The following is a 72,089-nucleotide window of genomic DNA, read 5'->3' as shown; positions in this document are numbered from 1 at the left end:
AATCAAATTAGATAGATAAAGAGTATCATTAATTAACTCAATCAAATTACCAGTTGCTGATCTACATCTTGAAGTTTCCCTTTCTGCTTTCATCAATTGTGATTGCCATTCTAGGAAAAGAATTTCCTTGTGTGATTCTAGAATTCTAGGTAGATTTGCAGCTTGCCCTTCACTAGTTTCTTGCCAGGCAAGAAAGTTTGTTAATGTCTCATCGGCCTGTTCCAAATTCTGCCTTGCGTCAACTGATTTGTCAATCATTGATGAAGAAATCTCACAAAGGGGCTCAGCAAGGGAAATATTATGACATAGTAAATTTAACTGTTTAATCAATGCCTTATTTATCTGGAGAGCTTCGAATATGAACTCTGATGGTTGAGGAAAAATTTTGAACTTTTCTATTTGTTGTGATAGTTGAGCGATTTGCTCGTCTTTTGTTTTGCTCATTTGTTCATTCATTGATTTCAGCTTGGCCAGTGCTAGGGATAGTTCCTTTTGTTTCTGAACTGCACTTTGGTCTATCCTTTGCTTTTCCTTGAGCAATTGCTTGTTTAGTTGATTGTTTAATTGCTGTTGTGCTGCCAACTGCTGTTCTAACTGCTCTATCCTCTGCTGTCTTTCGTATACCTGTGCCTCCAATGAAACAATTGTCTGATCTTTTTCTTTAAGTAAATTGCTAACCTCTAATGCTTTATCCATAGTAGCTGCCAAATATGCCCCGACATATTGAGAGAGTTTTGTGAGGTCTTCGGAAGGTTTGAATTCTTCTTTCCATACCACATTAGCCATCTATGTTTGTGCAGGTAAAAGGGAAGATTGATCAAGCCTTCTCTTTTTCCTTTGTCTTTTTACTATATCCCTATGCTTAAGGCTGTAGAAGACATATAAAGGTGGTATTTCTTCTATATGCAAAACGATTTCATCCGATGGACCCTTAGGAATTATCTCTACATCTTGACTTATGGGTAAGTCGTTGGTTCCTTCAGTTGGAACCGTATTTGTTGTTGTCTTGTGACCAATTGTCACTTTAGGCATGCTAAAACCCTGTAAATTCTCAGGATTGCTTATAATGGAATCGAACTGTTGCCATTCTTTAAGAAGCTTGAGATCAATCTGAGTATCTATCTCCATGTGTTCACTGCCTTTTCCCTGTTCTTTCTCCTATTCTGGCGCTTTTTCTTTCTCAGGAACTTTTCCCACCGTAGGATATTTGTCAACAGTTTACTATTCGAGCTCGCTTGATTGGATTGTTGGGGTGGTGGTTAATAAGTCTAGAGGCAGAGTTTGTAACCTCTGTTCTCTAAGCATATTAATTATTTCCATCCCTTCATCTTGATACCTGATCCTGGCCAATGATTTTACCTAAAATAGTGATTCAGCTGAGGAAAATAGGTCATCGAAGTCATCATTTTGATGATCAAACTTTGTAAGTTTGGCTTGTTCAAGAACATTATAGGAAACTTTTTTTGCGTCATATTATCTGTTGGGAATTGTTGCAAGATTCAGCATTTGTATTTTTTCTGCCTCCTTTTCTGCATGTTTGTAATCATGAAGAGTGAAAACACTACATCTTAAAGGGAATGTAGGCCAAACCTGTTTCTTGGAATTTCTAAGGGTTTTGGATGTCCCTTCTATTGTTATCTGATAGGCCAATTCCCAAGCTAACAGCTTATCGGGCACATACAGGGGAAGGACATGGGGTTTTGTAAGGCTACCAAAAAGCCTTATATAAGTGAACTTGTCTTCTCCGAACCAATTACCTACTGCAGTCAAGTCGATCCCTGCTTCCTCGGAAATCCTAGGGGCGAGCTTATCAAAAATAGCATAATACACAGGCAACATAAAACCATTGCAAATTTTATACAAATGATTTTTTTAGTGAGCCTTCCGTAACAGTTGATGATAAATATGGATTTACTTAGGGTCTTGGGGAGTCCATCTCCATCCGAGTACCGAATATTCAGAATTAAAGCAAAGAGTATCCATAATATAAGCACTGTAATAAAAAGGGGGAATGGTCCTAGTAGTTTTACATGCATTTGATCTGAATTCAAGAATTGTTGTGGCTAATTTGTCGGACAAAACATTTGCCCAATCCATCACATAGTCATTGATTGCTGCCTCCATTAGAGGGACCATTTGAATGGTGAACTTAGCAGAGTCATGTATTCCCCACATTCTACACATCATAGCTCCAGTATAACAGTAAGGAGAAGCCAATGAGTCCACAGAGTACTTACCTGATGATTCGTGCTTGTGCTTCTCAAGAAAATGTCTCCACTGCCTAATTGAGGCTAATTCTGACTCATTTTCATTTGCAAATTTTTCAAGGAAGGCTTTGTTGTATCGCTTTTCAGGCTCAGGTAAGTGATACATTTTCCTTAGATCATCTGGCTGAAACGAGCCAAATATCCTCCCGTTAGCTGTGCAAAATGTTATGTTTGATACTAGAATTTCTTCTACCACCTATCTCACTACGTCAGTATATGGGAGGATTTTTTCTCGCGCTGCTATTCTGTGCAGATATGAACAGGCTAAATCTTTGAGGGTTGCTTCTGATTTGTTACTTGAGTCAGCTGTGGCTTCCTCTGATATTTCTTCAGGCTCTTCTGCTTCTATTAGATTGTAGATGATCTCCCAGCTAGTGTTTCCTAGATCGAGGCACGTAGTGTCTGAGATTAACCCTTTTTTTCTTGGTCCGGGATCTTTGGTTGGCTGCGTTGTTGCTGTAGGAGCCACTGCTGCAGATTTCTTTGATTTCTTTCCCATTTGTTTCAAATTTCTGATTTCAGCAGAATTTTGCACAAGCGATTGAAAAAACGTGACACAGAGAAATGCTGCTACAGACCAATATGATAATGCAAAAGAGTTACGTTGATCAGTAGGTGATAATTGATTATAGTAAGATTGCTGCAGATAAAATCTAAAAGAAAGATCTACCCTTATCTGCTTCATTGATTAGCCATTTAACCTGTCAATCTTGGTAAAGAAGGTTTTAAATGCCCATCATGTCGTTTATATGCCGAATGATTCATTCAAGCATGGCTTAGATTTCTTTGATGGATAATCAGAGGTAAATTGCAAATCGGTGATCAGCAACGTTAAGGGAAAGGCTTTAATGTTTGTTTTAAATATCTCCGATCACCGAAAGGTGATACAATGCATGCAAACCTTTTAAATATATTCTCGAGATGTGCACCTCATTAATACATCGCAATCGGAGGATGGGTTCGGGCTTTATTATTCTGTCATTGTGATTTCGCCAATTGCCGATTGCGATATGCTTTATCGCATTGGAGGATTTGAGCCCACCTTCAATTATGTGTTGGCTTGTTGTTGTCATCGCCAATTTTCCGATTGCGATATGTTTTATCACATCGGAAGAATTAAAGGGTTGCTTTATATTTTGTTTGGCATTTGATATCTCCGATCTCTGATTGCGATTGCCTTTTCGGATCGGAGAGAATGGATGTACTTTTTCGTAAGTTTCCTTTGTTATTGCGATATGCAATCTTCCAATCGCTTTATTGCAATAATGAAGGGTTTTATAAATTTTTTAAGTCACACTTTTATTTCTATTCAAAAGATTTTCAAAATGATTCATTTACCTTAAGCCTTTTAATAAGGGTTTTCTTATGATGGGTTAATACCAAATTATTTACACATCTAGCTAAGTTTAATTTTAAAAGGGACCCATTTCATATTATGATTTTGTATAAAAAATTTATGAAATGGGGGGTTGTTGTACAGCACAACAATTGACGATTCACTGGGAGAAACAGTTATCTCTGAGAAAGTAATATAATACTTTAACTTTCTTAATCTGGAAACCTTACTAGATAGAGAAAATCTAATATAACTAGGTAATCATAAATTTTGAACGTAATGATAACTATTTTTGCTATTTCTTTTCTCTTCTTAAAATTAAATACATTCTAAGTTTTAAATAAACCTTAATTGGTTGATAATGATAAAACAAAAGACTTTTCCAACTTAGCTTTTATAATTACTCCTTTGTCATAGGTAGAGCCTCTGCTGCCAGCAAACATCTATAGTATCGATAGGGTTACCTTTTAACCATTTGATCATTCATTATTCCATTCATTTCATAGTATAATTAAAAAGAATGAATCCAAAAGATATGTTTTCATATTTTTTGTATTACTTTTTCCTTTTTTTTCTTATTTTGTAAGATAAAAAGCCATTGTCCTGGTTTGGTGGCCAGTTGTTTGCAATGCCATTTACTGGTTGTAATTTAACTGAACAAGCTGGCTTGTGATGAGACCCCTTGTCTTATAATTATAAGCCATTACCCTGTTTTGGTATGCAGTGTTGGTAATGTCAGTTGAACTATTCCCCTATGATCATGGTAAGCAGGCTTGTAATAAGACCTATTATCTTTTATATCAAATATATTTTAGAATTACACACAGAGTAATTATAAACTTTGATGGATGGGATGAACAATTTTCTCCTTAAGAGATTATGGACGACATGGTGGGAGTTGAAGGTGCTAAGATTGAATCAGTTTCTGTTTTGTATTGATAACCGTTTTCAGGCTACTAAAACTTTAAAATGATTTACAGTATTCCTAGGTTTTGAGAATATTTCACAAAAATAAAATAAAATTTTCAGAATCTAATTATACCTAATTTTCTAGAACTTTCTTTTTCCCTTAAGGCTTCCATTTCTTAAAAGTAAATATCAAAACTATTTTAATTTGAGTAACTTTTTCAATATAGCAAAAGACCAATGGGAGGCTTTTCACAACTTTATTTTCCTATGATTTTAAACAAACTAAGTTATTCACACAAATCCTGCTAAAAATTGAATATTTACAAAGGGAAAAGGGGTTACCTCCTTAATTGAATAAGTTTTTCAGAATAAGGCCATTGACAAGAAGAGATTCTCTCTTTCCTTATAGATCTTTCAATATGAATGTAGAAGGGCCTATCTTTTCGCTAATTTGGAATGGTCTAAGCCACATTTTTTGGAACTTAGTGTGTTTTCCTTTATCCTCATGGGCTTTGTCCCACTTCAAAACAAGATCACCAACTTGTAAATGTTTTGAGCCAGTTGAAGTTGCATTGAAAGATGACTTAATAATCTGTTGATGTTTTGCATGTATAATTTGGGTTTTTTCCCTTTGTTCTTCTAGTTTCAGGATCTGATCATGTCTTAGTTGAATAGAAGATGAGGGACTTTCTTCAATAAACTGCACTAAAGCTAGTGATGGAAGTACTAAGTTTGCTGGTATGACAGCTTCCTTTCCATACACTAGATTAAATGGAGAAGTGCCTATGGAGGCCTTCTGTGTTATTCGGTCAGCCCATAGTGCAAATATCAAAGATTTATGCCAGTTTTTATGATTCTGCTCGATAGTTCTCTTAATGATTTTGATAAGATTTTTATTGGTGGATTCTGCTAAACCATTACCCTGAGGGTAGTAGTTTGCAGAATACTTCAATTTAAATCCCCTTTTGATAGCAAACTCAAATATATAATTTCCAGAGAAGTAAGATGCATTATAAAAAATAAGAGCGTTTGGGACACCAAACCTGGTAATAATGAACTGATCTATGAATTCAATGATTGCCTCAGAGTTTGTTGTCTTCAAAGGAACTGCTTCAACCCACTTAGTAAAGTAATCGGTAGTTGTAAGGATATACCTATGCTGTTTGGATGAATGTGGAGTGATTTCTCGAATGATATCCAATCCCCATTATTCAAAAGGTTGTTCAATGTTGACTGGTTGCAAAGGGAAGGCTGGCTTCCTTTGTTTTCCACTAGTAGTTTGACAACTTTTGCATTTCTTTACATATTCATGAGTATCTCTGAACAAGGTGGACCAGTAATACCCAGCATGAATGATTTTTTGAGCTGTTGTATCAGCTCCAAAATGTCCTCTTGCTGGTCCATCATGTAGCTCCTGCAAGACCTTTTGCGCTTCAAGTTTTTCTAAGCATCTTAACAAAATTGAATCATAATTCCGTCTAAACAATAAATCATCTACAATTATGAAGTTTTTTGCTTTCAATATTATCGCACGTTTGATTTTATAGGAAAGATTAGAATGGGCATATCCATTTTTCAAATATAAAATCAGATCTGCGTATTGGGATTCAGGATTCGTGGTACTTATCTGATTAATTTCTTCAGTATCTTTTGTACCGTTAGGTTCCTGAATATTTGAAGCTCTTGCTAACAACCTGAGAAAACCTTGGCCTTTGACAAGTTTTGCTAGTTTGATTTCCAAGTCATATTCTTGTAATGCTGTGACGCAATTTGCTCTCTTTTCTCCTAATTCCCTTTGAACTAGTAACTGTCTTACCGCTGAAAAAAGGGACTATAACTTTTGTGTGAGCTTTTAAGAGAAAAGTTATGTAGTGTTTAATGGCTTTGTATACAGCAAAGGCTTGTTTTTCAACTTCCGCATAATTAAGTTTGGCACCTTGAAGGTTTGAACTACAAAATGAGATTGGTGCTTCCAAATTTTGATCGTTGATTTGCGTCAGCACTGCTGCGTAAGATAAATCAGATGCAAGGGTATATAACACGAAATGATTTGAAAAATTAGGAGTGTTTAAAGCAAGGGAATTTATGATTGATTGTTTGATGGAATCAAATGCCTCTTTTTCTGCAGGCCCCCATTTAAACACTGAATTTTTCTTGATCATGGTTTGTAATGGCAAAACAATCTAGGAGAAATCTGGAACAAATCTTTTTACAAAGTTAATTTGACCTAAAAATGATTGCATGGATTTTTTATTATGAGGGAATGGAATGTCAGAAATCTCTTTGATTCTATCTGGATCAATATAAATACCATCCTTTGAAACAATGAAGCCCAAGAGCTTACCTTGATCAAGAGAAAAAAAGGACTTCTTTGGATTGAGCGAGATACCATACCTTTTGCAGCGTTGAAAGATTTGTTTCAAATCATGAAAATGATTTGATCTTTTCTTAGAGAACATAGTAATATCATCTAAATAGACAACTACTGATTTATTGATCAGTCCTTTGAATGCTATGTCCATCGCTCTTTGGAACGTAGCTCCTGCATTGATTAATCCGAAAGGAATTTTTTGGTAGGCATAAGTTCCCCACTTGGTTCTAAAGGAGTCTTAAGTCTGTCATCAGGGTAGACCAAGATTTGATTATACCCTGAAAATCTATCTAAGAAGGACATCAGTTCAGAACCAGCTACTGAATGGTGTCTGCTCCATGGAAGGTAAAGGGAAGTTATCCTTTTGACTTTCTTTGTTAAGATTTCTGAAATCTATACAAATTCTAATGTCACCATTTTTCTTCCGTACTGGCACCATATTGGACACCCATTTTGAATGTCTAACAGGAAGAATTATCTTAGCTTTCAAGAGTTTGTTTAATTCAGTTTTTATTTGACTCTCTAAGTTAGGAGAATCTTCCTTAATTTCTGTTGTACTGGTTTTTGTTCAGAAAGCATTAGAATAGTATGTTGTATGATAGATGTATCATACGTTTTCAAATCATCATATTTCCAAGCGAAGACATTTTTATATTTATGCAATAATCTAATGAATGCAATTCTTTCTTCTGAGGAAAGTCCTAATCCCAAATTGATGTTTTGTGGAATATGCTTAGTACCTAGGTTTATCAACTCAAATCTCAAAGTAGAACTTTCGAGCTTTGAATTAGTAACCTGTTTAAACCTGTCTTTGATGTCATAAAGATCTTCAAGCTTAACCACTGGTTTAGGTATTGAATTTTCTTCAAGCTTTTCTTTCATTTGAAGGTCATGGTCACTTTCATCAATAATTTGATCATCGTAGGACCTGTCAGAAGTTAAAAAATTTAAAATGTATTCATCGTGATTGAACACTCGCCAATTAGTGACATTATCAAGAATTAATGGTCTAAAAATTAACTCTACTGAGAATCTATCAGGACTGTAATCTTCAGATGGAAGGAGTTCGGAAGCTACATTAGCTAGTAAATCTGTTGTTGCATTTTGAGACCTAGGATAGGAGAAATATTGAATGCTAAAAATTGAGATATAAGGTCCTGTACCAAAGACTGATAGTGTTTAAGGTGACTAGAAAGGAAATGAATAGTATTTCTGACTTGTTTTATAACAATTTCTGAATCACCGAACACTTTCAAATATTGAACTTTAAGACCAATTACTTTGTAGAGTCCTTGAATCAAAGCTTCATATTCAGCTGTATTGTTTGTGCATTCAAATTCCAACCTGCAGGATAACATGGTCTTTTCTCCCTCGGGACTAACTAAAATACATCTTGCTCTTGCACCTTCACTAGATTTAGACCCATCAAAATATAATGACCAAAACAAAGATTTATCTACAATTTTATTTACAATTTCCTCAGCAATTTTAACACATCTTAATGTATTTGTTTGTGAAAATTTTTCAATTTGAGATGTGAAATTATTAACTGAGAAGGGTGATGGTTGAGCGGTAAAATTGCCAAAGAATGATTCAGATGAGTAATTCCCTAAAATATTGTTATTAAATGCTATTGGTTGATTTTTTTGTTCGAACTCAGTAACAGTATGGGTCATGTGTTTCTCCCGATCAATCTTAATCTGATTTGGATTTCCTTTATAAGGCAGACACATATGAGACAAATCGGTGGAAATATAACCATGAAGTTTCTCATACCAGTCTCTACTCGAAATCAAACCATAGAATTCAGGTATATCAGCAATTAAAATATCAAGTCTCTAAACCACTCTTGGATCAGCTGATAACCTAATAGTAACTGAGTTGATTTCTCCTAAAACCTGGACCTTTGTTCTATCCAACTGAACAATATGAATTGCTGACTTTTGGGGTTCAATGTTCTGTTTGGAACAAATTGAAGCTGGCATTATATTCGAGGAAGCTCCTGAGTCAATCAAACAGTTGTGTAGATTTCTATTATAGATCTCGTAGGTTAAGAGAAAAGGAGGAGTATGGGAATTTGATCTATCTCCAATTAAAACAACATTAGTAGCTTCTACTCTACCAGGAGGTGGTTTACCTACCTCATTAGCAGCTTTGGACAATACAGCATTTGGAAGAGGAGAAGAAGGTACATCATCTAACTCTTTAAGCAACAATTTTTGTTGATGTTTGAGTTTACTAAGCTCAAACATAGTGATATTTGCCTTTGTTTTCTTCATGTCTTCAATAATGTTGTAGTCCATAGAATCTGTAACTACTAATGTCTTAGATGTTGGAGGTGGATTTGAAGCTGATGGCTGATTTTGGGAAGGTATCGCTGTAGATTTCTTTGTGGGAACCTTTTCTTTGGTAGTAGTACCTGCATTCCTTTTCTTCTGAGTTATTTGAATAGGTTCAGGAGTACCCTTACTCCTGGTAGTTACAGGGAAAGCTTCCTATTCATTTTCTGTATCGGAATTAGGCAAAATAAAGTCCCACATCCCATGACATTCTACAGTTTCTTCTTCTTCAGGTTCTTCGGATGATAAGACTGTTTCTTCTTCTTCTTCCTCTTCAGGATCTGAGTCTGCATTGGATATAGCATTTGGTGGTTTTGATTCAGGTTTCTTAAAGTTTCTAAATGGCCTTTTTGTTGAAGTCTCAGCTACTTGCTTCTTGATTTCTACCATTTCATTTGACATAGTCTTGAGAACTTTTTGAAGACCCTCCATATCATATGGATCTTTAGCCATTTTCTTCTTTGAATCATCTTTGAAAGAGACTTTTTTTTTCTGTCATCAGAGCAGCCTTCTTTTCTAAAGCAATAATGTGTTTTTCTATAGCAAGTGCCTCTTTCATATTTTCAGCTAGAGTTGGTTTTGCAACTCTATCTACAAAAATAGCTATATTTGAAGGTAAAGCTATTATGTACCATTCGCTTCTGATTTGCTCACTAGGCTTAGAGGCAGTTGGAATCTTATTCAAGAGTTTATTAAACCGTGAATTGAACTCTTTTATAGGTTCTTTGGATTCTATCCTAAGATTCAAAAGATCATTGATTAATGTCACTAATGATCTATCATTACCGTATTTAGTCAAGAACTGTTCTTGTAAAATGTTACAACTAGTAATGGATCCTGAGGGTAAGGAAAAATACCAAGACCCAGCTAATCCTTGCAAGGTACAAGGGAAAAGCCTAACAATGACATCTTCCTCTGTAACTCCTTTTAAGTTAATCGCCAACATGAAGTTGTTAATATGCTCATCGGCTTGTATGCCTGCATCTGGATTAAATTTCAACAACCATTTTTTAGGATTTTCTGGCAATGGGTGTAATGGTGCAGGCATGGTGACTACACCAAGATTATTCCATGGATTCTGAGCCATTGTAGAACTAGTACTAGATGATATTGCTGATGAAGTTCCAGATGATTGGGAAGGAGAACATATTGAACTTTGAGGGGGTTGAGATGTTGAAGTTCCAGATCCCTGTTGAACAACAATGTGTAATGGAGGAGTGGATGGTTGACTTTGCAATGGAGAAGATGAAATAGTTTCACTATCAGATCCTTCAGTTATTTTTCTTGCCCTTTTCCTTTTAGGTAAAGGCAAATCAGTAGGTTCAATACCAATCTTTCCCCTCTGAAGTCTGGTGAGGGGGTGAGGTTGAGTGAATTGCGAAGTCACACTGCCTTGAGATACCTCAGATTTTTGTGGTGATATTGAAAAGCCTTGAAGTTTATGGATGAGAGACTAAACTTCAGGAGACTCTGGAGTTAATCGTTCTGGGATATGTTGGGGTTGAGCAGTGGTAGTTGTCTCCTCTTCTTCTCATTTGAAGACTGGAGTTCCAGCATGCAAAGGAGAAGTCGGAAGTGAGGTGGAGGGATATTTACTCTTAGAATGGGTTGTAGGTTTGGGTTTTCTCACCATTCACAGTTCATACCCTCCTTCTAGCGCCAAAAATGTTGATGCCTCGAAAATCGCTGCATCAACATCGGGGAAAACCACCTGGTATGGACCTTAAAGACAGCTCCTTTTCCATTTGGTGTGGTCATTCCAACTAAATACAATGGGACCAGTTTCTGAATGATTTGTAAATAGGATGGATAAATGGTTGATTTTCTATTATCTAATGATAATGATGGATGATTTATTCTAAAATGCAAAATTATAACCAACTAATCTATCCCAGGAAATTTCCACTTTAGTGTAACTTTTGATGATCTTTATCTACAAATAGGCATATAGATGACTCTACTGATAAATAAAGAAATTAATTCATATGATAATTACTTTGTTCAAGTAGTTGAACAAAGTAATCATTAAAACATTATTACACTATTCTTCATATATCATTGACATAAATATGATTGAAAGAATAACATTCCTTAAACATTCAATAATGATAAGGATAAGGATTGCTATTAAAACACATACATATATCAAATGATAGCAAGATTGAATAAATGTTGATTCATAAAAGAATTGAACAAAGACATAGATAGTAGTACCATATGTAATTCGAATCCCTTTCAATATCAATCGCATTCAGATTCTGTATTCAAACTTAGAAATACTCTCACAAAAAAAAAACAATAGTGCATATTTCATCAAAGTATTCTTCATTAAAATTCAAAATATAGGCCCAATCTTCATAAAGAAATATATATCGGAAGCACAATAGTGTGACTCTCGATCCAAGTTTTGATACAAAAATTGAGGACCCTTTCTAAAGACATGAAAGGGTCTATAAATACTATCTAAGCTAACTTATTATGAAATAAAAATGCTATGATGTGGTATAACCAAATCATGAAAATCTCCTTGAAATAAGCATGCTTGCAGTCGGTAGAATGATTCACTATTTCAGCTGATCATCCTTTGGCTTGAGCTGGTAGATAGCAAGCATTGGTTGCAATTCTGGAGGGTGACTCAGACGTGAATGCAGTTGGGCTGAATGCGTAGCATCATGAATTTCAGGAATCATGTAACCGATTGCATCAGTTAAACATTTCAGTGCTTCCTTTTGACTGTATGGTTTAACTAGGAAGAACCAAAAAGTGTCCCAAGTTAAACTTTTGATGCCTGCGATTAATCTCTCCTTCTGTTCTAAATCTCGTTTGCATGATTGTTCCAGTGCTTTAGCTGATGGAGATTTACCTAGAGTGCACTCTGAAATCAAATTAAACAGATAAAGAGTATCATTAATTAACTCAATCAAATTACCAGTTGCTGATCTACATCTTGAAGTTTCCCTTTCTGCTTTCATCAATTGTGATTGCCATTCTAGGAAAAGAATTTCCTTGTGTGATTCTAGAATTCTAGGTAGATTTGCAGCTTGCCCTTCACTGGTTTCTTGCCAGGCAAGAAAGTTTGTTAATGTCTCATCGGCCTGTTCCAAATTTTGTCTTGCGTCAACTGATTTGTCAATCATTGATGAAGAAATCTCACAAAGGGGCTCAGCAAGGGAAATATTATGACATAGTAAATTTAACTATTTAATCAATGCCTTATTGATCTGGAGAGCTTCAGATCTAAACTCTGCTGGTTGAGGAAAACTTTTGAACTTTTCTATTTGTTGTGATAGTTGAGCGATTTGCTCATCTTTTGTTTTGCTCATTTGTTCATTCATTGATTTCAGCTTGGCCAGTGCTAGGGATAGTTCCTTTTGTTTCTGAACTGCACTTTGGTCTATCCTTTGCTTCTTCTTGATAAATTGCTCATTTAGTTGATTTTTTAATTGCTACTGTGCTGCCAACTACTGTTCTAACTGCTCTATCCTCTGCTGTCTTTCGGATACCTGTGCCTCCAATGAAACAATTGTCTGATCTTTTTCTTTGAGTAAATTGCTAACTTCTGATGCTTTATCCATAGTAGCTGCCGAGTATGCCCCGGCATATTGAAAGAGTTTTGTGAGGTCTTCGGAAGGATTGAATTCTTCTTTCCATACCACATTAGCCGTCTTTGTCTATGCAGATAAAAGGGAAGATTGATCAAGCCTTCTCTTTTTCCTTTGTCTTTTTACTACAGCCCTATGCTTAGGGCTGTAGAAGACATCTAAAGGTGGTATTTCTTCTATATGAAAAACAATTTCATCCGATGGATCCTTAGGAATTATCTCTACATCTTGACTTATGGGTAGGCCACTGGTTCCTTCAGTTGGAACCGTATTTGTTGTTGTCTTGTGACCAATTGTCACTTCAGGCGTGCTAAAACCCTGTAAATTCTCAGGATTGCTTATAATGGAATCGAACTGTTGCCATTCTTTAAGAAGCTTGGGATCAATCTGAGTATCTATCTCCATGTGTTCACTGCCTTTTCCCTGTTCTTTCTCTTATTCTGGTGCTTTTTCTTTCTCAGGAACTTTTCCCACCGCAGGAGATTTGTCAACAGTTTGCTGTTCGGGCTCGCTTGATTGGATTGTTGGGGTGGTGGCTAATAAGTCTAAAGGCAGAGTTTGCAACCTCTGTTCTCTAAGCATATTAAACATTTCTAGCCCTTCGTCTTGATCCCTGATCCTGGCCAATGATTTTACCTGAAATAATGATTCAACTGAGGAAAATAGGTCATCAAATTCATCCTTTTGATGATCAAACTTTGTAAGTTTGGCTTGTTCAAGAACATTATAGGAAACTTTTCTTGGATCATATTGTCTATTGGGAATTGTTGCAAGATTAAGTATTTGTATTTTTTCTGCCTCCTTTTCTGCATGTTTGTAGTCATGAAGAGTGAAAACACTGCATCTTAAAGGGAATGTAGGCCAAACCTGTTTTTTGGAATTTCTAAAGGTTTTGGATGTCCCTTCTGTTGTTATCTGATAGGCCAATTCCCGAGCTAACAACTTATCGGGCACATACAGGGGAAGGACATGGGGTTTTGTAAGGCTACCAAAAAGCCGTATATAAGTGAACTTGTCTTCTCCGAACCAATTACCTACTGCAGTCAAGTCGATCCCTGCTTCCTCGGAGATCCTAGTGGCAGGCTTATCAAAAATAGCATAATACACAAGCAACATAAAACCATTGCAAATTTCATACAAATGATTTTTGTAGTGAGCCTTCCATAACAATTGATGATAAATATGGATTGGCTTAGGGTCTTGGGGAGTCTATCTCCATTCGAGTACCGGATATTCAGAATTAAAGCAAAAAGTATCCATAATATAAGCACTGTAATAAAAAGGGGGAATGGTCCTGGTAGTTTTACGTGCATTTGATCTGAATTCAAGAATTGTTGTGGCTAATTTGTCGGACAAAACATTTGCCCAGTCCATCACATAGCCATTGATTGTTGTCTCCATTAGAGGGACCATTTGAATAGTGAACTTAGCAGTCATGTATTCCCCACATTCTACGCATCATAGCTCTGACATAACAGTAAGGAGAAGCCAATGAGTCCACAGAGTACTTACCTGATGATTCGTGCTTGTGCTTCTCGGGAAAATGTCTCCACTGCCTAATCGGGGTTGATTCTGACTTATTTTCATTTGCAAATTTTTCAAGGAAGGCTTTGTTGTACCGCTTTTTAGGCTCAGGTAAGTGATACATTTTCCTTAGATCATCAGACTGAAACAAGCCAAATATCCTCCCGTTTGCTGTGCAAAATGTTATATTTGAGACTGGAATTTCTTCTACCACCCATCTCACTACATCAGTATATGGGAGGATTTTTTCTCGCGTTGCTATTCTATGCAGATATGAACAGGCTAAATCTTTGAGGGTTGCTTCTGATTTGTTACTTGAGTCAGCTGTGGCTTCCTCTGATATTTCCTCAGGCTCTTCTGCTTCTATTAGATTGTAGATGCTCTCCCAGCTAGTGTTTCCTAGACCGAGGCATGTAGTGTCTGAGATTAACCCTTTTTTGCTTGGTCCGGGATCTTTTGCTAGCTGCATTGTTGCTGTAGGAGTCGTTGCTGCAGATTTCTTTGATTTCTTTCCCATTTGTTTCAAATTTCTGATTTCAGCGGAATTCTGCACAAGTGATTCAAAAACCGTGATACAGAGAAATGCTACTACAAACCAATATGATAATGAAAAAGAGTTACGTCGATCAGTAGGTGATAATGGATTATAGTAAGATTGCCGCGGATAAAATCTAAAAGAAAGAGCTACCCTTAACTGCTTCATTAATTAGCTGTTTAACCTGTCAATTGTGGTAAAGAAGGTTTTAAATGCCCATCATGCCATTTATATGCGGAATGATTCATTCAAGCGTGGCTTAGATTTCTTTGATGGATAATCATAGGTAAATCGCAAATTAGTGATCGGAAACGTTAAGGGAAAGGCTTTAATGTTTGTTTTAAATATCTCCGATCACTGAAAGGTGATACAATGCATGCAAACCTTTTAAATATATTCTCGAGATGTGCGCCTCATTAATACATCATAATCGGAGGATGGGTTCAGGCTTTATTATCCTGTCATTGTGATTTCGCCGATTGCCGATTGCTGATTGCAATATGCTTTATCGCATCGGAGGATTTGAGCCCGCCTTCAATTATGTGTTAGCTTGTTGTTGTGATCGCTGATTTGTCGATTGCAATATTTTTTATCGCATCAGAAGAATTAAAGGGCTGCTTTATATTGTGTTTGGCATTTGATATCTCCGATCCCCGATTGCGATCACCTTTTCAGATCGGAGAGAATGGATGTGCTTTTTCGTAAGTTTCCTTTTTTATTGCGATATGCGATCCTCCGATCGCTTTATTGCAATAACGAAGGGTTTTATAAAATTTTTAAGTCACACTTTTATTTCTATTCAAAAGGTTTTTACAATGATTCATTTACCTTAAGCCTTTTAATAAGGGTTTTCTTATGATGGGTTAATACCAATTTATTTACACATCTAGCTAAGTTTAATTTTAAAAGGGACCCATTTCATATTATGATTTTGTATAAAAATTTTATGAAATGGGGGGTTGTTGTACAGCACAACAAGATTGTGATCCATGGGCAGGCCGACTCAACTTATATTTCTTTACATTATTTTATAGCGAACTACCCTTTGACTCAAATTATTACAACTCGCGCTCCGCGCATCCTGCGGAGTCTTTACCCTATCTTCACCCAAAATTTCGGGCTTTGTGCCCCATGACCATTGCGCAGGGCTTCTGCTACCCAACAGTCCCCCAATACAATTATTGTGACTCATCCTGAGTCACTCAACTGGTGTGGCCCTTTTCACGCAGAGATCGGTGAGCAGCCTCTGTGCTTCGCTGGTACTGGCAGAAAACTCTTTCGTCATTCACTGTATCCGTTCTACACGTGTCACCGACACATCAGTCTCTATCTCTGATGGCTCCATGGTGGCATATTTTGTCTCCATGTGTGCTATTTTGCACTCTATGGTGGTCGAGACTGCAAATGCATCATCCAACCATGGGTGGAGACGAGCCTTAAATCACTACTTCCTTCTTTTTGGCGGCGTCGACATGGATTTTCAGGTCCTGGGCCTCCCTCATCTTAGCCAAGCGCTACGTAATGGCCACGGTCTGCATGGTTCCTTTGATCACATCGTAGGCTTGTTGGAGCTCCCTGACCTCGGTTTCCAATCGCTGAAGTGTTGGATCCTCCTGGAGGGCGGTGAGCATAACAATCGACTGGGTTAACAGGTCGGTACATTCCTTCATTGCACGTGTCAGCATCTGGTGCCCAACGGTAATGATGTTTCTACACTGCGCAGTGATCTCTGGGGGCATTTACGGTAGAACCTACAACTTTAATTCCTTGATCTGCAAACTGATCTCCAGCTGAATCTACGCGGCCTCCTCCTTGGCTTGATGGAACCCGGTAGAGAAATTGCGTATTCGTGTCTCAATAGGAAGCTCAGCCCCAATCTCCAGCTCAGGGGCACTCGAGCAGGCTTCCGCTACTAACTGCTCCACCTGTTACTTCTATGTGACTGCTTCATCCTATTGGATGTGCAGTTGTTCTATATTAATCTTTTGTTCGCGGAGTACTTGTTCGACGTAGTCTTCTCAGGCGCGGAGCTCCATTGTGGTGTTGTCCTAGAGCTGTTGCAAACTTTTTCGCGGTAGGGCAGCCACGTTTAGTCCTAGCCCTGTAAGCCATCCTAGCACAACTCGGTCCTCCGCATTTGCGGTGAACAATGCTCCTGCTGGAATCGCGATGGAATGAGCTATTTGAGCCTTCAGCAACAGTTCAGTGGTTGTCCCACCGAGAACCCCCTGAGTAGCGCTGGTGCCCATTAGTGTGATCCTTATCCCAAGTTCCTGTAGTTGCGTACGAAGCTCCCCCAACACAATTTGCTGGTCTGACATGGCCTCATCGACGGCATCCCGAGTGGAATCCCGAACAATGTTTTCTATGTCATTTAAGTCACCCTCGATTAAGGCGGTCACTTCGTTATCTGCTTTAGATGCCTTCACCTTCTTTCGTGGCTTCGATCATTCTGGTTGCACTGACCGCTTCAAAGGGGCACCCGTAGCAGTTGATGGTGGTTCTTCCGCGGCCGTTTGAGTGGGTGCCTTCTGACTGTTTTTGGCCGTTGTCGATGCAACCCCTCTTGGTGGTGTCTTTCCTGCTGCCACCTGTGCTGCCTCCCGGGCTGCCTGAACCTCCGCGGCGAGCTGTTCATTTTGCTTTTGTTGGGTGGCATGCTTAGCTTCCTCCTTTTTTTTCGGATAGAGGCCTCGTTGAGCTCTACTTCCTCTAGTCTGTGCCATGTCGATGGTCAGGTATCCACAACCGCGTCGACAGTGTCATCGATGGCAACAAAGGGGAGTAAGGTCCATGCGCGGGCCAGGTCCTTGCGCGCCCTGATGTAGATACAATGCATGATCGCTTTAAACTCGGCTATATGCTTCATGCTTTCATAGATCTCGTTGGACAGGCAGGGTTGCTCGTTAATCCATTGGCGTACATTCACATCCATCAGTATCCAAAAGATTTTGATGTTCCGGATTCGTCTAGTGTCCCTTGTCACCCAAAGGGAAGTGTATCTGGTGGCTTCTGGCCAATCCTGGTCCAAGACAGGAAATTGGCTGCCTTCGAGTAAGTCAGTGGCGACCAACATAATAGACAGGAGTAGCCATGCATAATGGAAGGTCTTGCCCTCCTCCTAAACCTCTTGGTAGTTAGTCATAAATTCTTCACAAAGGAACTGTGACCAATTGAACCGTTCTCTAGCTGTGCATTCCTCAGCAAGTGCAATGACTACTGCCAGAACCTCAGTGCCACGGCATTTCCGCATCACCTTCCCTGCCAACAACTAGGTGGCGACGTGGACTATGTTATCTGAAATGCTATTAATGATGTATCCTCGCTGCCCCTTCTCGAGCTTATACTTCTTTTTCAGGTTTTCTATCATCGTGACATCGCCACTTTTATCAACAATTTCCTGGGGTCTCTTCCTTCATAGGGAAGGTTCGAAACCCAATGAACAAGTTCAGTTGTGATGCGGACGGGTTTGCTGACCCATAATATTTCCTCATGGACCAAACAGAGCAACTACCTTATAACCAACATTGTGATAGGAGGCTAGAGAAAGTAAGGAATAGACAAGAGACAGAGCAACTTGGCCTTTTCCACCTTTCATAGCCACTCCTTTGGCTATAGTGTTGTCACCGTCCCTTCTACACTCTGCTCCATCAGTGCATCAGTCGCCAAGTGGGGAAATTTTACTATATCTGCCAGGTCCCAGTCTTCGAATTTCATTGTCGCAATACGACCAACCACTGAGCTTTCTACTGGGACTGCTTTTGGAAGAGACGGGGTAATGAGTATAGTGTCGACTTCATCCAGAACTGTAGGTACCTTCGCCATACCCTTTCTTGGAGACACATACTTGGGTCGTCGCACTGGTTGGATGGGATCCTCTTCAGGGTTTAATTCTTCGACATATGTGGGAGAACCTTCTTCTTCCTCGTCACTTTCAATTGTGACAGTTTTACCCTTTTCCTCCATTGTGAACTTGCTAAAGTGTAGGTGTCGTGGTGACCTCCTTACTGGTTCTGGAATCTGAGGGTCCTTCCTGGTCTGTGGCATCCGGGGTGATTTGGGGAGCTCGGTTGCTTGCAGCGTGGCTTTCTGCGGACTATCTACGGTAGGGTTTGTCTCTTTGAGGATTTCTTCCCGGTAATGTTTTGGCAATGCCTGAAACCACGGACTTTCTTCTAGTTTCTTGTCACTCATCTTGTGCTTGTCTTGGACCCAGGGCGTCTTTCTTGTGGAACGGTAAAGCGTGGTGGTGTGACCCTTACTATGATTATATATGATTTCAAATTTAAAATCGGTTGTTTGCCCTTGCTGCAGCTCATAAATGTGATTTTGGCAGTTACTCTTCTGCCTTAATTGCCCATTGCCCACTCTAATGTGCCTTAAATGGGCCATCATATCATGAACAATACCTGCAATGGTCACTTTCCATCCTTCTTTTGCGGCAGTGGATCCCCAGGTACCCAGGTGCGTTTTTCATATGTATGGAGTGGCCATGTCGCGTAGCTTCTCAGCAGCCTATTTTATAGTCTCGCGCCCTCTTCCAACTACATGGGGTGCTGGTACTGGGCCTCCTATGGATAGTCAGGTTGGCGAACCCCTCGTGCGGGTCTTCTGTTTCCCAACTTGCCCAGGTTGTGGGCACCCTTTGCGTTCCCTCGATTCTACTAACGGATTGTGGTTTGTGCATCCTTGTACTCCCGGGTGCAATCGCAACCATGCTAGTGGGGTTATTGCTTGTATCAGTGTAGGAGAGCCAGCCATGTCTGTTTCCTTTGTTAGTTCCTTTGCGTAGTCTGGATAGGTGACTTCTAACTGCAGTTTATCAATTGCTTCATCTAGCTTCGCACTTTGTGCTCGGAGTCTGGCCTCTATTTCTTCTAGCTTACCAAGTTGCATTTTTCCACGCAAAATGGCTGCCCAGAGCTACTGAATCCTTTCACGGATGTTGTCTTTGGTAGGGTGAGCAATATTTGTGCTACTTCGTTCGGTTGTAGAGAGACTTCCCTACCTGGCCGCATGAACCTTTGTTCCGCACAGATCTGGTTGGATTGATGGTCACCCGATGTGCATCTGTACCCTTAGTTGTTGATGAACGACCACTCGATACCAACTTGGCTGTCGCGCACGTCCTCCAATCCATACCTGGAACCGCCTCCTACATCTCAACTTCTGCGCCCCCCCTCCGGGTGTGCACGGCACATCTTGCGATGCACCAGGCTGTTTCTGTGCTATGCATAAAGTGCCAAGCTTGGCGAGCTGCCCCTCATTCGTTGCACCGTTCTCTGTTGGCCATTGTCTTTCCTCTGTGGTTACGCATCGCAATGATCGAATCATTATATTACAGTTAAGTGTCGTAACTTCATGCAATCGGTTCTGCCATCGCTCAATCTCCTCATCGGAATCCACTGTGCAGGTGCTATTGCGCTCCCATGAGATTCTTCCATCGTCTATGGGATGCACCCGATCTTGGTCTTGCACTGTTATCTCATAGATGCAATCCAGTTCGTCATCACTTTCTTCGTCGCGCACAGGTTCGATGTAGCACTCTCCTTCTGCTAGGTCCAATGGAACTACTACCCGCAGTGACTTCTTTTCGAACGTCATTTTCCGCCTTTTTAAATTAATGATCCCTTTCATTTCTGAGGCCCAATTGATTCTGAGTAATGCAGGGTAATGATTACAGTCATCAACAATCTCTATGACTTCGAAGTCGGTCTGTGTACTTATGCCTTCAATGTCCACGGTCACTCCTTGCAGTCGGCCCATTGGTAAGATCTTTTGTTGGTTGGCCATTCTTAGTTGAATCAAGGACCATTGCAGTGCGGGCTTGCCCATTCGTTCCCATGTTTGCTTAGGCAACACGTTCAAATCCGAGCCTAAGTCCAAGATGACTTGATCCATCTTGTAGTCGCCAATTTGTGCTGTCAGTCTCATTTCTCGTCCGGTGCGCAGAGCATGTCTTCCTATTTTTTGGACTACGTGCGGCTCGCCCAACCCGACACACTCAGTGATCAGCTCTTGTATTCCTTTAACGGATTTACTATCGCGCAGCAGCTTCATGCAGGTTTTGAGAAAGGTAGTAATCATGGAGGGGTCAAATCCTAGCTCCGTTTGGTCCCTCTTATCTGGAGTAGAGGCTTCCACGAAGCTCGTCTGATCTTCCTTAGGCATCTTCATCCCTTGTTCTGTCTCAAAGTTAGTTCCCTTTGTAGGTACGTCACACCTCTTCCCGCCTTCTGCAAGCTCTTTTCGTGAATCACCTCCTGTGGTTGCGCCGCTCCTCAACACCATATTTATACTGGGGTCCTCTTCGCAAGGTTTTGATCACATCGTCTGGACATTCTGGGTTGGTGTGGGTTGTAACACTCCCTTCTCACGCATTTGGGAAATTAACGTTGGACGGTCTACCATTTCATGATCAAACTGCTCACAATAGGGGCACGAGATCCTGGTCGGGTTAGTGCAGTCACGAGCGTAGTTTCCTGACCCTCCACAATTATAATAGATCATCTGTCTGCGGCCCCACCCGGACCCCATTCCCCTTCCTCGGCCGCATCCTTGAAATCCTCCTCGCAATTCAGTCTGCATTTGGTAAGCTGGGGTTCTTTCCATCATTAAGTCATAACTCCGACACATTCACTCATCGTGTCCTACTGATCGAAAAAAGTTGCAATACAGCTGCTGCGGGGTCTGGGTATACTTTTGTAATAGGTGGCAGTTATCTATTGCATGTTTTCCACCCACTTGACAAATCACGCACCAGAGCACAGGTGCGACACTTGGTCTTGCTTTTATCTCCAATTTTAATGGCATCGGGCCTCCCCCCACCAGATAGTTCGCGAAGACAGGGCAATGGTCCTTATCATGCCCTTGGCTCTTACATTTAATACAGCCTACCTCTGTACATGCCTCTGGTCGGGGCACCCTTTCTTGCTTCATGCTTTGCATTTCTAAACTCAGGTTTTGAAGTTGCGCATGGATTTGCTGAACTCCCAACCCTGGATCCAATATTGGGGTTTCATGCAACCTCATTGCTGTCTCCAGTGCCTCGGCTTGGGTTGAGATCTTTTTTTGCGACAGATCTGTCCTTAGATGTGGTGTTAATGATGCCACAAACCACACGTAGTGTTGTGCATCTGTCAAGGTCATATTAGCTTCGCGAATAGTACTTTTTAACCTCTAGTCCAGATCCCACAGAGTTTCACTAGGCAACATTTCGATCTCCTTGAACCCAATAACCGACTGGGTTTCTGATTTTGAGCAGCCAAACTCTTTGTTTAGCACATCTTGGATTGATGCTATCCCCTTATTCAGATGATCGGTCGAGTATTTTATGTACCACGTCAGCGCGCGGTCCTGCAGTGCACTAACTAGGGTGGCCTTCTTGATGTTTCATCTATTATGCCTTGGGTGTCCCATACAAGCCTTATCACAAACCAAAATCATCCTAGTTCCTCATTCCCTACACCCTTAAATATTGGCAGCTTGATTGCACTCGCCATCCCGACCTTTGGTGGTGGTGGGGTTGGAGGTGGGGTCGAGGTTGGTGTGGACGGATTTGATGTAGGTGATGCGAGGGGTGGTGTGGACAAAGGTGGTATTAGAGGGAAGCACTCCTTGATCAACCAGACTGCACTTCTTGGTGAGAACCTTGCGAGCTCCTCCTCGCTCTCCCGTGAAATAGAAATCAAAGGACTGTTCCCTACTCCTTCCATTCCGTGGTAACCTCTTCTGCTCCACGTTACCCCAGACATCAATACATGCGCATGATCTGTTTTTCACACAACAACATCTTAACCCAAGTATTCAATGATTTGATATACTTACCCCGTAGTCCATGAAGAAATCACCTTTCTGCTTCACTATAGCTCACAGTTGTATCTATCGCGAACTCAGTGATAAATCCTCCTATCACTCGATCCAGCCAATGGTCTATGGCGTGTGCAATTTTATCTTTGGTGGCTTCTAGCCTGCGCACCAGTTCCGGAGTCCACACAATTGGCTGATCTAATCTACACCTTCCCACACTGTCAGCTAACCTCGTGATCCACTCGTACAGCTCTACTGGAAATGTCATGAAGAAGACTTTGTGAAAATCTGTGTATATATAGCGGTCCAACCAATCTTCCTCCGATATCCGCATATTTCTGTTTTCCTGAACTGCAAACTCGTGGAGTTTCATATCCCACCACTCTTCAATCTCTTTCTTTGTAGGGTTCCAGTGTTCCAACATCAAACACCCCTTAAGCAGATCTCGGTCCCGGAAACGGAACCATTTGTTGGCTTATATGGGCCTGACCCAGGTTCAGAAGAATTATTTAGCCAAACAAATCCCGCAGCTATCGGCCCTTTCGGCAACAGCCCGTGGAGCGCGGACTGATGTCTCACCCGAGGTAGCAGGAGAGGGTGATGGAACCGGATTTCCACACCCTTGGGATGTCTGGATGTGGTCTAGAGGTTTCGCACACCGTTCCGCTGCTTCGCGCTGCTCTGTTTCGCATGGATCCGAACCTAGAATAATCCTTACTACTTATTATTGTGTTGTTTATGTATTCAATCTATCTATTGTGATCTTTAAGCAAACATTTATCAGAGTTAGCCAATTCGCGCACTTAGAATAGACACAGATTCATGTATTTATAAGCAGATGCATATAGATCAAATAGTTACAGTAAACATACAAAAGCCAAATCCGCGATAATTCATATTTAACACAAAATTTCAGAAACAACTTAGCTTTATTCAACTTCTTCAACACTACATTCCAATTCGCCTTGCACACTCAGCTGCAAGGGTCCGCGCACACAGCTGCGGACTCTTCTAGGCCTTTGCGCACATAGCTGCAGAGCCTCTATCCACTACCCAAACCCTTGACTTGGACTTACAGACGCTTTCAGACTGTTCTCCTCAAAAACTCATTATAATTTAGATCCAAGATTAGATACCAAAACTAAGCTACCTCTACCCATAGAGCCTCGCTCTATTTATACCTTTCCATGGACTGCGATCCATGGGTGGGCTGACTCAACTTATATTTCTTTACATTATTTTAGGGCGGACTACCCTTTGACTAAAATTATTACAACTCGTGCTCTGCGCATCCTGCGGAGTCTTTACCCTATCTTCACCAAAAATTTCGGGCTTTGTGCCCCATGACCATTGCGCGGGCCTTCTGCTACCCAACAAGGACCCCACTCCCTTTCCTGTAGAATTTTTTTGGATTTTGGAATATGTTTGAAGACCTTTTTCCCTCTAATTCCCATGCTCCTGCATCAGATACACCAAGAGCACATCGATCACTCAACAACACTGCAACTCAACATGGACACCAATAGCAGCATGAACATACCAGCTGGTGGGCTCCAGTATTGTAGAAATAATGCTACAACTCCTGGAACTCCCTTCTTTAATTTTATCAACCCGGTAGTTCGTAACAAACTTGGAAGCGACGGTGCTGTATGCACAAGTACTAGCTCTTGCCGCAGCTGTCACTTGGTCAGTTGGCACAAGTCCACTAGGAGCTTAAGCCAACTTCTATGAGCTCTTAGAAGAAGCTTTTTAATTGATGGATGAAAGCTAACTCGAAGGAAGCTAATCTAATTGCAAAACGAAACTGAAAGCCAAAAAGAAACGCAAACCCTAGCAAACCCTAATTCTACCAGCTAGTCCTACTGACGCAAAGGAGAGCATGCAAACTACTGAAAGAGATGCCATTACTTCTAGGAAGGTAAAATGCATGTGTCTAAGTTATCACTATCTGAAGAAAACATCTTTTTGTATTTTTGATTAAGTTATTAGAATCATCATGCATGTGCTTTTAACTAGATTTTCATTGTGCAGAGGTGGATCAAGGAGGAGAAGCGCTTGGGAAAGGTTGGGAAGGTTCAAAGAGGGTCTAAAGGGTCCCTGACACCCTTCCAGAGAGTCTCACAAAGTTTGGCTGCCAAGAAACCGTGTTTATGAGCTTCTACAGGAAGTCTGCAGGGGTTCTACAGGATGTTCAGAGATTTCTACAGGATGTTCTGAAAAGAGAATTTTGGAGAATGGATGGAGGGAAAAAGGTGGAGGAACGAGTATGGAGGTGAAATAGGGGTGTAGGGGAGTTCAAGACTTGGAGGTTGGAGTTGAGGAGAAGGTGTAGATGGTGAGATTTTTTCAAGGAGGGATGAAATGATGTTGTACAAGAAGATGAGAATCATGGCAAAGTAAGCGAATGAGGTAAATGTAAGGTAAGGGTTCTGAGTGAAGGATGAAACAGGTAGGTTGGATGGAGTATGTGCAGGTAAGGAAGGGTAATAGGTACTCTGCAAGTGGTTTTTCAAACTGAACGAACAAAGACATGCAAGAAAACAAAGATCTAGTTATGCTACCCTAATATGATCTAGCTAACAGTAACACGAATGGACAGCAGCTTTATTTGCAAGGAAACCATGTATATTAACTATGAAATGAAGCATTCAAAGATCTGAACATGTAACCAACTTCTGCAAATGAAAACCAAACACTAATGATTGCATGGCAAAGCAAAGTCAGTGTTTTTGTGGGCAGCAAAGTCATCCTAGTCACAGCTCCTGATCCCACTGAGGGAGAGGTGAAACCACAGATGTTTGTTGGCCCTTTTCTTGAAGCTTTTTCTGTTAACAACCTATCAACTAAATCTGAGCATGAAAAGCTATTTTACTCATCAAAAAAACAAACTAAATAACAAAACAAAATAGCAGATTTTATTCTCAGAATGCAGCAAAGACACATAAAGGTAAACAAAGGAGGTACTGGGTGCTTGAGATGGGCCCAACCCCAAGAGCTACAGCCTCCTAAGAGAGATTTAGAGCTGGTGCAAAGCTGGATTCATCTTTATTGATCAAGAAATGAAGAGTTACATCAAAACTGTCCACGAGGAGAACTTGAAAATGAGGTGACAGCAAAACTAATCTATTGCCTAAAAATCGAACTACAAAATGACTACAACAAGACTATGAAATGACTAACTACCAGCTACAAAATGACTAACCACTAGCTAACCAAAATGAGGCACTAAGCCTTCTTATTTATACAATTTGAGGACCCAACAGTCCTCCTAAAATTTAGGGACTTGGCTGCCCAAGACTTGTAGTTAACAGCAGTCCTACTTGACTTGCTTGGCTGCCCTTGTGCTCATTGATTTGGTGGCTTTTGAACTCCGAGCTGATGGTGGAGAATTCGAGGTAAGGGCCCATAAATGAGGGGGACACCTTCCTACAATTCCTCTAGCTTGTTCTCCCACGAATTTGGCTGCCAAGTGCTCATTAAGACCTTCATTTTTGTTTCCAAGTTGACCAAAAAGGCTACACAAAGCACCCATTAGACTTATTGGCATAATGACTAACCAAATTCACTCTATTAACATAAATATAATCAAAAACATGCAATAAACTAATGAGAATGGTGGATTAAGTCAACTTAGGAGGTTGAATGAGCCCAAATAATTGTCCATTTTTGGGGCTCATCATCACCCCCCTACTGAAAGTGTTGCTCATCCTCTGAGCAACCAATCTCTCTCCTCATCTTTCTCCTTTGGCTCCCCTCTTTTCAAACTTCCTGTAGAAACAGTTCGCTGGCTTCCTGTAGAAACAGTCCTCTGTCTTCCTGTAGAAACAGTCTGCTAACTTCCTGTAGAACCAATTTTCTCTGATTTTGCTTGCTTGGCTGGGGGTGCCTTCTCCTTGAACTGTGTTGTGGCTGTCTTGGGTGTGTCCCTACTTGTTTTTTTTTTCTCTGACCAGTTTTCTGTATCCTTACTTGGCTCTAGCTACTACACTTCAATTTCAATTGGCGGAACACTGATTCAGACGTGCGCTCTAATTTTATGATACAAAGATTGATCCCAAATCAGGACCTTTCTGTTTCCTTGAGAACAATGTGTGTGGATTTGCACTTAATTTTAGCAATCATAAAGTATAAAGCGAGCTATTGTATCTAACCCAGCTTCCTTGTAGTAAGCTGCAAGTTGATCCTGGATGTCATGCCAGGATCCATCAAGAAAAGCTAAATCCATCAAAAATGCAGCCTGGTCAAGAGCCACCTGAGCAGGTGCCTTCCCCTTTTGAATATCCTCACGCCTTCCCTCATCTGTAACTCTTTCTCTCATGTATTCAATTTGTTCGTCTCCCCAGCCTGCAATTTTAGCAACTTCCTCATATCTGCAGCCTATTGTCCACCACGGTAATTTTAATGCTACTTTGGCAGCATCCTTAGCTTCAAGCTTACGACCAATTTTCAGAAAAAAACTCTGCATTAAACACAAATGGCCGACCAAATCCAGGAAAGTGCTTCCTATTCACGTAAAGCTCTCCTGTCACCAATGCAGAAACCTGGTCGCCTCTTTCCAAATGACCCAATGCAATACGCTCAAATACATCTGGAAACAATGCAACCTTCTTTGTCAAATAAACATCAAGATTTCCAATTTTAGATTCAGCTACATCCCCTTGTTTATACAATTTCTTGCCAGCATCTCCTGAAGCAGCATAGAGGCTATTTGCTGCGTCCTCATAGCCATTCCAATCTTCTTCTACCAGAATCCTAGGAATATATTGATCCACATGCAAGACTTCAAGAGCTTCATTTTCAATTTGAAATCAGTGGCTTACAGTCTTAGCTAAACGTGACACACCATACTTCTGAACTCGTACAACGGGCATCTCCATGCCTTCTGGACTGGTTGGCCATCTTAGAAGAGCTGTGAAAGCACCTGATTGGTCTTCTGACAGTGGTATTGCAAGAGGAATTATACCCCGTCTAGCATAAGGAGGGACAAGTTTTTCACCCTTGGCCATATGATAATTGTCCATCTTTCTTCAAGCTCCAAACTTGATGAAGAACCTTAGGCTTCTCTGCTCTGGAAGTCTCTGCTGCACTTTCCTGTAGAAGACCCCACCCGTTTCCTGTAGAGTGTGATTCTGCCTTTGAGTGAGCCCGATGCACGAGTGAAATTCGAGAACAGGCCGCAAAGCTCCATGGAGGTTGATGGGTTAACCGATTGTGGGAGCAGAGGATGCATACTTCAGCTAAGAATGTCACAAATGCAAATTAATCAGCGGATGGTGAGAGTCAGCCGAGCAATTTTTTAATTACGGCATGATTTGTGGTGAGGGAGTGAAGTGGCCAAGTGTATGGGGCCACATGCAACTAGAAGTTTTGTTCCTAAACTCTGTGTTTTCCCCCTGTAATCACTACCGTGAATTGAACTGAAGTTTAAACAACCAACACTCCTTGTTGCTTTAATTTTCACGTAAGTCAGCTATCCACGTGTACTGCGTGACTTCCAGCTGAGTGCTAGAGAAGACAATCGGTTGAGCCTTGCTAATCCGTGGCTTAATTCCACCATTCCATCAATTCATGCAGTTTTCAAATTAAATTTATGCAATAGAAGAATGAGATCAGTCACATACCTCGAAGTTGAATGGTTGCCGTGAGCTACTGTGGCCTGTCATTGCTGCATGCACTGGTTTTTCTGATTGCATGTGGCTTGGCTGGTAATCTTTGATTGCTTTTCCTTGTGCAGGTGTCCTCTGGTCGGATCTGAGCTGCATGCAATTGTTTTCCACGTTCAGATCTGCACCTTCAAGCTGCTGCTGCTGCATGGTCACAAAACCAGAACTTGTTTTCGCCATTGCTCTCAAACGGTAAAGTGGATTGATCTGAAACTCAATGAGCATGTTCCTATCATCATTATGCATCTCCCATAGAAAAATCGTGATCAATGGATGCACGGATTTCGAGAAAAATGGAAAATGGCTGAAGATTTCAGAGCTCGATTTCTCGGAAACCGTGCATCGGAATCGGCTGAAACTGCTTGGGTAGGTTACCATCACTTATATGCATATCCCCATGAAACAAGTTTTGAAACGGATGCACGATTATGGAGAAAATGCAAAAAATGGCTTATGGTGATGGAGGCTGATTTCTTGGAAACCGTGCACCGGAATTGGCTGAAACTGCTCAAGCATGTTGCCATCACCCTTGTACAATTCCCCATAAAACGGTTTGTCAAATGGATGCATGGTTTTCAAGTTATGGCGAAAAAAAATTTTGCTCTATGGATTTTTGTCTCAAGGCTTTTTGCATGTGCTTGCATGGAAGGGAAAACTGAGCTTGGGCTGTGATGCAGGTATGGAGATGATGGAGGAGGAGTTGGAATATTGCATGAGGAATTCTGAACCCTTGAGGAAGCTACCATCTTCGCCAAACCACTTTTTGAAATTCATGCCTAGTTTCCCACAATTTCTACAGGAAGTTCCTGTAGAAGCACAATGAGAAGCACAAGGAGGTGGAAAAAATGATGGAGAAAGGCAAGGGATGGACACACAAGTGCTTGTAGGCCTAATCAACAGATTCCCACCATCAGATTCACTTTTGGAATTGGATTTGGCTCGTCCAAAGGTTCTACAAGATGTTTCCTGTAGAAATACAGAGCTTCCTGTAGAAGGCACAAGAAATTCCTTTAACCTTGATTTGAGTGCTCCTCCTGTCATGAAACGTCCTTCTTGCAACCTGCAATGTCATTGCTGCAACATGAAATTATTCAATGGAGATTAGCTTTATTTTTCTTTTTCTTTTTCTCTTTTTTTTTTTGAAAAACAACTAGGGCGCCTCATGGAGGTTTTCACCCTAATTGCCTGCCTTGGGCGCCTCCAAGGGAGGTTTTCACCCAAAGATCTTATTCTCTTTTCTCTTTTTTTCCAACCCATTTACCGCCTCATGAAGGTTTTCAATCAATGAGCCAATCTAAGGCGCCTCCGAGGAGGTTTTCACCTTAGATTTCTATTTTCCTCTTTTTTCATTTTTTTTCCTTTTTCTTTTTTCTCTTTTTTTTTCTTTTTTTTCTCTTTTTTTTTTCTACCCTACCCTACTTGAAAAACAAAACCGTTCTCAAGTATAAGAATACTTCCAATGGAGCCATGTGCACATCAAGATTAGAGACAAAATGATGTGGAGGCTCGAAATGCATGCTTGGATAGGTATCCAGATCTCAGGGACCAAATGATCTGACTCTGAAGGGATCAAACATAGTTGAGGAAGAGAGTACTGCTGCAACTTAGTGACTGTCTGGAACCATGTCTCAATATAGCTTTGATATCCTTGGTCCTTTTGCTGATCTGGATCATTCTTCATGTCACCTTCTATCATGACTTTCTCATCTTCCTCCTTTTTGTTGATCTTTCTCTTGAATACATGGAAGATTTGATGGTAACCATGAGGGAACTCCCTCGATCTCTGATTTTGATCTCTTCTCTTCATCAAGTGCAGCCCATGGTTCTTTGATCTCCTCTTTTGAATCTTCTTTTGATGGATGCGGTCCTTCAATGCTTGCAATATAGTCTCTGCTTTGCAACACTCTTCCTGAGCTATGGTGAAGATCATTGAGCTCAAGAGGAGTTGTTTGCATATGTTGTGCCTCAGATTTGAAATGGGGTTGAGCTACTCCATTGTGTGGTTTTGGAAATGGTACGGGTAGTTGAGTGGAGGTGTGAAATTGAGATGGAGATGGATGGCATTGTGGTTGGGTAGGCATTTGGGGTTTCCTTGGTGGAGGAGGAGGCGATGGTTGTGGATGAGCAGGTGGTGGAGGAAAATGAGCGGGATGAGAGTTGTACTGGGGCCTCCACTCCTGATAAGGTGCATTCCACTGAGGCTGTGGCTGAGCATAAGAGTGAAATGAATGAGCAGCTGGTTGGGCATAATATGGATCTGTGAAGGAACAAGGAGGAGGTGTGAACCAGGAAGGATGAGCAGGGGGACCCCAAGAAGGCATGAAAGTGGCTTGATAGGGGTCATAATAGATCTCGGGTGTCCCTTGCAGTTCCTGCTGGTAAGATCTAGGTCCATGTGGCCTCCTTTGGTTCATATAATAGAGTGATTCAGTGGCTCCTTTAACTCTTTGATATGCAACTTTAAGTCCAGGCAAGGAAGGACACTGATTCGTAGATGGTATTCTTCACAGACAAAACACACTTCTAGGGAGTACATTGGACATTCGTTCCTAGGATGCTTTCTAGTGCACCTAGGACAAAAGATGACCAAAGCCCTCTTGGCTTCCTCTTGCTTCTTTTGGATCCACAGGGTATCCAATTGCATGGCAAGAAACTGCCTCATATCACTCTTGAAATCTTCTATCTGATCTTCAAATTCGTCTTTGGACAAGGGACTGCTCCCAACATTTCTGCTTGTAGCCATTTGCTCCAAAGGAATGGTTTCTTCTTCTTCTCCCCTAGAGGTTCTTTAAATATGCCTTGATGTCCACCCAGGGGTTCTTTAATCACAACCATCGAAGAAGAGAGAACGTTGGCTGTGTGAAGCAGTGGGGGCGTTGTGCAATCATTTTTCTAACTTATCTCTACTCCTACAAGGCATGAAATGAAATCTTTTTGGTTGATTTTTTGCTTTTTTCTACTTCTACTTGCAAAACTGAAATAGATTGAACTGCAACTAACTATCTTGCTGAAATGGAAATGTGGAATTGAAACGAAAGCAGGAAAGGACTAATCTATTTTGCTCAAAGGAAATTGCAAGAATGAAAATGCTAGTCTACGCTTGCAGAATTGAAACACTAATCTACGCTTGCAGAAATGAAATGGCAGAACGGAAATGCTAATCTATGAAAGCAGGAAATGTCTATGCTACTTTTGCAGAATGGAAATGAAATAAACTACTTAGCAGAAGGCAAGAGTAAGAAAATAGAAGAAAAGCGACAATCACCAATACTCTGACGCTTCCCCGGCAACGGCGCCAAAAATATGGTGGGCTCCAGTATTGTAGCAATAATGCTACAACTCCTGGAACTCCCTTCTTTAATTTTATCAACCCGGTAGTTCATAACAAACTTGGAAGCGACGGTGCTGTATGCACAAGTACTAGCTCTTGCCGCAGCTGTCACTTGGTCAGTTGGCACAAGTCCACTAGGAGCTTAAGCCAACTTCTATGAGCTCTTAGAAGAAGCTTTTTAATTGATGGATGAAAGCTAACTCGAAGGAAGCTAATCTAATTGCAAAAAGAAACTGAAAGCCAAAAAGAAACGCAAACCCTAGCAAACCCTAATTCTACCAACTAGTCCTATTGACGCAAAGGAGAGCATGCAAACTACTGAAAGAGATGCCATTACTTCTAGGAAGGTAAAATGCATGTGTCTAAGTTATCACTATCTGAAGAAAACATCTTTTTGTATTTTTGATTAAGTTATTAGAATCATCATGCATGTGCTTTTAACTAGATTTTCACTGTGTAGAGGTGGATCAAGGAGGAGAAGTGCTTGGGAAAGGTTGGGAAGGTTCAAAGAGGGTCTAAAGGGTCCCTAACACCCTTCCAGAGAGTCTCACAAAGTTTGGTTGCCAAGAAACCGTGTTTATGAGCTTCTACAGGAAGTCTGCAGGGGTTCTACAGGATGTTCAGAGATTTCTACAGGATGTTCTGAAAAGAGAATTTTGGAGAATGGATGGAGGGAAAAAGGTGGAGGAACGAGTATGGAGGTGAAATAGGGGTGTAGGGGAGTTCAAGACTTGGAGGTTGGAGTTGAGGAGAAGGTGTAGATGGTGAGATTTGTTCAAGGAGGGATGAAACAATGTTGTACAAGAAGATGAGAATCATGGCAAAGTAAGCGAATGAGGTAAATGTAAGGTAAGGGTTCTGAGTGAAGGATGAAATAGGTAGGTTGGATGGAGTATGTGCAGGTAAGGAAGGGTAATAGGTACTCTGCAAGTGGTTTTTCAAACTGAACGAACAAAGACATGCAAGAAAACAAAGATCTAGTTATGCTACCCTAATATGATCTAGCTAACAGTAACACGAATGGACAGCAGATTTATTTGCAAGGAAACCATGTATATTAACTATGAAATGAAGCATTCAAAGATCTGAACATGTAACCAACTTCTGCAAATGAAAACCAAACACTAATGATTGCATGGCAAAGCAAAGTCAGTGTTTTTGTGGGCAGCAAAGTCATCCTAGTCACAGCTCCTGATCCCACTGAGGGAGAGGTGAAACCACAGATGTTTGTTGGCCCTTTTCTTGAAGCTTTTTCTGTTAAAAACCTATCAACTAAATCTGAGCATGAAAAGCTATTTTACTCATCAAAAAAACAAACTAAATAACAAAACAAAATAGCAGATTTTATTCTCAGAATGCAGCAAAGACACATAAAGGTAAACAAAGGAGGTACTGGGCGCTTGAGATGGGCCCAACCCCAAGAGCTACAGCCTCCTAAGAGAGATTTAGAGCTGGTGCAAAGCTGGATTCATCTTTATTGATCAAGAAATGAAGAGTTACATCAAAACTGTCCACAAGGAGAACTTGAAAATGAGGTGACAGCAAAACTAATCTATTGCCTAAAAATCGAACTACAAAATGACTACAACAAGACTATGAAATGACTAACTACCAGCTACAAAATGACTAACCACTAGCTAACCAAAATGAGGCCCTAAGCCTTCTTATTTATACAATTTGAGGACCCAACAGTCCTCCTAAAATTTAGGGACTTGGCTGCCCAAGACTTGTAGTTAACAGCAGTCCTACTTGACTTGCTTGGCTGCCCTTGTGCTCATTGATTTGGTGGCTTTTGAACTCCGAGCTGATGGTGGAGAATTCGAGGTAAGGGCCCATAAATGAGGGGGACACCTTCCTACAAATCCTCTAGCTTGTTCTCCCACGAATTTGGCTGCCAAGTGCTCATTAAGACCTTCATTTTTGTTTCCAAGTTGACCAAAAAGGCTACACAAAGCACCCATTAGACTTGTTGGCATAATGACTAACCAAATTCACTCTATTAACATAAATATAATAAAAAACATGCAATAAACTAATGAGAATGGTGGATTAAGTCAACTTAGGAGGTTGAATGAGCCCAAATAATTGTCCATTTTTGGGGCTCATCACCAGCTTTGTCATGTCGATTCATGTCATGAGTCATCTCGGCCACATCATTACTGTGGGCCATACTATTTTAATCAATGTAATGTAACGTGGAAGTCCAAGAGACCCACATGTAAAGTTTAAGAGTCATGTAAATCTGAAGAGTCATGTAAATCTAAAGAGTCATGTAATTCAAACAGTCATGAGGGAAGTCAAACAGTCACAAGGCTTAGTTTCGCCCTTGGCTATATATACCCCTCAATTGTACATGTAAAAGAATTTTCACCTTGGCTCCTCCCACATAGCCTTGAGAGTCTCTATTATTTTCTTTGAGGAGTTAGCAGTGGCTCCAACGCCCCGCTATTGGGGTTAGTGATGTAATGGTGTACCAATGTGTCTTGGAAATTTCGCTTAATTCAAAAGCCTGATAACAAGCCAACACGTTTTCACACATGTATTATATTTCTTTGTAATACTATTCTTTGGACACTTGTAATGCATGTTGCTTTAACCTGTGTTAAGACAATTGAACTATTTCAGTTGTTCTAATACATATTCTTACGAAAATGTGTTGTATAAGTTGTTAACGGTGTCTCGACTGTATGGGTTATCTCGCCATACACTCGACATAACCATTTTCATAAACTTGTTATAACGACCATCACACTTGTGTGGACTATTCCGTTGGGTGTTGTACGTGATATCCGTTCACTGTGTGTTTGTGACTGCTGCATCCGTGTGGACTACTCCGCCGGAATTTGCGCACATCTTGTTGTGTTGTGTGTCTCTAACAGGGTTGGGACAATTCCCTTTCGACTTGAGACTCACTTCCACCCTCTCCCTCTGCAGTGAAAGAACCTTGACACAAGTAACACTAAGCACTCTCCAGGCACGTGAACCTCTTTGTTCGAAGACAAATCAGACCACTCTCATGTGCTGACAAGCAAGAACTAAGGAAAACCTTTAAGACAATGGAAATCGGGTCAGGATACCGGATGGGACTCCTACACCAAACAGTGTGAGGTCTAGTTGGGACTTCATACCAAGGAGATCCCCTGAATGTTGGAGGGTCCAACACCATCAACAGGATGCAAAAGTGGATGCAAAAAAATTAGATGCAAAACTAGTCACGCCCCTTGACGCAAAACTTGGCGCAAAGGGGATGCAAAAAATGATTTAAAAAAGGATGCAAAAGATGGTGCAAAAGTTTATGCAAGTCTAGGCACAAAAAGTGGATGAAATAAAAGATGAAAAAGTAGGTGTAACAAAATTAGGTACCAAACTTGATGCAAAACCTGGAACAAAACCTAGTGCAATAGATGACACAAAAATTGGCATAAAACCTGGTGCAAAACCTATTACAATACCTGGTGCCAAACTTGGTGGAAAAATCAATGCAAATTTTACATCAATTTTTGCACCATATTTGATAAATGGATGCAAATAGCACCAAAAATGGGCTTTAGACGGAAAAAAGGAAACAAAAAGGGACGTTAATCACAGGGTTTTTTTGTAGTGAGGAAAACATTTCCATGGACTTTGTGGGAGGTTTGCCAACAACCAGGAAGGGACATGACTACCTATTCATGGTAGTTGATAGGTTCAACAAGATGTGTGTTATGATGCCCTGTAAAAATACCATCAGTGGGAAAGAAGCAACGAACTTGTTCTTTGGATAGGTCTAGGTGCGCTTTGGGATACCAAGGAGTATTATTTCTTATAAAGATACAAGATTTCTTAGTGAATTTGGACTACATTGTGGGAGAAGATGGACACAAAGTTGATGAGATCTACAACATTCCATCCACATACATATGGACCAACAAAGGTAGTCAACCGAAATTGGTACAACTTCTAAGGGGATACAACCATAAGCGAGATCCTCTAAATTAATGCCTTCATTTTCATCCACATAAGTAGAGATGTGCTTTACCATTAGAGAGGTTGGAAGTGAGTGGGTCAAAGGTGGAGTAGTTCGTGAGAGATTGAGAGGAGAAACTAAATATAGTGTGTCCCTGCGAACCCACTTCTTTTATTTTCCTAATTGGAATTCCTTTCCAAATTTTCCATGGACATGACAATGGCCTTCCTTGAAAGATATTCCCTTGCAATCTAAGAAAATACCCTAATTTGATAGAAATAATGTCTAGAAGGCTTGAGGCCAAACTTAGCCCCACTAGGATTCGAGCCATTCCCATGTAACTAGTTTGATGATATGAGAGTTCAACTTCATAAAAGATTCTCATCCTTAGACCATTAGAATCAAGGGTAAACCTAATAGTTGGACCCAAATCAGTACAATTTTCAGGTTTTTGGATTGAGCATCAAAGTTTATTGTCCATTTTTTTCACAAATAGAGCTTGCGAGCTCCATGAGAAGCGGCCCTGTAATATCTTATGAATGTCCCTTGTTGAGTTATAAATATATGCCATCCATCCCTTAACTAGTATCAAGCAATGGGGTGAATATCATAAGAGGAGGGAGGAGTTTTTCTCTCTCCATTTGCTGAGAACTTCCATGGACATCCTTTTGCTTGCAAACCGACTGACAACCACACAATCCTCCATCTTATAAATATCATATAGTTATATGTCCTTTCCGAGGACCAATTCGAGCTCTTCCACTTTCCATTTTATGCGTTTTCGGTTAAGCTTTTGTGCCTCACTACCACCTGAAGCCATAATAGGGGTAGGTATGAGGAGATTCTGCATCTACTAAACATATCCAGTGTCAAAATATCGCTAAAGAAAACTGGTGTGGAGGAGTTGGAGAGCAAGAAGGGAGGAATACTAAGTAGGACTTTGGGGAGATAACAAAAGGTAAAACAAAGCCTATCTCCAATGGGGAGCGTGGAGAGAGTAAAATAATGGAGGATAGGGCCTTAAAATTGAGTGAAGGGCAAGCACATTTTGGGGAAGTGGGAGAGTAAGTTGGGACGCCTCTTATTAAAGGACTACCAAACATGATAGGTGTCACCTATGTGTTTGGTTGTAAATTTTTAAGGCACAGTATTAGGGTGATCAAGGGTATGATAGGACTAATGTGACAGAGCACTCAACTCAGGAGTCCAGGTGGTGGAAACAACCAAATCTCAGTGCCTTCTAGCGAATTGTGGGAGCGATGCACTAGTTCATCATCCATGATCTAAGAGTGAAGGCAAGTCTTATGTGGAACAAACAAATGAGGTTTGGTGCAACAAGTCCTTTGGTCCTTTGGTCCTATGGCTATAAACACTTGATCTCCATCGCCTTATTCCCCCACCTTGGGTTATTTATAAAATTATTTAAATTTAATATTTTAAAATAATATTTAATTTAAAATGAAATTACAATAATATCTTAATTTTATTAAATCCATAATAATATATATCTTAAAATAAAAATTATAAAATATTAATGATATTAATGTTGTGTTATGCGATGAAATTAATTTATATTTGAAAACTTAAAAAATAAAAATAGTTAAATCAAAATGAAATTACGTTAATATAAAATTTATATTTAAATAAATAGAATTAAAAACAAACTAAATCCACAACACAACAATATATATCTAAAAGGAAAATAATAGAAATAAGTTGCAGTCTATTTGTTCTATTTTCAGGTTTAATTTATTCAGAATCTTATGGTTATTTCTTAAAATCACAAATTTGAGTTGTAAACTCTCTACAAACAAGTTTGAAATGTATATACAATCAAAAACTCATTATAAATAAAAGTAAAAATAAATATTTATCCCAAAATACTCCAAAACATAACATGTTTAAAAAACATATAATAAAAATTATCCACAACATATAATAAAAATGATCCTACCACTAACTTCCATGCGGTATTGAGAACTTTTAAAAACAAAACTAGTAATTACACCAAATGTTGCAAAGGAAACGCCGTAAAGCATAAATTCGAGAAGAATAGTGAGATATAGAAGATCATTGAATATAAAAATTAGTAAACAAAATGTCATTCAAAGCTAGAAGATAAAGAGAAATCACTTACATTATACCAAATTTACATATTATATAACCTTTTGAATATAGATTTCCTCTCAATCTTCAAAGATGCTCTTTCAAGTTCAATAGCAAATATTTGATAAAAAAGGTGCTCTTTTTCAATATTGAATTCTCTCACTTGACCAAAAGCTTATAGCCTTTTACCACTTGCTCTTAAGGTGATTGGATTTGCCTTTGATTGTCATTGCTTAACTTCTTTTGGGCATTTGGATTGGTTTGTGACACATGAGGTTTATATTGAATTATTTTTTTTCGAAAATGAGAAATTCAAAATTTACCATTGGATGAACTAGCCTAAAGCAAAGCTATGAAATATATATATATATATATATATATATATATATATATATATATATATATAATCACTGACATAACAACTTTACAATGTTTGATAGGAGATAAGTGGATCTTTTGTTGAGCATTAATTAAATAATTCTTTTAGCTTATATAGCAATTTTAATTTGATATTCAAAGATACCATGGTGAACTCTTACGGTAGCATCTACGATATTTCCTTTATTCAACATGATATTTTGCGAGACTTGGTTATGTATTTGACTAGGAAGGGGCCTATAAATAAACGCAAAAGTATTTTTATGCCTTAGAAAGCAGAGTCTATTCCGAAAAAGTAGAAAAGTTTGTGAAGTAAGCATTATTCAAAGATACTATGGTGAACTCTTATGGTAGCATCCATGAGCTTTCCTTTATTCAACGTGATATTATGCGAGACTTGTCTATGTCTTTGACTAGGAAGGGGCCTATAAATAAATTCAAAAGGATTATTATGCCTTAGAAAGTAGACTCTATTAGGAAAAAGAGGAAAATGTTTGTGAAGTGTGCATTTGATGTTGAGATTGTTTCCTTCCACACAAGTTTGGTGCATATTTATTTCTCCTCTCATTGACCAATTTTCAATATTGAACTATCTCACTTGATCAAAAGCTTGAAGTCTATTACATTCTACCTGCACATAATTTTATCATGTACCTGCACATAAATTCAGGATGTACCCATTTCATATTTCAAGTCTTCTATGATATCTATTTCCCCTAACTATGCCAAATTCCTACCAGTTACAACTCAATCTTGCATAACTATTAAATCATTTTGTGTTAATTTGGATACAACCATCTTATATGCAATTTTACTAAGGAAATAATTTCAAACATAAGTGGAAAATTTCTAGTCTTCCTCTAATATCCATTTTCCCTAACACTGCTAAATTTCTATTAGTTACAACTCAAGCTCATTTTCCCTCCCAAATTATTCTCGACCCATCAAATGATTCTAAGTTAATTTGGTCACAACTATCTTATATGCAATTTTTCTGAGAGTATAATTTCTAATTTAGGTGGTAGGGACTAAGCTACCCTATGGCACTTGTTTATAGTTGTTGTCAAGAGCAAAGAAGCTTTCCATCCTTTATTAATCATTTCTCAATGCTAGAGCTCCAATGAATCTTGTGATGAAGGTCAACTCTAAGATATTTTTATGAATTAACTTTCTCTACATTGATAATCTCATACATAAAGTTAGTGTAAATGATATTTTTAAAATATAATTATCACAACCTTTATCTTGTCAATGTTTATTGGTAGACATGTACAAGAATATAAATCTTGGAGAATTCTTAGTTACTTCATGAGATAAGAGAGACACTACATCAACCCTTCATGTTATGGTATTAACCTTAAAATTAATTGTATTTGTATAGCAACCCCTCCCCTAACTCTAATCAACTAGGAATTCTAAAAAAAATAATTTCTAGCTTGTGCATGTCAATAAAATATAACAAAACAAAGGCTATATAATCAAATAAAAAAGATAAGTTACACTAATTTTGTCTATGACAACAGTGTAGGAATTTACAGGGTAAGTTCCTCAGAAAGAATACCAAGAGGACACCGCTCACAACCAGATCTCAAATCAATACACCAGTATTTTTGACGTGGTTAAAACCCTCAGAGTGCAAGGAGGGAAACAGTCCACGGCCTGTCCCAACGTGGGTACAGACAATTTATTAATCAAAGAATGAAAATTTACATAAGCTTCTCTCATGCACGGATTACACGAACAATGACCCTCCATGCGCTTTAAATAGAACTCATGGACCAATCGGGTGTCAAGCCACGGATCAAGTGTCGGTAATACCGAGGTGAGAGTGAACCGTCGGATCACTACATATCGTGACCGTCGGATTGTAAGTTACAAAATGTACAACGGTAAAGAAACACACTTTACCTAACTCTAACCTAACTCTATACTAGACCAAGTTGAACTTAACTATATCCTATGTGTCGGAATATCCTAACATCCCCCCTTAAGAACAACTTGGGATAGGATTGAAGGATTTACAAATATGACACAATAGGAGAAGGAAGGAGGCACTAGAGCCTATCCCCCCTTAGTGACAACTTCCTGAACTCCAAGCATATATCGAAGTTTAGTGAACTTCGCCTCTGTGAGAGCCTTTGTGAAGATGTCTGCAACCTGATCATCCGTTGGACAATATTGCACTTCAAGAACATGGTCATGAATGAGCTTTCTGATGAAGTGCATGTGTAGTTCAATGTGTTTGCTGCGCTGATGCTGGACTGGATCTTTGCATAGCTGAATGGCACTTTGATTATCACACCAAAGTGTGGTTGGATGCTGCTGCTCAAAGCCAAACTCTGATAGGATCTGACGAAGCCACAAGGCTTCCTTACTAGCTTCCACGGCACCACGATACTCTGCTTCTGCTGACGAAAGAGAAATGGCAGCCTGTTTCTTACAAGCCCATGTAATAGGTCCTGAACCAAGAGTGAAGACATAACCGGCAGTAGACTTCCGATCATCAAGGTCACCAGCCCAATCAGAATCAGTGAAACCAATTAACAGAGGAGCTGCTTTGGCACTGTAATGAATCCCAAACTGTATTGTACCTCGAACATAACGAAGTATTCTTTTAGCTGCTTTCCAATGACTTTCACGGGGGTTTTGCATAAAACGAGCAACAAGGCCAACAGCAAAGGAAAGATCAGGACGAGTATGGGTTAAATACAAGAGTTTTCCGACAAGTTGACGGTATAAGGTAGCATCAACTTCAGGAGAAGTACAAGAGACTGAAAGTTTGACTCCAGACTGAAAGGGAGAAGGGGCTGGCTTACAGTCTTCCATGTGAAAATGACGAAGAATATCACAAGCATACTTGGACTGGGAAAGGACAATACCCTCTTGGGATTGCAAGACTTGAAGACCGAGAAAATAGTGTAAGTGTCCTAAGTCTGTCATTTCAAATTTCTTTTTAAGGCTGGACTTCACATGGTTTATAAGGTTGGGATCACTACCAGTAAGAATAAGATCATCAACATAAAGAACAAGGATGATGAGAGAGTTGCCCACTTTCTTGGTGTAGACAGTATTGTCAGAATGACACCTAGAAAAGCCAGATTCTAAAAGAAAGCTATCCATTTTGGCATACCAAGCTCGAGGAGCTTGCTTGAGGCCATAAAGGGATTTCTTAAGGCGACAAACGAGGCTGGAGTCTGTTTGTATGAAGCCAATGGGTTGTTCCATATAGATTTCTTCCTGCAAGTCCCCATGCAAGAAGGCAGATTTAACATCCATTTGATGTACTTCCCATTTTAAAGAGGCAGCAAGGGAAAGAACAAGGCGGATAGAGTTCATTTTGGCAACTGGAGAGAAGGTTTCAGTGTAGTCAATGCCTTCAACCTGTGAAAAGCCCTTAGCAACTAGACGAGCTTTATGTTTATCAACTTTCCCATCTGGTCCATACTTGGTTCTGTAAACCCATTTGCATCTAACAAGTTTGCGTCCCTTTGGTAGAGGAACAAGATCCCATGTATCATTTGTCATCAATGAATGATATTCTTCATTCATAGCTGCTTCCCAATGTGGATGACCTGAAGCTTCTGCAAAAGTGTCAGGATCATGATTTACTGGAGCTTGAGCCAGTAAAGAAGAGGCTCTTTCAAACTGAGAACGTGTACGTCGCTGATCTGTAGGATCACCGGCAAGATCACCTGCTGCATCCCGAGTAGCACGGACCCATCTTGGAAGTTGAGGATCCTGAGAAGGTGGGGGAGGATTATCATCCTCGCTTTCATCATCAGAAGAAGAAATGTTTTCAAAGATAGAAGAGATAGGAAGAGGTGGCACATCCGCCGGACTAGGCTCGCAGGCCGATTTATTTTCATCAAATTTTACATCTCTTCTAATGATAACATTTTTGGACTTAAATGGAATAAGTCTATAACCTTTTACATCTTCAGAATATCCAACAAAAGTACATTTCTCACTCTTAGGTTCCAAAGCTTTATGCTTTTCATCTGGAATATGGGCCCATGCTTCACTTCCAAACACACGAAAGTGACTTACATCTGGTTTAATGGAACTCCAAGCTTCTTCTGGAGTGATATTCTCTAGAACCTTAGTAGGAGTGCGATTGATTATATAATTTGCACAATTAATTGCTTCGGCCCAAAAACTAAGACTGAGTCCTTTAGATTGCAGCATACAATTAGCCATTTCCTTTAAGGTGCGATTTTTCCTTTCAGCTACACCATTTTGTTGTGGAGTGTATGGAACAGTATGTTGCATTTGAATTCCATTTTCGGTGCAAAAGTTGATGAATGCGTTTTTAACATATTCTCCACCATTATCAGTTCTTAGCTTAAGAATTTGATGTCCAGATTGTTTTTCAACAAATGCTTTGAAGGCCAAAAAAGTGCTAAATACTTCGCTCTTGAGTTTTAAGAAGTATACCCAAGTGCGTCTAGAGAAATCATCAATGAAAGTTAAGAAGTACTTGCAGCCAGAGAATGAAGCAACAGGAAGAGGACCACATAAATCACTGTGCACAAGCTGTAAAGGGGCTGAGGCGTGCCAAGAGGCACGTTTGTCAAAACTGTCCCGATGATGTTTTCCGAGTACACATCCGGAACAAACACCATCTTTGCAAGATACCATAGGAAGACCTGTCACCATATTTTCTTTACATAGATGCTGAAGGGAGCGATAGTTTAAGTGACCAAACCGCTCATGCCAAAGTTTGCTCACTTCATCATTATGAGCAACAAACACTGAGGGAAGATGGGATGACCCAAAGTTGTGAAACTTATACAACCTTTTGGAATCATCAGCAAGACCAGTAGCTAGAATCTGTTTAGGATCTTTTAGATCCTTGATTACAACATCATGAGGTGAAAATTCAACAATTTTACCTTCACCTGAATGAGTTATCTGATAGACAGATAGAAGGTTGCAGGATAAGTTTGGAACACATAATACATCATTGAACTGACCATTGTCTAGATGAACAGTTCCAGTCCCTACAACATTAAGAGATCTATCATCACCAACATATATATTTTTGGTGTTACAATCATTTAAAGAAGAAAACATGGCTTGGTTTTTGGCCATGTGACAAGAGGCTCCAGAATCAATGAGCCACTCATGAGAATGAGAAGAAGAAGAAGATACATTTAATGCATAACCAGACTGAGATGATTGACGATGACATGCAGAAAGTGCCGTTCCGGATGTTGAAGTTGAAGTAGGCTCCAGATGGATGTTATGTTTCTTCATTGCGGCTTCCAAGGCTTCCATCTTCTTAAAGCATTTAGATTCTAAGTGGCCATCTCGATTACAAAAGTTACAATGTCTGTCAGTCTTCTTCCATTTGTTTTTATTGGTCTTGTCATATTGCTGAAATGATCTTTCATCTTGAGGCTGAGTTGGTTTAGGACCATTCCTTTGAGGATAAGACTTCTTAGGATTCTTTGAATTTGGTTGCTGCTGGGCGGCTAACGCTTTCGAGGAAGAGTTTCCAAGATTAAGAAGACCAAGGTGTAAGAGTTTTTCTTGTTCTCTTATTAAGGAATCACAAAAGGAGTCAAAGGAAGGGGGCTTGTAGTCTTTGCCTTGACAAATGAAAGCTTCCCTGGTAGAATGGAAAGTGGAAACAAATACAGAGTAGGCTGGTCCCAACTTAGTAAGGATGGAATAAATAAGGTTACCATCTTCTTTCTTAACTTTAACACCTTCCAAGAGATATCTAAGGGTCTTGAATTTGGACAAGAAATCTTCAATGCAAGAAAAATTATTAGGATCCAAAGTAAGCAACTCATTCTCAAGTTGATGGGCTCTAATTTCATTTTTAATCCCAAAAACTTTAGCAAGTTTTTCTAATGCTTCATGAGGAGTTTCAATTTCTGCAATGTGGAATCTAAGATCAGGAGAAACAGACATTCCTATCAAACCACGTGCTTGATCTTGTCGATTTTCCCATTTTTCGGCCTTGTCTTCATCTTTGGGTTTCTTCTCTTGGTCTGTGGCTATTCTGAAGAGACCTTTACTTCTAAGTAAATCTCCCATGTAGGCTACCCATTGGAAGTAGTTAGTGCTGTCAAGAATGACTTGGCATGGACTTTCCATTTTTTGAAAAACAACTGAAGCTGAAGATGCTGAAAGTAAGTGGTCCAATGGGTAGATCTCGAAAAAATAGGCGGTTTAAAAAAAAACGGCTCTGAAAAAGGCTTCCGGATGAAGAAGTTATGGCTTTTTGAAAAAAAATTGTTGACGTTGCCGGCAAAGTGCGCGAATGTGCGGGAATGAAAAAATCCGCCCCCACAAAATGGAGACTTGAACCCAAGACCTCTACTCTCTTAAAAGGTCTTTGAACCAATTGATCTATACAAAATATTTGAGAGAGAGAGAGAGAGAGAGAGAGAGAGAGAGAGGGGGGGGGGGGGCCTCGATTTGCGTGCTTGCCTTGGGAAGACTCTTTTCCCCTACAAAACACAAAACACAAAACCCAACACGAATATCCAAAGAAAAACGAACCTTACGGCTCGAAGTTAGCTTTAGCCAAAAAACTAGAAATTTTAAAAAAAATCTCAAAGTTAGCTTTTAGCCGAAAAACTAAATATTTTTCTCAATGTTTCTGATTTTCCGAGATCACACTAAGGTGCAGGGAAAAGAGCATACGCATGAGAAAAATCCTTTCTTTCTGTTTCTGATTTGCCCAGATCGCACAGAGTCGCAGGGCAAAGAGCATACGCAGAAATGAAAGGTATAGATCCGGAAAAAAAAGGCTAAATAAACCGAAACCGAAATAAGCAGAGAGAAAATGACAGTAAACTGCAAAAAAAAACACTGTATACCTCCCGATCTGAAAAATGACGCAGCTAGGGCTACCGGAAACCTTTTCGCGTGAAACGAAAGGGGTTCCTCACTGAAACAGATGCTCCGAACGTAACAGAGCAGTCCTCTCGGCCCGAAAGCAGTCAGAAACAGCAGATCTAGGAAACGACAGCCGCATGCAGTTCTACCGGCTTCAGATTTGGATCACCAACGGACGCGGCCCTCAAATAGCTCTGATACCATGTAGGAATTTACAGGGTAAGTTCCTCAGAAAGAATACCAAGAGGACACCGCTCACAACCAGATCTCAAATCAATACACCAGTATTTTTGACGTGGTTAAAACCCTCAGAGTGCAAGGAGGGAAACAGTCCACGGCCTGTCCCAACGTGGGTACAGACAATTTATTAATCAAAGAATGAAAATTTACATAAGCTTCTCTCATGCACGGATTACACGAACAATGACCCTCCATGCGCTTTAAATAGAACTCATGGACCAATCGGGTGTCAAGCCACGGATCAAGTGTCGGTAATACCGAGGTGAGAGTGAACCGTCGGATCACTACATATCGTGACCGTCGGATTGTAAGTTACAAAATGTACAACGGTAAAGAAACACACTTTACCTAACTCTAACCTAACTCTATACTAGACCAAGTTGAACTTAACTATATCCTATGTGTCGGAATATCCTAACAGCTTAGAGGAAGTTAATTCATATAAATATCAAGAAAAGCTTCAACTTTCAACAAGATCTTAAGTGGAAATATAACAATGAGAAAATGAATAAATAATGATGGAAGGCCTAATATAGTTTAGAGAAAATTGTAAATGAACAATGTCTAGTTGTAGGTGAAAAAGAAACTCCTCTTTCACACTCTCAATTCTCTAGTTATCTTATATGGATGTCAAGTGTGGGATTGTAGCATCTCTAGAGAGTTATAGAGGAATTGAAAAATGGAGGTGTGTTTTATAACTTATAATCTTGATATTAAAAGAAATATGTCATATCTCATCCCCTTCATAGAAGTTTGTATTTCCTCCATTGAGAGTATGGTTGTGACTAGGAACCTTATGTACAATCAAAATACAATTAACATGAGAAATGAGAGGTTTCTTAAGATTGCTTCAAAATTCAGTCAACACTAGGGTTAGCACAAAGTTGCTAAACCAATGTGAATAGATGAGGTAGTCATTTCAAAGAATATTGATGTCATTAAGAATACTCATCAAAAGTACAAAGATTAAGGAAACTTCTCTCCAATACTTATGAGCATAAAAACAAATTGCTAAAACAAAATAATTAAATTGTTATCGTTGTCCATAAGGTTAGATAAACCAAAGTTAGTCTTTATAGATGGTGGCAATCATTATCATCATCAACAACCACCTTTTCTATTCTTATCAGTAGTAGTTACCTTCACCACTTATTCACCTTCAACTAGCCCAACCACATAATATATAGACCAATACACATCTATCACCTTATATCAACCACCTCTCAATGACTTCATGAATAGTTCAAGTAGTAATTGGGAAAGTATCGAAATAAAAGTGAAATATTATGGTGGAGCATGAATTATTTAGAAAGAAAAATGATAGACATGGAAATATTTAAGAGGAAACAAAGTTTTGGACAAATTATTAAACCTACAAACTCTAATAGATGTTGAAAAAATTTCTAAAATTTTCTAACCAATCTAGGGTTTTATCACATAAATATGACATATTATTTTTAACTTCAATATGGAAACAATGATATAGATGAATTTGTTGAAAAATACTTTAATCTCACAGAGAGCTAAAAAGATAGTACAATAAAAGTGAAGGATGAAGAGGATGTTGTAATAAAGATTTGTATATATACAATGAAATTAAAATACAAAAGGTCAATGTAAAGGAAGAAGTTGAAAAGGGAGAAAGAATGGGTTTGGAAATTTATATATAAGTTAACTCTTTTTAAAAACAAAGCCTATTTTGTAAAAAAACAAAAAACAAAAAACTTATTTAAAATCATTCTCGAAAAGATTTTGGCATCTTATTTAAAATAACTATAAAAAAAATATTTTGGAATTGGCATGGGAAATATATTCTATACAAATCAAAAAATAAATCAAAATATCATTTATTGCTATCAATATGAGGACAATTTCTTTTTATGAATACGACATTACAAAATTGCAAAAGTACTATTAGATGACAATCTCGAAAACTAATGATTAAATTATATTCCATGCCAAAAAAATGCCTTCCCATCTAAACATTTCAGAAAAACCATGTCTCATTATGAAGGAATTGAAACATTATTAAAAGTCAGTAGATCAAGAATTATGATCAATTTAGATATTGGTGAATCAAAATTTTGGATTTTAAGGACTTCTAAATGTATAGAGGCACAGAAAATCTTATTTTCTAATTAGAATCATTTTAGTTCCTTTAAAAATTTGTTGTTGATTAATGGACTAATGATATAGCTCAATTGTTTACTTTTTTAGGTAATGAAAATTCTAAAATGATCATGGCAAATGAAATGAACAAAATATAAATATTTGTACTTGCTCCTACTCTCAAAATAATTTATCAACTATTTTCTTTTTCATATTTACAGAGAAAGTTAAAAAAGAGGCTTGCAGTCTTTTACATTCTACCTACGCATAATTTGATCATGTACCTGCACACAAGCTCAACATGTACTTGTTTCATATTTCAAGTCTTCTACGATATCTACTTCCCCTAATTGTGCCAAATTCCTATCAGTTACAACTCAAGCTCGCGTACCTATTAAATTATTTTGTGTTAATTTCGGTACAACCATCTTATATGCAATTTTACTAATGAAATAATTTCAAAATTAAGTGGAAAATTTCTTGTCTTCCTCTTATATCCATTTTACCTAGCATTGCCAAATTTCCATCAATTACAACTAAAGCTCATTTTCCCTCCCAAAACATTCTCGACCCATCAAATGATTCTAAGTTAATTTGGTCACAACCATATTATATGCAATTTTTCTTAGAGCATAATTTCTAACTTAGGTGATGGGGACTAAGCTACCATGTAGCACTTGTTTGTGGTTGTCAAGACCAAAGAAGCTTTCCATCCTTTATTAATCATTTCTCAATGATAGAGCTCCAATGAATCTTGTGATGAATGTCAACTCTAGGATATTTGTATGAATTAACTTCCTTTACATTGATAAACTCATACATAAAGTTGGTGTAAATGGTCTTTTAAAATCTAATTATCACAACCTGGCTCATCAATGTTTATTAGTATACATGTACAAGAATATAAATCTTGGAGAAATCTTAGTTTTTTCATAAGATAAGAGAGACACTACATCAACCCTTCATGTTATGATATTAACATTAAAATTAATTATATTTATATAGCAAGGAATTCTCAAAAAAATCATTTCTAACTTGTGCATGTCAATAAAATCTAACAACACCAAGGCTATATAATCAAATAAAAAAAGATCAGTTACACTCAGCTTCAACAAGATCTTAAGTGGAAATATAAGAATGAGAAAATGAATAAAGGATGGAAGACCTATTTTAGTTTAGAGAAAATTGTAAATGAACAAATGTTTGGTTTTAGGAGAAGGTGAAACTCCTCTTTCAAACTCTCAATGCTCTAGTTATCTTATATGGATGTGAAGTGTAGGGTTGTAGCATCTCTAGAGAATTACAAAGGAATTGAAAAAGGAGAAGTGTTTTATAACTTATAATCTTGATATTAAAAGCAGGATGCCATATGTCATCCCCTTCATAGAACTTGGTATTTCCTCCATTGAGAATATGGTTGTGACTAGGAACCTTATGTACAATCAAAATACAATTAACATGAGAAATGAGGGGTTTCTTAATTGTTTCAAAATTCAATGGGGTTAGCACAAAGTTTTGCTAAGCCTTTGGTAGGTAGTCATTTCATAGAGTATTGATGCCATTAAGAATACTCATCAAAAGTACAAATATTGAGGAAAACTTCAATCCAATATTTATGACCATAGAAACAAATTGCTAAAACAAAAGAATTAATTTGTTATAATTTTCCATAATGTTAGATAAACCAAGGTTAGTCTTTATAGATGGTGGCGATCATTATCATCAACAACAACCACCTTTTCTATAGTAGTTACCTTCACCACTGGTTCACCATCAACTAGCGCAACCACATAATATATCAATACCCATTTATCACCTTAGATCAACCACCTCTCAACTACTTCATGAATAACTCAAAAACTAATTGGAAAAGTATTGAAATAAAGTGAAATCTTATAATACTAATTGGGAAAGTATTAAAATAAAAATGAAATCTTATAATATAACATCAATTATTTAGAAAATAATGGTAACATATTTTTCCTTCACAAAAAAATGATTCACACCACTCTAATAAATATAAAAAAAAATCCAACCAACTCAGAATTTATTCACCTAACAAATACCCTTCTAAAAATTTAATATTTAATTTTAATAAACACTTATATATATATATAATAAAATAATAATAGGATACAAATAAACAAATACATCATAAACATACGTACAATTATTTTAATATTTAATTTTAATAAAAATAAATATATAATAAAATAATAATGTGATACAAATAAACAAATACATCATAAGCATACATACAATTATTTGGTTCAAAAGAAAACTACAATAATTTTCACACTTTTAAATAAGCTACATTATATAAAAAGAAACCATGCCAACAATAAATTGATTTTATAACTAAATTAAATTTATCCCAAACTATCCCAATAAAATGTTAACAATATATTTTAATAATATCTTAAAATATTTTTTAATAATATCTTAAAATATTTAATAATATTTTTTAATAATAAGTCCGAGCCGAAGTTTGCGGGTTCGAGCACCGCCGGAACCAGTTAATGTTTTACAAGCAAATTACGGCCATGGAGCACTAAAATCTATCGTGAAAATGGATCATTTAACGTTCTGCAATAGAAATCTTTCGGGAAAATGGACCATTTAACGTTTTACAATCTGCGAATTACGGCCCTGGAATCACAAAAACATAACTAGTTTTCTTGGGCAATAGAACAATTGGAAGAAAGATCGTGGGTTCGAGCCCAGCCGGGACCATTTTACAATAGACAAATCACGGCGATGGAATCACAAAACATCTCCATTTTTCTTCTGGAAGATAAAATCTACGTCCATGGAATCACAAAAGCATATCCAGTTAAAATCGTCCGTTCGAGCCCCAGCTGCGCCATTTAACGTTTTACAATATACAAATCGCAGCGATGGAATCACAAAACATCTCCAGTTTTCTTCTGGAAGAGAAAATCTATTGGTACAAATGGAACCACAAAACATATCCAGTTCTCTTCTGGAAGAATGAATCTACCGCTATGGAATCACCAAAGCATATCCAGTTTTCTTCTGGAAAAGAAAAATTGGAAGAAAGGTCGTGGGTTCGAGGCCCACCGGGACCGTTTAACGTTTTACAGTCTACAAATCACGGTCATGGGATCACAAAACATATCCAAATTTCTTGGGGAAAAGAAACTTATCAGGAATAATTGATAGAAAACAGAAGAAAAGGATATGGCTTAATTTGGAATCTGCAATTGGAGACAAGTTTAAATGAAAGGGAACGCAGCATTCTTTTTAAGAAAACTCCACAGATTGCAGTTTCATTTTCAGAAAGCTGGCGTCAGCGTTTAATCTTACAAGATTGCTGCAAAATGGATTTGTTATCATTTTTATTTTATTGGAACAAAATTTATTATTGCAACCCTCGTTTGGTGATCATCTTCATGGAAACTTAATATTACACTTCGCCCACCAAACCTGAACTGAAAATTTTCAAACCAAAATGAGTCGCCCAAAACTTGCAGTACAGATTTCAGTTTCAACAAAAGTTTTTTATTAGGTTCAGAAACATAACTAAAAATTATGATGATGTGCAAAGCAACCAATATGCAGCAACCGTACTAAACCAACATAACGTTAATGGATGAAATTTCATTAGAATGAGGCAGTACAACATCAAACCAGTTGAAGATGGAAGGAGCAATACTTGAAAGATATATAGATCCTAGCCGCTGCCTCATATAAGAAAGCCTAGGAAAGTAACGTAGTCTTCTCGATGACAGAAGGAGGAAGATTGCCGGCAAAGGGATGAAGGGGAACAATTTGCAATCCAGGAAGAGGGCTGCTGAAGGAATCAAATGCAATGGCTTTATGCTTTCCCACATTGATCTCGTAACTAACCCTCTGGGGAACACCATGATGTCTTCTTTGTGGAGCGTTTTGCTGTACACAATATTGCTTGAGGATATGAATCCAGCACAGATTACTCCTTTAACCACCAGCATATTGTGCAATGGAATGACGCCAAGGCCATTCACCGCAGAAAACTGTGCAGAGAAGACCGAAGTTACAGCTGCACCAATGTTGTTGCTCACATTCCCGGCAGCTTCCAGTCCGGTGAAGAAAAAATTATGTGCAGTTAAGGACGAATCCGCCTTGCAAGGATAACCTGGGAGTGAGCTTGAGGACAAGTCTGCCACTCAGAAATCTTGCGGACGCGAAGGCTCAAAAGAAAAATTACAGAGGACTAGTACAATGGCTCGCAGAGAGGCAATATTGGAAGTCGCCATGACTGATTAATCCAATGTTATAATTGCAGAAGGGTTTTTCTTCTCAATATGCAATATGCAGTTGGTGAAGAACCCGAAGAAGTTTATAGGGTCAGAGAATAACTTCATGAGTATCTAGACGGAATATAATTGATGTGCCATTTCACAGGAAATTTGTCCTTCCACCCCAAAACGACGTAGTCTTTAACGCGACTTTTTGAAAGCCTTTCCGGCGATTTTTTCCGGTGAAAATCCGGCAGTAATTTATTGGAATCCAAGTTTGATAGCTAATTTCTGCACAATGAAACCGTCCCAGGGGTTTTTCAGGGTGCTGAATCCGAATATGCAGTTAAAAAACCATTTTAACTGCAACAAATCATGATTTCATCTCAATTTCTTCCGCCGGATTCCGTCACCGGAATCTCAAAAAGTCGCATTATAGACAACTCCCCCAAAACTCTATTTTCATTTCGACTGAATATACTTGATGTGCCAATTCACAGGACATTTGTCCTTCCACCCCCAAAACTCTCTTTTCGCTCCAAAATCTACGGGTCTAACCATTTCTGCAACCCACAGAAATAGCGGCTTCTATTCACCTGCATGCCAACGGACACCCAGATTAGATATTAACCTTAAAATAATGGTATTTTTTCCAAAACAGTAACCAAACTTGGAAGGGAAAACTTGGAAAACTTACCGCAAGAAGAGTCGGGAAAGACCGATGAACTAATAAACACATCCTGCAACACCGATTAACAAATAAACCAATCCTGCAAGAGAAACTCTTTTCTGTAGAACCAAGAGGGGAATAAGCCTCTGCTTTAAGCCATCAAGCCATCAAGAAACGGTTCAGCAAGCAGAAGTGGTCTGATTACTTTTGGAAAGTGTAATCTAACTATTAGTTTTTTTTTAACTATTAACTATTTATTTTAGGGCATAAAATTCTTCAATCCTCTAACATTCCATCCAATGGTGGAGACGGGTACATAATGACAACTAAGTAGAGACTAAGCAGACTGGTACACAATGGAGAAGTGCTTTTCAAAAAACAAAGCTTTAAATAGTTAAATAAAAATGAAATTAGGGTAATATCTCAAATTTATATTTAAAAAAAAAAACTAAATCCACAACAATATATATCTCAACGTAAAAATAACAAAAATGATCTATCTAAAAGTAAAAATAATAAAAAAAGATCCTGAGCCCACTAATTACCATCCGGTCTTCGCTGGAGTAGCAGGGTGTGAAAGCAGTGAAATTGGAAATCCAACCTTTATTAAAGGTCCACGTGGACATTTAAAATAATTAAATTTGAAGTTCCAAATCAGAAATTGAATCATTAACGTGTCGTGTAGATAATTATCTTGAACATTGAGGTTGAAAAGTTACATCATGTGCCAATTTATTGTTTTAATTGTATATCAATTTTAACTAAGAATTTAATAATGATAATGATTTAAGGAACCAACTGTCACCATTAAATCTCCTTCCCGCACGATCATAGAATTTCAAAACAATTGCGATCTCTTCATGTACTTTCCCTTCAAATGGAGACCTGCTTAAAACAGATCATTTAAAGAGTAAAACACTCACAGTTCTTACTGTTTGAAAGTAATGCAGTGCCGCTCTTCCTATGAAAATGTGGATAATAAGAGTATTATAAGACCACAATTTGGATGTGAAGTCTAAAAAGATAGACTCGCTCCTGTGTGAAAGGAGTTTTCAGGGCAAAATAATATGATTTTTTATTTTTAATATGAAGGGTATTAATTTAATGAAAACGTTTAGAGCCGAGTGAAACATAAGCTTAAAACGTCATGGAAGATTTGTTTGACATGCAATGTTGTTGGCAAATTGCCACAGTGTGTCTAACACACACACTTGCGTAGGTATCCCCGTAACATCGAGTGTTCTGAGGTTGGTCAGCCTGGACAAACCCCTTAAGCACTTCAGGCTCACACATTTAGATGCCCGTAACACGGCCAATGACTGAAACCCTTCAACATCTATCTCTTCTAACTCAGAGCAGCCAGAAACATCTAGTTCTCGAAGCCTTGCGGGCCCCTGTATGCTCTTAAGCTTCACACAGTTACATGCCTTAAACGTATCCAAGGACCTCAAATTTCTCATGCCGGGCAGTTCTTCTAACTCAGAGCAGTCGGAAACATACAGTTTTCTAAGCTGTGCCAGCAACGCCAACCCCTGTATGCTCTTCAACTTCACACAATTACATGCCTTCAAAACCTCTAACGCCCTCAACTGTTCAAGGCTTGGAAGCTCTTCTAATTCATAGCATCCAGAAACGTCGAGTTCTCGAAGTTCTGTCAGCAGTTCCAAACCCCGTATGCTCTTCAGCTTCATACATCCAAATGCCTGTAACTTCTCCAACAACTTCAAATGTTGAACACCTAGCAGCTCTTCTAACTCATCGCAGTGAGAAACTTCTAGTTCTCGAAGTAGTGCCAGCCGCTCCAAACCCTGTATGCTCTTCAGCTTCACGCACACAGATGCCCGCAACACTTCTAAGGACTTCAAATTTTCAACGCCCGGCACCTCTTCTAACTGGGAGCAGCCAGAAACATCCAATTCTCGAAGCTGTGTGAGCTGTTCCAAACCCCGTATGCTGGTCAGGTTCAGAAATCCAGATGCCCGCAGCACCTTCAGGGACTTCAAATGTCCAACATCTAGCAGCTCTTCTAACCAATAGCAGAAAGAGACGTGTAATTCTTGAAGTTGTGTCAGCTGCGCCAAGCCAGGTATGCTCTTCAGATTCACACATCCAGATGCCCGCAGCACCGCCAAGGACTTCAAATGTCCAACACCTGACAGCTCTTCTAACCCATAGCAGAAAGAAAGGTCTAGTTCTCGGAGTTGTGTCAGCTGCGCCGAGACCCGTATTCTCTTCAGCTTCACACAACTGTGTGCACGCAACTTATTCAACGACCTTAAATGTTCAACACCAGACAGCTGTTCTAAATCGTAGCAGTCAGAAACGTCTAGTTCTCGAACCTTTGTCAGTTGCGCCAACCCTTGTATTCTCTTCAGCTTTACACAGTTACATGCCTGCAACACCTCCAAGGACTTCAAATGTTCTAAAACAGGTAGCTCTTCTAACTCAGGACAATCAGAACAATCAAAAAGCTTTAGTTCTAGAAGTTGTGTCTGTTGCCCCGACCCTCTTATGCTCTTGAGCTTCTTACAGCTACGTGCCTGAAACTTCTTCAAGGACTTCAAATGGTCAACGCTTGGCAACTCTTCTAACTCAGAGCAGAAAGAAACGTTTAGTTCTCCAAGCTCTGTTAGCTGCGCCAACCCTTGGATTGTCTTGAGCTTCACACAGCTACATACCTTCAACGATTCCAACGACCTCAATTGTTCAATACCATGCAGCTCCTCTAACTCGTAGCAGAAAGAAACGTCTAGTTCTCGAAGCTGTGTCAGTTGCTCCGATCCCCTTATGCGCTTCAGTTTCACACAGTCACATGCCTTCAACCATTCCAACGACCTCAAATGTTCAACACCCGGCAGCTCCTCTAACTCGTAGCAGAAAGAAACGTCTAGTTCTCGAAGCTGTGTCAGTTGCTCCGATCCCCTTATGCGCTTCAGTTTCACACAGTTACATGCCTTCAACCATTCCAACGACCTCAAATGTTCAACACCCGGCAGCTCCTCTAACTCGTAGCAGAAAGAAACGTCTAGCTGTCTGAGCTCTGTCAGCAGCGCCATGTCCGGTATGCGTTTCAGCTTCACACAGTTACATGCCTCCAAACGTTGCAACGACCTCAAATGTTGTACACCTGACAGCTCTTCCAGCTCAGCTGAGTGAGAAATTTCTAATTCGCGAAGCTTTGCCAACTGCGCCATGCCCTGTATTATGCTCAGATTCCGACACCTATACACCTTCAATGTTGTTAAACTTGGTAGCATTTGAAGTTCTATTCTCATCAACTTAGGACAATCCCTGATGTCACATTGTTGGAGGTTGGGGCAAACACCAGGAGGAAATGATACCTCTGATATTTGCGTTTTGTGTAGTTTGATTTTTTGGAGCTGAAGCAAACACGTCTTCAAATTACTCAATGTTCTTTCTCCTCCTGAGTCGGCCAATGTTTCACTTTCGCCTTCAACCGTTTTAAAAGGCAGTTCTTGCAAGGAACAATCGCTCACTGTCAATTCAATCAACTGATTCAACATTAGGAAGGAATCCGGCAAACATTTCAAACTCTGGCAGCTCCTCAGCTCCAGATACTTCAAGTTCCCCAGGTCAGATCCGAGTGAAGGCGGCAATGATTCCAGCAAAGGGATTTTTATTACCAACTTTTCCAAACTGTTTAGCTCTCCAGTTGCTGTTGACCATTCTTTCAAGTTTGGAAGATCCAGGTATAATATCTCTAGGGACCGCTGATGTGCAATTTGGGAAGGCAACACCTCAATTTTGTCACAACAGAAGAGATTTATGTATTCGAGCGTACTTATCTTTCCAAAAGTTCCCCTAGAAAGAGTTACCTTACGGCAGTGATTTAAATCAAGATGTTTAAGCTTAATTAAAGTCCCGAAGGAATCTGGCAGCCTCTCCAAGTCCGTCGAGTGAGACAGGTCGAGGTGTTCCAGCATTGATAGATTCCCGAAGGAATCTGGCAGAGATCTCATATTTGAAACACTCAACTGCAAGTGTTTCAAGGAACGCAGATCACAAAATTCTTTTGGAATTTCGACAATAATAAGACCCGAACTTGAAGACACTGCCATCCATTCCAAGTGCTTCAACTGCCCTATGGACTTGGGAATTTTATGGAGCACATGAACTCTAATCCGCAACTCCCGCAACCGGAAAGGTGTCTGCAGTATATTCAGGTTTTCTAATTAGTCTAAATATAATAGATAATTGTCCTCTACAGAGCGCTTTTGTTTCGTTTTTGTTCCGTGGTGTCCTATTAATAATAGCAAATAAACATTTTAATTCTTGACAAATTGTATATTTACCTGCAAATCCTCTTGCCACAATGTTTCCAATTTACCCCCTCCACTTCTAACACCCTTAACTTCTCCATTGGAATATAAGGAGGGAGGGAAGAGCAGAAACAGTTGCGCCAGCGAAACCATAATAGATTTGGTGAGTCCATCCCATCCAAAAGGCATTTCAAGTGATCTTCTGCATTGTCAGTATCAAGAAGTTCTAAGTTCTTCATTTTGTAGCGTGAAAAGGATGCACGCTCATTAGCCACATCTGCGTCTGAGTCTGCACGCTCATCACAATGATGTTCCCAATGTGACATTCTAATTCCCCGCACTTTGGTTGCTTCCTGTACATTTTTCAAAATCAATGACGAAGTAAGAAATTGTACCCGGATTTTTATTGAAAGGTGATTGAAAGATTGACTACTTACAGAAGATTGTTGCAACAAATCCTCTATATGCTTTGTCCCACGCCAAAGCCTACACGGGAATCCCGGAGTATTATTAGCAAGATATCTCCCCATATCTCTGAGGTGATCGTGCATTCTTATACGATACATGTCGAATGGATTCTCAACAATAATATCCAATTCGACAAGGCATTTACTCAATAAAATTTCAAAGCCGCGCGATCCATTCCAACCTGACGCTTTCCATACTGTGATGGCGGTATCCCTGCTTTGTCCTATGAAAAAGCAGGCGATATCTAAGAACATCTGTTTTTCGTCGGGCTGAAGTGCGTCGTAACTAATCTGAAGGCTCTTTTGTATGTCATAGGGAAGTGCTTTTCTAAGTTCCTCCAATTCATTTTTCCAGTAAGATTTATTGGTGTTTCCATAGAGAAGCCCCCCAAAGACTTTTAAGGATAAAGGCAATCCATTGCAAGCCTTTAAAAATTGATTAACGAGATCTTCAAATCCCGGCATTGGATGGGGCTGGCTAAAAGCATGCGAACAGAAGAGCTCTCTGGAGCGTTCTGTATTAAGGCCTGTCAACTTATAAATTGATGGCTCTTGTACTCCTGACCTTATGAGGACATTCTTGTCACGGGCTGTGATTAAAATTAAGCTACTAGGGGGTAGAGGAAAGATACCTTTATCTGCAACCGGCAAAAGTGCATGTACTTGTTCATGATGATCTACATCATCTAGAACTAGCAGGACTGGATCAGATAAGACTGAGAAATGCTTCCTGAGAATCTCTAATCCTTCATCCTTGCTGTCTATTGCTTCCTCAGATGCACCTAAGTCTTTCAGAAGTTTTCTCTGCAACAAAGGTATAGAGCTTTTAGCCCTTTCTCGTACATCACTTAAAAAACAGGATTTACTGTATCTTGAACTCTTCTTGTTGAAGAGTTCTTTCGCCAGAGTCGTCTTCCCAACACCACCCAAGCCGGTGATGCCGACAAACCCCTGCAATGATAATTTCGTTTCAAAATCTTCCACCTTCTCTTTCAAACCCGTGGGATATCTGGCAACATTCAACTTTTTTATTCCTTTTTCCAATACAACTTTCACGAGCTGATCCAGTAGTTCCCCTTCATCGCTAGTTATTTACAAGAAAAATAAATATAACTATTAATAAGATTATCAAATAAATAAAACTATAGCTAAAGTATCATTTTCATAGTGCATTTTGTATTCAAACTAAAATAGGAAGAGGGAGAAGACTCGAGGTCCTTACCCGTTAAACCCCTCATCCAGATCAAACCCACTTATGTCTGCAACCCGTGAAAGAGCGTTTCTCCAGTTCTCGATAGTTTTGGAGTCATAACGCGGTTCAGAATCATACTTTCTCTTCTTCTTTTCGAGGTTGCGTAGAGATGTAGCATACACTCCTTCGCCCTGTGTCCTCCGAAGTTCAGTTGGCTTTACATGGTAAAACACTGGAATAATAGGAGCCCCCGACTCCAACATGAACAGAAGCTCGTCCAGGCACCATTGTGAATCGGCATATGTGGGTGAAAAAATTGCAATCTGGACGGACGCGGTTCTGATAGCGCCTTTTATTTGACAAGGAAACTCTTCTCCTTCTTGCAGTTCCTTGTAGTCGAGAAAAACTCGCAGTCCATAGGAAATGAGCCGGTGGTACAGATGACTGGCGAAGGTCTTCTTCACGTCTGGCCCTCTATGGCTGATGAACACGTCGAAGCAGCTATTGTTGTTGGAATCAGCAGCGGTGGAGGTGGAAGCAGCCATTGTCGAATGAAAAATAGAAACAGAGATTGGAAATTGTCGGATGATCGATGAGAAAAAGGAGAGAGTAGGTTAGGTTAGATCAAAACTCTCCAACCAACCGCATAAGATTAAAAACTGAGATTGTCCAACCCACCAACCGCGTAGGAAAGGAATTTGCTTTACAAGTGCCCGTCGCCCTCTCAAAATCAAAAGAATATTGACTCTTTAATGTTACTTCTTTATATATTCCACCCGTTCACACTAATCTATTTTCTCTACTTTATAAATCTTCTTAATATAAAAATATAATTTCCTTTATCTTAGAATTGTTTTTAATATAAAATTTAAAATTTCCTATCATTCTCTGCCACTTTCCATTCAATATTCAAATAATAATGATGTCTATGAATTTCACGTGGGAGAAGATCGTTGATTGGAGCAAAGCAGAGAGGTCCAAGAATGGTTGAAACATAAAGGAATAAAAAGATGAAGATGCTTTACCCACCGCGTACGTAAAAAATGTAAAGCAGTAGGTGAATTTGTATTGCAAGTGCCAGTGGCCCTCATTTCTTGTAGCCGACCACTAAATTTGAGTGGTAAAATTTATAAAATTTGAATATTTAAATATTTTTTTAGTAAATTAAATCTATTTATATATTTAAAAACACATTTTAAATAATAAAAAATTATAATTTTATTTCAAATTATTATATAAATAATCAAAATATATATTAGTTAGAATAGACCTAACTACCTTTCATATTGAGGAAATGGAAAAGTAGAATCAAGTATATGGAATTTAATGGAGAGATTATTTTGATCCGAATAAAATAAATGATGCAATTTATAATCACTTTGAGGCCTTATATAAAGAATATGGAGGCCCTCTTGCAGATTTAGTGAAAGAATTTTTAGGCCATATTCCCCAGGGAATTCTAGAATCGAACAAATCTTTTACTCCTTATCATGAAAGAAGAAATTTGAAAGGTGCTTTGGTCCTTCAATTTAGATAAAGCTCCTAGTCCTATGGATTCATGGGACACTTTTATCATAAATTTTGGAACACAATTAAATATGATATGATCAGAATGGCAGACTTCATCCAAAAATCCGGCCGAATGGAGGCTCTCTTAATTTTTCCTTCCTTGGTTTGGTTTCTAAAGATGTAAGACCCTCTTCTTTTTCTCTCTTGAAACCTATTTCTCTTTGTAATTTCACATATAATATTATTAAAAAGATTATTGCTCATAGACTAGTTCTTCTTCTTCCCATTATGGTCTTTGAAAATCAAGGAGGGTTCATTAGTAAGAGGCATTTAATGGACAATTTTGTTTTAGTACAGGAATCCATACACTCCAACAAGTCCAAAGGAGACAAAGGGATGGTCATAAAGTTAGATAGAGCCAAAGTCTTTGATTGTGTGTGTCATTCTTTCCTCTTTGATATTTAAAAACAAATGGGATTCTCTTCTATTTTTATATTTCAGATTAGTGCTTGCATTTCTAGGCTCTAGATTGTTCCCCCTTATTAATGGATCTACGATTGATTCCTTTAAAGCTTCCAAGGGCCTTGGGCAACAAGGCTGGCTTGTCTCCCCCATTATTTACATTATCATGGTTGAATCCTTGAGTAGGAAGCTAGAATTTCAAAGAAGATGCCACTCCCTTCTTGGAATTTGATTCTCAAAAGGTATACAAAGTATAATCATACCTAGTTCATTGATGACACGATCCTTTTTAGTAGTGTCTCTTTCATTATAGTGTGGTACTTCAAATTTGTTTTGGATGATTTTGTTCGAGTCTCACAAGGATTGATAAATGAGCGTGAAGGTCATTTGTATTCTTGGAATGTCAACAAACTATTACATGGAATGATCTTAAGGATTTTGGGGATAACAAGAAGGGATGAGTGGACCAATTTCAAATATTTCGGCTTTTCCCATATAGCACAAATCATTTCCTCATCCTTCTTGGGGTATCACTATTGACAAGTTTAAATCCAAATTTGAACAATGGGGGGCTCATTGGATAAATCCAGATGGATGATTAATTCTAGTTCATTGTGTCCTTTCAACCCTTCCTATATTCTAGATATTAGCTATGTTGGCCCCCATCTCAATCACACAACAAATGGCTCAAGAACTCAAAAGGTTTCTCTAGCAAGGTGGCAAGACAAACTCTAAAAAATTTCATCTTGTGAATTGGAAGGTGCTTAGGCTTCCAAAAGCCATGGGATGTTAGGAATAAGAGACCCCTTCTAATGAATATAGCCCTTGGGGAAAACCTGGTTTGGCAGTTAATCACAAGGGATAATGATAGGTGGAAATAGGTGCCTCACAATAAATGTCTTAATGGGGCGAGATAATCTTGTATTCATCATATCCATCACAAGAGAGGTACTAGCTCCTAGATGTGGTGTTTGATGTTGGCTTATATTCCTTTAATTAGAACTAAGTTGACTTGGATTCCAGCAAATGGGAAATCAATAAAATTTTGGACTAAGAGAATTATGGGAAATCCTCCTCTGGACTTAAATCCCCCTTTTCATCCCCTGCATAATTGGCTAATTTCCAAGCATAACATCTCTCTGTGGGATATCTCCTCCTCATCTTCTAAACAACATTGGTTGAGCTGGGCCTAGGGTAACATTCTAGGGCACCTTGTTAGTATTATAGATCTCATGAATTTGCTCTTGCTGAATGATTTTTTCTCCTTGTTAGATCGAGACTCTCAAGGTTGGGTAGGTGATTTGTATTATGTTAAAAGGGTTTATTAATCTTTTCTCTTCCTTGATATTATACCTCCCTCTTCTTGGCTTTAGGCCTTATTTGGAGCTTGCACTGCCTCCCAAAAATTAATATTTTTTGCTGGATATTAGCTCATAGGAAGATCTTAACAACTATATTGGAAAGGGGAACTATTGGACCTTCCTTGTGTGCCTTTTGTAAGCATACTACTAAAAATATAGATCACATATTTTTGGAATGCCCTTTCTCGCTTAAAGTATAGGGAGTGATCTTATCTCAATTAAAATCAAGGGTAATCTAGCCTTATTCACTACAAGACTTGTTGGGAAAATGTTATAATGACTCTTTTGCAAAGAAAAAAATAATGAAGAGAATCTAGGAAGTACTGCCTAAATATGTATGTTGGAAAATTTGGCTCACAAGAAATCAGGCTATTTTTCAAGATGAAAGGGTAGATGCCATTAGGATGGTGGGATCAACAATAGGGATCTTTGAGAATATTTCCATGCTAAGAAAATAATTGAAGAGGATCATAAGTTGGATGGGCAGTAATCATAATGGATTAAAGCTTTTGATCCAAAGTGGGCCACCAAGGAGAAAACAAACCTCAATGAGAGTTGAAAAGTAAGAGTATCTAAGGAGAAATTTGATTTGTGGCTCTTGGAGCATAAACAAAAAAAAAAAAAAAAACCCCAAGGGTGGCAAGAGTTGGGGAGGCATGTGTAATTTTTTCCCCTAAGAATCAAGAAGAACATAGGTATGCTTGGGGTTTAGGTCATACTTTCAACAATTTTTTCGAAGTATATGGTTTATATCAGGGTTTGAGTAAAGTTGTGAATCACAAAATTCAGGAGGTTATTGTTTTCGGTGATTCCTTGAATATAACTCATCATTTATATTTAAGATCCCTCCCCTTAGATACAAAGTTAATTAATATTTTCAAGTGGATTTATCAACTGTATTACTTTATCCCCAAGAAGAAATACCTCCATGTTCTGAGATCAAACAACTTCAAGGGTGATCACATGGCTAATTTAGGGTCAAGGATAAATCAAGGTGAGCTTTGGTGGCAGGGGGAAAAGGGGTGTGCCCCCCTTCCTTAGCAGGAGAAAAAGGGGTGGATTCTTTGTAAATTTTGGTTTTTGTTAGGTCGGTATTGGAAAATATACAAGTGGAATACTATAAATATTGTAGCATTTTGTTCAAAAGCTTAAAGGATTAAATTTTGTAGATTGTCATTGATACATACTCCATCTCGACCATGTCCATTAGTTTCAGCTTGTTCATGTAAATCATTTATCTAAACTAATATTTATCTCAGTGTCTTTTAATATAATAGCTATTAGGCTCAGTTCTTGTTAAAGTAAGAAAGAGTGCACCCTTCATATATTCCACACATTTACATCAATCTATTTCTTCTTTTTTAGCTTTTAAACTACTTTTAAAATTAAAATTAAGGTTTTCCAATAAAAACAAATTTAGGTTTTATATAAATGAACATATTTACAAAATATTAACACGTTTTCTTTATAAATAAAATAATATGAGTATATTTTAAACCCAATCATATTAAGCATTTAACGAGATTAGAAAGATATTCATTACAAACATTTAAATAATTTTTGTTTTCTAAATATAACTAGACATGTAGTTAACTAAAGGATTGTGTGATGGGTCTTTTAGGTACATTTTGTTTAGGCACGGGTCTATAAGGCAATCTCTTATGGTTTTGAACATGATAAATTTCTCAATACTTAAATTTTTTTAAAACTTTTGTCTCTATTAATTTTGTTTTTTCTTTTACTTTAATATTTATAATGTTTTTTTACATTTTTATATACTATTGGTTCTAACTTTTCTTTCAAGATATTAGATTAACCTAGTTATAGAGTCACTAAATTACTTATATATTTTATTTTTGTAGTAAACGATTGTTTTGTATAATCAATTTTTTTGTGTTCACACTCCTCGAATAGGTTTACAACTCAAAATTCGGTAGTGTTATATTCATCATCAATAAGAGAACATCATCAATAAGAGAACATGAACTAAAGCATCCAACTAGAACACCCAAACAAACCTATGTAAATGTTTGTAACCCTTATAATGGTTTAACAATACAATTATTTGACAAAAAAATGATTAAATAAGAGATGTTCTATTATAAAATGGACATCATGCTACCTTCTTCTCCCTTCTTCTCCCTAAAGGGTTAGTTGAGTCCTAAGTCATTGCAACCACTATAGAATCATTTGAATATTTCGGTTGGTCATGCGTAAGGAGGTTGACCCATATTATGTTGTGATTTACTAGTGTTATATTCATCATCAATAAGAGAACATCATCAATAAGAGAACATGAACTAAAGCATCCAACTAGAAGACACAAACAAACCTATGTAAGTGTTTGTAACCCTTATAATGGTTTAACAATACAATTATTTGACAAAAAAATGATTAAATAAGAGATATTCTATTATAAAATGGACATCATGCTACCTTCTTCTCCCTAAAGGGTTAGTTGAGTCCTAAGTCATTGCAACCACTATAGAATCATTTGAATATTTCGGTCGGTCATGCGTAAGGAGGTTGACCCATATTATGTTGTGATTTACTAGGCTAGAGAAGGTGCCTAGTGGGGGCAATAATTCCAATTGCTTTCCTTGTAGCATGATCAAAGAATTTGTAAATCCAAAGAGATGCTTCCCCACATCCATTATGTTCTAGTCCCGAACTTCATTTGGATCTGATTTTTTATAAGCCACAATGATATAGATTGAATCATTATATTATGTATTATCCATGTTAATGCTTTCAGAGTGGAAAGATTGGAACAATCAGCTCATAATGCCATTTTTATTTGTGAGTCCTTGTTTGGAAAATTATGGTCTAAATCCTTCTAGAAGTAGTTTGAGGCATTAAATGATTTTTTTCTAGGGATAAAACATTACAGTTTGAGCATTCCACACACTAGCGTTATCCTACACCCAAATACCTTTCCAACAGTGCAATAAATACCTCAAACAGAGTCTATATGAAAAATTTATGCCACCTCAGAAGTTGATCTTTCTGTTTTAACCACCATGATTCGAGAGGATGCCACATCAGTGCCAATTATTCATGGAAAATGGGCTAGCCACATGATCATGATGAAAAAATACTCTAGAAGAGTCAATATTATAACTCTAGTTAAGAGTTGAATGAGTCAAACTTAACCAATAATAGGCTATTTAGATATGTTATAATTAGGCAACTAAGAGGAAAAGGTGTTCCATTCTATTCAAGTGTATTTTGTTCAATAGATTAGCATAACAATGTAGAGTGGATAGAGAGAGAAAAAAGAACGAGATTTTATGTGTTTTAGTAGCCCACAGGCCACAAGTATCACTCCTTTGTACTTGCATCCATTCCATTCATAGAAAGAGAGACCAGAGCAACCTCACCTTCTAACGGGGTTTTCTCGTGTAAGGGTTTCCCAAATCACATCCCATGTTCATTGTGGTTTGTGAGTTTTCCTTTTTTGTTCACTATTTCCCATATTTTATCTATTGCATGCATAAACATATCACAGTAATTAATAAATCCCATAATATAAGAAAAAATTAACCCTCTGATTTTGGATTTTCAAATATGTTTTGGTAGTTTGTTGTGAAAAATTTTGCAGTGGAATATCCACAAAATTTTATGGATCACATGGAATTATTCAACTTTTCCCATGCCAGAGTCAAGGAAATGGTCATGCCCATGGATTCCACAATGTATTTTTCATATTTGCGGAGTTTTATCCTTAAAATTCACATCTCCCCTAGTAGGTTGCATGTCAAAAACATGAATAAGGGTGAGGGTGGAAATGCGAAGTATCTTGTTTAGTTCAAACACCGCCCAAAGTACTTCTACGCGAGGTAGGTCTCCAGTGTTTGCTAATAGGATGCATAGCTTGAAACCTTCGACCTTGAGTTACTTATTGGGTTGGGGGCCGAATCTGGTATGACACATATCTAATTCATGACCGAAAGAAAACCATTTTGTTATGAAAGAATATGGTCAGACCCATTTTTAGAATAAGAAAGAGGGTTCTTTTAGGGGAAAAAGAGAAGCCAAACTATTGCTCATTGGTATTGGAGTGCCGCCTTCCCCTGCGCTCAGTTTCACCTTATATAATAGTAATAGTGAAGTTTATCTAACACTAGAGGATCCTAAGATGGTTGAAATATTATTATCCTAATGACTACATACTCTCTAGGATCTTCCAAAATCACATCTTGGTAACGATAAAGAGCCATATTTCACCCTATGGCCATGGAGGAATTGGTAACTACCTTCCTGACCTACCAATTAGCTTTAATTCCTTCATAATTTCCCATGTAAAACAAAATAAGCATTAATGTCGAATCAAGCCATGAAGGAATCACCAACTGCCTTCTTGAATTGCTAATTAACCCTTCCTTCATAATTTCCCATGTCAAACATGACAATCATTAACCTTACATCGATCGATGGAGGTTTGCATTCATGAAAATAAGCTAGACAAGCTCTATTGGTAATAACCACTATCCAAACAATGAAATAAAAAATGATAGATTGACATGGAATTTTAACACCCTTATCATTCACATGCATATGATTGACAAGTGGTAGGGGGAGGTCCCACCACCTTCAACATTAACTATTACAACCCTCTTGGAGTGGAATGAACACAAATGCAAAAACACGATCATGGAAGTCAAAGGAGGGAAGATATTGTCCATTAATATAATTCATAAAAACATGTTTATAGATAGGGGTGTAGAAATTTGATAGAAATTGCAACTGCTCAAGATTTCAAACTGGAAACAAGAGACACAATTCTACTCTACTAATATGTGAAATACAAATCACAATTTAGAACAACATGCATACACATGCAACAACAAAAACCACAAGTACACAGTGATTTCTAGGGTAACACAACTAGGAAAAACCCCTCAAGCCTCTTTACATTAATCAGTTGAATAGAGAAACTATTACAATTGCTTGCTACATCTCTGAGCACAACCTACAAAAGATGAAATGTTCTCTCTATTAATTGAGGATCTATGGCCAAAACTTAGCCACTTTATGGCTCCATAAACCTCCTATTTCATTGTGAAATCGTTGAGGAAATTAGCTACTAAAAGATAGGAATTTCCTCCTAATTTCTTGCACAATTCCCAAGGATTAATCAACTGCCTCCATGAAACAATTGTACACTCAACTAGTATACAACTCATGTTACAGTACCCTTTATCTCCTCCATTGTAGCTGAGAAATTCGAATTCCATGCATGCATTAGCTATTTTGGGCTGATTGATCAATTAATTGACAGATTTCTGAGTTAGATTGTTGTCCCACTACATAACTGACCTTCAAATAACTCTATCAATAGTTAAAGGTCAGTTAACTGAATACAACAGAAAATAACTAAACGAGATTGCTAAACTTTAGCAATCACACATGCATGACTGAACTCCAAGCCCACTAACTCGAATTTACATAGCTAATTGAGTGACATGAGCCATGTCACACTAGTTAACTGCCTCCAAGTTGTCCTGCTGATGTGGAAGTTCGATTTACTCAATTTTACTAAGGCTAAAGTCAAATTGAGTCTTTCTTGCTACACTTTCTAATACTCCCTCTTTGCAAGAAATGGATTTTGCACCACCCCTATCGAGCACCTATGGAATGTACTATAACAAAACCTCTCACTATTGTTACCGGTACTGCAATAATTGCAACTGAGGCATCCAAAAAAACACTAAATCAATTGTGTCTTTGCAACTATCCACTGGGAAAATTACACTGATGTTGATTTTGCATTGTGCCTCCTACACTTCTATCAACATTGCTTTGTGCTCCTCAACATCTAATTGTAACTAGTTTGCAACATTCTCTCAAGTTCTGACTGCATGAATTGACACTAATCCTTTTGCTATTGAATATGGGGGGGCCATATAGCAAGGGTAATGATCCATGAAAATAGTATACTGCAACTATTATTTCTCTCCTATGTATCTTGAATAAATCGCTGCAACTTTGGGACTAAGGTTCTACATCACCCCACCTCACTCCTGGAGGTATAGCTACATGCATGGTGAAATCTGATCTACTCATACTATTTTTGCTACTACTCTACTACTGCTTTAACACTGCTATTGCAATGACTACAATAATGATCCTGATCTCCCTAGATCCTAAACTACTAGCTTCCATAGGGTTTCTCCCTCTGAAACTAGATTCCCTCTGAGTCTCAATCTCCTTTTGGGAAATCTCTCTACTCCTCAATATGCCAATATCAATGATCACAACTCCCTTTTGTGTCACTAAACATTGTCTCACCAATCTACCCACTAGGAACCTTCTAGATCCATAAAGAAGTCTGCACATAGGGTCTTTTGGATCTTCCCTGAAATAGAGTTCCATAACTCTGCTTCCTATTACCTCATTAGTTCTTCAATGATTACTATACATGAGGACTTCAAGGACTGCCCACTTGTTAAGATTCTGGTTTCTCTAGAATGCTACTCCTAGGGAACTTGTGATGATACCAAATCTATTTCAAGCTTAGAAATTTGAACTTCCCTCCAATGCATACTCAATTCTCAATCCATTAAAATACATTTTCCCACGTAGAAGAAAACTGCTTCTGTTATGAAACTAGCACACAAAAAGATGGAAAAGATAGATAAATGCCTTCCAAATAAGCCTCTTTGAGGGGGAAACCTCATTTACATTACACAAATGAATGATTCTTGGATGATACAAATGATAAGACCTCCTTTCTATATATAGGATTCTAAGAGGTCATAATATAATAAGAGCTGACATAACAATAATAATGTAAGGGCACAATAATGACAATAGTGGGCTTCTGTGGGGCACAATAATAGCAATATGGGGACTACATAGGCACAAAAATATAATAAGGGGGTTGTACTAATAACAATAAGGGGTTACACTAGTAGTATAGGGACCTAACATGCCCCTCTCCTTCAAAAAGTGTTGTCCTCAATGCTTGAGTAGTTCTTGATGTTTATGTATAAAATTATCATCCTTCCATGTGGAATATTCAATAGGTAAGTTCTTCCACTTGATGAGATACTCTAAAATTGATCAATTTCGTAGCTGTCAACTTCTCGGTTCTGTGAATGCTTCAGGTTCCAATATGAATTTTCCTTCCTTGTCAAGTTCTGGCAATATTGTTGGAACTGGGATCTTCGACAACTTTTGAATGAGTTCCCACCCTTCTTCGCCATTCTTCCATTCATCCCTTGCTTTGTTTATCAAATTTGGTTGGATAATTATACCAACCTCTACCATTTCTGCAACCATATGTTCAATTTCACCCCTTTGGGCATATGGATATCTATAAGGCCCGATGTGTAGAGGAACACTTCCTGGAATCAAATGAATAGCATGATCATGATCACGAATACGTGGGAGACCTTTGGGAGTCTCAAATATCTTGGAATGATTGTCCAAGACTTTTTGGAGATCTAGAGAAATAGATTATTTCGATGTGGGAACCATTAGCAAAGATAATTGTGCAATTACACGACATTGTTCTTTCTTTAGAAGCTTTGTCATTCCGTTAGAGATGATTATCTTTCCTAGTTTCCCTGTGATACCCCTTAATTCAACTTCCTTTCCTTCCGAAGAAAATTTCATGAAAGGTTCTTGAAAATTAAAATCTATTGTACCCAAGGATTGTAGCCATTGGACTCCTAGTACAACATCAGCACCACTCATTGGAATGGAAAGCATTGGGCTATTCAATACATATTCTCCCATGGATAGCTTGATATTAGGGCACTTTCCAGAGCAATTTATTTATCCTCCACTTACAATCGTCACTTGACACTCTAGTGCTGGATATAGGAAGCAATTCAATTCCTTGGCTATCTTACAATGAATAAAATTATGGGGGTACTACCTGAATCAATCAACACTATTACCTTTTTCTTCTTGATATGTCCTTATATCTTTATAGTTTGAGGAGTGGTAATTCCGACCAATATATTGCAAGATATGGTCATATTCATTTCTTCTTTCTTTGGGGTTGGTTCCTGGTGAGCATCCTTTTCTTTTGATGTTTCTTGATACTTTTCTTCTTGATATTTCACTGCATGAACCTTCTTCTTCTTGATATGTCCTTCTATCTTGAGAGTTTTAGGAGTGGTAATTCCTGCCATTGCAATACAAGATATGGTCAGATTCATTTGCTCTTTCTCTAAGGTTGGTTCCCGGTGTATATCCTCTTCTTTTGACGTTTCTTGATCCTTTTCATCATTAGGAGGCCTTTCTTGTAGCAGCTTTGTCCCACCTTCCTTCAAACCTTCCATGTTTTTCTTCAAATCTTCCATGCCTTTCTTCCAATATGCTTTCATACCATCGATATCAGCTTCCATGGCATAGATAAAACTATTTATCTTTTGCTTCTCTAGAATATAATTTACCCTTATATTCAATTTTTGAAAGTGCTCAATGTGCTCTACAATTGAACCCTTTTGTTTGAGATTTATCAATTGGATAAAGAAGGTGTTGCTCTTTGTATCCGTATAATGTGCTATCATTTCCTCCGTGAAAATTGACCACATGACAAGTGGTTTACGAGAACAAAGCCCTTTATACCATAAAAATTGATTCGGTTCTAAATAATTAGATGCAATATATACCTTTTATAATAGTGGTACACCATATAGTTCAAAATATCTCTCCATCTGTAGTATCCAATTTACCAGATCCTTGCCATCAAACTTCCTCATCCCACTTTTTCTTGATTTTAGGAGCTTGATCTTGGAACGACTGTAACTCTGTAACTTCAGATCTTTAAGTTCTACAATTTTGGCCTATAATAGCCCTCTGAGTCGTCTTTCTAACTCCGCAAGTCTAATCGCAATTGGATTCCCGAAGAAATATTTATTCCCAATCTCCTGCGATGACCTAATTATAGAATGGTTCAGTAGAGAGAACTTGTACGAAGTGCCACATGTCACTGTTTCAACCTTAAGATTTGAATCCGATAAACAGAAAACTACAGTCCGTCCTCTTTCTGTAACATCTTACGCAATTTCAATCTGATTCTCAGAGAAAAAGTTATGAGGATTTTCCTAAGGTCACATGTTTAAGATGTAATTCGGGAGTTTGCAAAAACCCTAAATGTCTTGGACTGTATCGCCGAAAATACAGTCAAACAAGATCTGAAATTTGGACCCGAGCTTCACCACAATTGTAGGTCAAATGGGTTTTAATTTCATAGTCTGAACCTTCGCAGAAAAACAATTATAGAGAAAATTCCACGATGACCTGTTTGAGATGGAATTATGGAGTTTTCAAAAACCCTAGCTTCCTAAGATCATATCTCTGAAAATGTAGTGAGAGAAGATCGGAAATTTGGACTGGATATTTAGAACGATTTTGACTCAAATGGGTTTTTGTTTTAGCTTCTGAAACTTCGTAGCGAAAAAGCTATAGCGAAAATTCCATGATGACTAGTGTGGAGCAGCGAAACCCTAGAATCCAAAGCTCTGATACCAAATGTTATGAAACCAGCTCACAAAAAGATGGAAAAGATAGATAAACGCCTTCAAAATAAGCCTCTTTGAGGGGAAAACCTCCTTTACATTACACAAATGAATGATTTTTGGATGATACAAATGAGAAGACCTCCTTTCTATATATAGGAGTCTAAGGGGTCATAATATAATCAAAGCCGACATAACAATAATAATGTAAGGGCACAATAATAACAATAGTGGGCTTCTATGGGGCACAATAATAACAATATGGGGACTACACGGGCACAAAAATATAATAAGGGGGTTGTACTAATAACAATAAGGGGGTTACACTAGTAGTATAGGTACCTAACATGCCGCTCGCTTTTTCAATTTGGGACCCCCTCCACCTAAACCTCTTACAAATCACCCCCCCCCACCTTTAAAATTTGTCTTCCTCCTTCATGCCTAATAATAACTATCAACCCCGTTCCCTCCACTCCAATCTGCACCCGTCAAGTGTCACGTCGCTTCCAACTCCACTCTCGCTGCTATCACATCCCTTTACCTATCATTTAACCGTTAAGCAATCGTTCGAGATATAATCATTGCCAAATTAATTAACCCACTCCGTTAGACGAACAACTTTCAACGATAAATGGCCTCTCTCATAAAACAAAGCAAAACCCTATTTAGTCGAACTTTCCTCTACTATTCCATGACACTGAACGACTGAACCTGCTACTACAACCAATTATCAAGCCAAGCAATTTTCATCCAACCAACTCCTAGGTAATTACAATTTTCCATTTCATTTCTTTTCGACATGTCTTCAAAAGGTAAATCGAAAGCCACAATGGAAAACCCTGTTCTTCCCTTTGTGATTAACGAGACCACCAGCCCTTAGTTGATCAACAATACAAAATATCTGAAACCAATCGTGAGTTCAATCTCTACGAACTCCACAATTGGTTAAAATAAAAATATGTTGATCTCAGTGATGAATTGAGTTTGTGGGACTCCTTCCTATCTCCATTCATTTTTCCGCAAACCCACCATTTTCCAGAATTTGTCTCATGGTGCCATTTTAGGTACATTCCCAGTCAAAGAGAAATTGTAGCCCAGAACAATGACATCCTGT

The 72,089-nt window shown here is 38.5% G+C and overlaps 3 pseudogenes across 2 annotated transcripts; all 3 read right to left on the bottom strand.

Moving 5' to 3' along the window:
* Positions 1 to 26,643: 26,643 nt before the first annotated feature.
* LOC149147458 (protein IN CHLOROPLAST ATPASE BIOGENESIS, chloroplastic pseudogene) lies at positions 26,644 to 27,713 on the bottom strand (annotated as a pseudogene).
* Positions 27,714 to 51,008: 23,295 nt separating this feature from the next.
* On the bottom strand, positions 51,009 to 52,899 carry LOC149147457 (germin-like protein subfamily 3 member 3; annotated as a pseudogene). Its single transcript, XR_016262656.1, has 2 exons — positions 52,256 to 52,899; positions 51,009 to 52,154 (listed from the first exon to the last, which is right to left on the bottom strand). The product of XR_016262656.1 is annotated as a germin-like protein subfamily 3 member 3 (transcript).
* A 110-nt stretch (positions 52,900 to 53,009) lies between these two features.
* LOC149147456 (TMV resistance protein N-like) lies at positions 53,010 to 58,753 on the bottom strand (annotated as a pseudogene). Its single transcript, XR_016262655.1, has 4 exons — positions 58,198 to 58,753; positions 56,946 to 58,059; positions 56,542 to 56,861; positions 53,010 to 56,397 (listed from the first exon to the last, which is right to left on the bottom strand). The product of XR_016262655.1 is annotated as a TMV resistance protein N-like (transcript).
* Between the last annotated feature and the right edge of the window lie 13,336 nt (positions 58,754 to 72,089).

The sequence above is a fragment of the Pinus tabuliformis genome, chromosome 9, assembly GCF_031772625.1.
Source record: "Pinus tabuliformis cultivar Carrire ecotype Pingquan chromosome 9, CPIR1, whole genome shotgun sequence".
In the NCBI taxonomy this organism is placed as follows: domain Eukaryota; kingdom Viridiplantae; phylum Streptophyta; class Pinopsida; order Pinales; family Pinaceae; genus Pinus; species Pinus tabuliformis.
The sequence above is the reverse complement of the archived record's forward strand: the minus strand, read 5'-3'. Positions and strand labels throughout refer to the sequence as shown.